The 70702-nt window shown below is 42.3% G+C and overlaps 10 protein-coding genes across 10 annotated transcripts in view; all 10 read right to left on the minus strand.

Moving 5' to 3' along the window:
* Window positions 1-3626: 3626 nt before the first annotated feature.
* On the minus strand, window positions 3627-5530 carry LOC137133608 (trace amine-associated receptor 8a-like). The gene is made up of 2 exons (XM_067517392.1): window positions 4620-5530; window positions 3627-4443 (listed from the first exon to the last, which is right to left on the minus strand). The coding sequence occupies exons 1-2, from the start codon at window positions 4994-4996 to the stop codon at window positions 3627-3629; spliced, it is 1194 nt and encodes a 397-aa protein (XP_067373493.1). The 5' UTR covers window positions 4997-5530.
* A 2156-nt stretch (window positions 5531-7686) lies between these two features.
* On the minus strand, window positions 7687-9139 carry LOC137132607 (trace amine-associated receptor 8a-like). The gene is made up of 2 exons (XM_067515374.1): window positions 8973-9139; window positions 7687-8831 (listed from the first exon to the last, which is right to left on the minus strand). The coding sequence occupies exons 1-2, from the start codon at window positions 9137-9139 to the stop codon at window positions 8015-8017; spliced, it is 984 nt and encodes a 327-aa protein (XP_067371475.1). The 3' UTR covers window positions 7687-8014.
* Window positions 9140-11695: 2556 nt separating this feature from the next.
* Window positions 11696-12832, minus strand: LOC137133586 (trace amine-associated receptor 8a-like). Its single transcript, XM_067517357.1, has 2 exons — window positions 12666-12832; window positions 11696-12512 (listed from the first exon to the last, which is right to left on the minus strand). Exons 1-2 carry the CDS (start codon window positions 12830-12832, stop codon window positions 11696-11698), a joined length of 984 nt encoding a protein of 327 aa, XP_067373458.1.
* Window positions 12833-17284: 4452 nt separating this feature from the next.
* LOC137132937 (trace amine-associated receptor 13c-like) lies at window positions 17285-18157 on the minus strand (the record flags this gene model as incomplete). Its single annotated transcript, XM_067515967.1, has 1 exon — window positions 17285-18157. A coding segment is annotated over one exon (873 nt), but the record flags the coding sequence as incomplete, so codon positions are not given.
* Window positions 18158-20636: 2479 nt separating this feature from the next.
* LOC137133530 (uncharacterized) lies at window positions 20637-25399 on the minus strand. The gene is made up of 2 exons (XM_067517232.1): window positions 21085-25399; window positions 20637-20795 (listed from the first exon to the last, which is right to left on the minus strand). Exon 1 carries the CDS (start codon window positions 23443-23445, stop codon window positions 21268-21270), a length of 2178 nt encoding a protein of 725 aa, XP_067373333.1. The 5' UTR covers window positions 23446-25399; the 3' UTR covers window positions 20637-20795; window positions 21085-21267.
* Window positions 25400-25528: 129 nt separating this feature from the next.
* On the minus strand, window positions 25529-29529 carry LOC137133529 (uncharacterized). The gene is made up of 2 exons (XM_067517231.1): window positions 29449-29529; window positions 25529-29159 (listed from the first exon to the last, which is right to left on the minus strand). The coding sequence occupies exon 2, from the start codon at window positions 28936-28938 to the stop codon at window positions 25615-25617; it is 3324 nt and encodes a 1107-aa protein (XP_067373332.1). The 5' UTR covers window positions 28939-29159; window positions 29449-29529; the 3' UTR covers window positions 25529-25614.
* An 11422-nt stretch (window positions 29530-40951) lies between these two features.
* LOC137132721 (trace amine-associated receptor 13c-like) lies at window positions 40952-42067 on the minus strand. The gene is made up of 2 exons (XM_067515607.1): window positions 41901-42067; window positions 40952-41768 (listed from the first exon to the last, which is right to left on the minus strand). Exons 1-2 carry the CDS (start codon window positions 42065-42067, stop codon window positions 40952-40954), a joined length of 984 nt encoding a protein of 327 aa, XP_067371708.1.
* Window positions 42068-45328: 3261 nt separating this feature from the next.
* LOC137132938 (trace amine-associated receptor 8a-like) lies at window positions 45329-46440 on the minus strand. Its single transcript, XM_067515968.1, has 2 exons — window positions 46277-46440; window positions 45329-46169 (listed from the first exon to the last, which is right to left on the minus strand). The coding sequence occupies exons 1-2, from the start codon at window positions 46438-46440 to the stop codon at window positions 45329-45331; spliced, it is 1005 nt and encodes a 334-aa protein (XP_067372069.1).
* Window positions 46441-58115: 11675 nt separating this feature from the next.
* On the minus strand, window positions 58116-59088 carry LOC137132606 (trace amine-associated receptor 13c-like; the record flags this gene model as incomplete). The annotated part of the gene is made up of 1 exon (XM_067515373.1): window positions 58116-59088. A coding segment is annotated over one exon (846 nt), but the record flags the coding sequence as incomplete, so codon positions are not given.
* Window positions 59089-63050: 3962 nt separating this feature from the next.
* Window positions 63051-70702, minus strand: part of LOC137133356 (uncharacterized) — an 8623-nt gene continuing 971 nt past the window's right edge. The window contains exon 1 of the mRNA XM_067516883.1: window positions 63051-70702. This exon is cut by the window's right edge and continues 971 nt beyond it. Coding sequence (XP_067372984.1) covers window positions 64440-70358 — 5919 coding nt within the window. The 5' untranslated portion in view covers window positions 70359-70702 and the 3' untranslated portion in view covers window positions 63051-64439.

The following is a 70702-nucleotide window of genomic DNA, read 5'->3' on the forward strand; positions in this document are numbered from 1 at the left end:
TTCCTCTGTTACTGTACAACCTGAGACAGGTGTGTTTCTAATTACCAGAGATCCTAATTAGCAGTGAGAATGCTGTTGGAAAAGTCTGCTTAAATGAGAATATGCAACATAGAAGAATGAGTTTGATCATTTTAAACTCTTTATCCAAACATACACAGGCATTTTTAAAACAAAGCTTTTTCTTCATGTGCTTTTTATTTCGTCTACATCCTAAGGCCATTTTAAGTCACTGAGAATTTACCTTTTGGAAAACATTTTCCAGGATGGTTTTGGGCTGCGGACACACTACAAGATAATCAGCCTTATTTTGGGCCAGATCTGCCCCATCCAGCAGTCAATGTGTAGTTTTCAATTCGAGGCTGGTTGTAACCGATTTTTAACTTAAATGATCTAGTATTGTGAGTCCGTTTTTTGAAAAGATTGCTCCTGTCAGGCTCCTATTTACCCTAATCTCAATTTGTAAATATCAAACATTTTATATTTCAGACTTTCAATAGTCTAAGCCTATAGCATCATAACTAAGAGGTAGGTCAGGCTGATTGAACAGTTCTACATATAAACTTTATCAAAAAGGAAGTTTTTAAGTAAAGAGGGTGTCTGCCCCCAAATCTAGATTGGGAGCCCGGTCCACAGGAGAGGGGCTTGAGCTAAAGCCCGTGCCTCCCATTTCACTTTTCACAGTTCACAACTCCACAAGCCACCATCAAGTGCGTCATACACCAAGGAGATGCTCTGCTGTTCTGCATAGGCCTGAACCCTCTCAGCGAGATCATCACCAAGACTGGTTAAGTATACTGACTATGGAATGGAGCGGCCATCAGCCACCTCCTCTTAACGGATGACATCAAGTTGTTCCAGGAGTAAAAGAGACGTCGATTTACTACTGATCCATACCACCAGGATAGATAGCCAGGGCATCAGAATGTCATTTGGACTAGATAAGGTTGGTCGGATGGTACCAAGGAGAGGAAATGAGGTCAGAACTGAGGGGACTGTACTACCAGAAGGCAAGATAGCAAATTTTAAGGATAGCTACAAGTACCTTGGGATCCCACAGGCCAATGGTAACCATGAAGAGACCAAAATGAAAACAGCTACTACCAAGTACCTACAAAGCGTAAGGCAAGTTCTGGGAAGTCAATTAACACCTACGCCCTCATGGTCATCAGGTACCCCGTTGGCATAATAAGCTGGACAAAAGAAGATATAAAGGCCACTGACATTAAGACAAAGAAGCTCCTAACAATGCAAGGAGGGTTTCACCCCAAATCAAGCATCCTGAGACTGTACACTAACTGGAAGGATGGAGGCCGAGGATAAGTAAGTGTCAGAGCCACAATCCAGGATGAAACAACCAAGATCAATGAATACATCAGGAAGATGACCACAAATGATGACATTCTTAGTGAATACCTCAGCCAGCAGAAACCAGAGGAGCAAGGGAAGGAAGAGCAGGAACACTCACCGAAGAAAAAGCCCCTGCACTTTATGTATCATTGGCAGATAAAAGAAGTGGCTGATCCTACCAATGGCTGGACAAAGCTGGAATGACAGAGAGCACAGAGGCACTATCATGGGAGCACAGGAAGAGGCTCTAGGTTTAAGATCAACAGAGACCCGGGTGTACCATACGAGTCAGGACTCGAGGGACACACTGTGCAAAGATGCTGTTGAGACAATTCATCAATTTAGCAGGCAGGGCAAACATGGAACGCCATAAGCAAGTGCCAGGTACAGTGTACTGAAACATCTGTGCCGAGTACGGGCTGGAAGTCCCAAAGTCAAAATGGGACACACCTCAAAAGGTGGTGGAGAATCACAGAGCTAAGATCCTGTGGGACTTCCCGATACAGAGGGACGAACTGGTAATGGCCAACAAACCCGACACAGTAGTTGTGGACAAACAGAAGAACAAGGCTGAAGTGGTAGATGTAGTGATCCCAACGATAGCAACATCAGGGAGAAGGAACAGGAGAGGCTCAAGAAATACCAAGGGCTGAAAACAGAGTTAGAAAAGATGTGGAAGGTGAAAACACAAGTGGTGCCCGTGGTAATAGGAAACCTGGGGGCCGTGAACCCCAAACTGGGAGAGTTGCACTAGCAGATTCCAGGAACAACATCTGAGATCTCTGTCCAGAAGTGTGCAGTTCTAGGAACAGCTAAATTACTGTGCAGGACCCTCAAGCTCCCAGGCCTCTGGTGGAGGACCTTAGGTTGAAGGAAGGAATAGGACCGCCCCAAAAAGAAGGGGCAAGTGGGGAATTTTTTATTTTTTACACTCACTGGCCACTTCATTAGGTACTATACACCATTACAATCTAATGTGATCCAATAAAGCATCTCTGCCATGAATTCCAATTTTACAGTGTTACAATTTCTGAGTTTATAAGTTGAAACTATCCAAAAAGTGATAATTCTACTCTCTGTTTATTATTGAGGTCATAGTGAGTGGTGGAGTTCTGCATAATAAGAAGAAGTGGTTCTAATATTTTGGCCACCCTATTTAAAGTGAATGACAGAAAAGGAATATGCATATTTGTTTTATTGTGTTTTATAAGTTTTACAGATTTTCGTTTTTAGTTTAATTTTCTCTTTAATGTCTTATTTGTGTTCAATGGTCTCACTGTCTTACTATCTTTTTATTTTTAAATATTTATGTTTTGTGGGCATTATCAGTTGTTTGAATGTTCGTTTATTGTCCATTTGGTACAACTTTCTTCAACTTTCAATGATTCTTACAGCAGCTCTGAGAAATGGTTTTACATGCAAGACAGTGGTAATCAATTTATTTTAACTTCCCCTTTGGATCAAATATAGTCACTTGCAGTGCCATAGAAATCCTTTCGACCAACTTCGCATCTCTACCAGAGGTTCTGTGAGTGTCCCTCATATTAATGGTGTCTCCCTGGCATCCGATAATTGTATGCAATCGTGTTGTAGCATATGCATCTATCATTTTCAGTCATGTTTGACAATACAACAGTAACGCAGCACAACATAATAGGTACAGAGAGGAGCCTCTTGTAAAGCCGCCCACTTACTTTTAGTAAGTGGGACATCCAACCACAGAGACACACAGAAGAAAAAAAACATGTTTTATTTGGATTTTTTCTGACTTGTTTCAGTCACTCCACAGCACATCACTTGGGAGAATATTACTTTTAAAATATCAACACAATTAATTCAATTTTGCCTTATTTTATTTTAAAAGCTTGACTCAACATTAGCATGTTCAAACATATTTCCTTTAACAGAGTAAAGTTTTTAGAGTAAAACAAACAAATTTTCTGAATCGGTAAAAGATAAGGCATAAATCATAGGGTTTATGCAAGAGTTTAAAGTCTACATCATTACATTATTATGAATATGAGCATATGCACAACACAATTAACACCCTGTATCCAGGCTGCCTTCATCTCAGACCTTTCAGCATTCAGATTCATTGAACACTGGAACCTCATGTAAAACCTCCTTGTACAACCCTGAGACACAGACACCACAGATACTCACATACTCTATAGAGAATTGACAGTAATGGGGAAAATGGTTGAATTAGGGCCTTCACACACTCTCCTCACACAACGTTAACATATGCAGACAGATTTCTTTTAGTCCTCAGTGACTCTTTACACCATGTTTGTCTCACAGGAACCAGGCTTCAGAATCTGAAGTGTAAAAATAAGCCCAATAGATTTTCTAAACCAGGGGTAAAATAAGGCATAGATCAAGGGGTTTAGACAGGAGTTAGAATCATAGAGACATAGTATAAAGGATGCAGTTGATGCACTTATGAAACTGTCCTGAACTTTCATTGTGACACAAAAGTATGGAAATATGCATATTAGAAACACAACTATAACAACACCAAGAGTCCCAGCTGCTTTCATCTCAGACTTTTTCACACTTACTTTCACTGAACGCTGGAGTGAGACAGCTGCAATATGAGACCTCATGGCTCGAGCCTGAGACACAGCAACCACAAACACTCTCATATACAGAATTACAATAACAATAATAGGAATAAGAAATAAGACAATAAAATCTGAAAACTGGTGAATAATTGTAACAGTCCCCACACACTCTCCAACACAGGAATTATACCTGCCTGGTTGTATTAATATGTCTTTCAACACTATGACAGAATAGGAGAAAGAAAAGATCCAACACAGTGAAACACAGACTGTAACTCTTCTTGGAGTGACTTTGGTGGAATAATGCAGAGGGTCACAAATAGCCACATATCGGTCAATAGATATGAGAACCATGATTCCTATTGAAGTACTGGTAACAACATAATCAAAAACAATATACAAAGTGCACATGAGGTCACCAAGTAACCAGCAGCCGTTTACAACCAGAATTTGAAACAACATGTCGAAGCCCACGAAGAAATCAGAAACAGCCAGAGAGAGGAGGAGGAGGTTGGTGGGAGTGTGGAGCTGTCTGGAGAAGAAAGAGAACAACATACTTGTGTAATGTGTAATAATTAATGTGTAATATCAGTTATCATCTTAGCAGATAAAGGAATTGTATCAAATTTAAAAACATATTTAGAAAAGCTACTTTCTCACAGTTATTTATGTTCTGTTATAGGATATGAATTTTAAAAAATTAACTACTTGAAGTGTGAGATGGAGATGATGACCAGCAGGTTGAGAGTCACAGTGAGCAGAGAGATGAAGGACAGCACAATGTAAATAAGAACAGTGTAAGAGAGAGGACGCTTTGTCTTCGAGCAGGACATGTTTAGCTGTGGGAAGCAGAGTTGAACTTCCTCCATCGTCATCAGACAGAGGAGAAGCTGCTGAACTCTGGCAGCTCTCTGACCAAAGCTCTCTGTTTTATAACTTATGTAGCTCTTCAGTCCCTCCTCTAACTTACTCTTTCTAAGAAATGAATGTGTCTCTCCATTCATGTGTGATGACATGGTTTGTGTGTATGTGTGTATGTATGTGTGTCTGATATCAGATGCAGTGGGGACATCTAAAAGTGTCATTTCCAGAGCCTGGAACACGTTCAGAAGGTCTGGTAGTTGGGTCAAAGGTATGGTGGAGGCAAACAAAACGTCACAATACAGAAGCAGGACCAATACTTGACCTTCATGACCACAGAAATCCTTTCATGCCTCAGGTCAGCCTGCAAAATGTCCTTCAGGAGGCAACAGGGGTGCGAGAGTCCACTCAGACTGTAAGGCCACGACTTCATGAAGTTTGCTTGAGAGCCAGAAGACTAGCTGTGAGGGTGTCTCTTTCTAGAGCACACAATCTGGCATGTCTGCAGTGGGCCACAGAGCACCACAGGTGGACACTGTATGCGTGGTCTACATGGTTCTTCACAGATGACTCCCGGCTCAGCGTGAACTTCCTGAACTGGCGTAGAAGGGTCTGGCGATGGCTTGTTGAGTGAAATTTGCCACACAATGTTCCTGGTGCAATGTGGCCAGATTTTGTGCTTATGGATGACAACACCCGACCACATCAAGCAGGGCTGGCGATGGAATTCTTAGAGGAGGAGGGCGTCTCATAGATGGAGTGGCCAGCCAGACACCTGACCTGAAAGCCCATTGAACACAATTGTGAGCAGGTACAGTCAAGTTTGCAAGCTATCCCCAAACAGAATATTCAAAATCTCATCTCGAGCATGCACAGGCTATGTGACAGCTGTCCCTGCCTGGGGCATGTGGTCCATAGGAAGTTGCGGAGGGGTCGGGCAGGAGGCCGGCGACAGCGGTTGAAGACCTCCGGTGACCAATGTGGAGGCCGGGGTCGGAGGTGACGACGAGAAGAGCCATCCGGATGGCTGGGAGGACAGCTGATACTAACCAGCGGAGGACCAGGTGCTGGACCCAAATGGGACGTTGGCTGACCCAGGAGCAGGATCAGGACGAGAAGCAGGCTGGACCTCAGCCAACCCAGAGACATGAGCAGGAATCCAGCCGGTGGCGGCGCCCCGCCCGGAGAAATCGGCTAACCCAGAGACAGGACGAACAGGAACCGGAGCCGGAGAAGCAACAGCTGACCCTTGTGCCAGGACAGGACCTGAAGAATGGAGACAGGACAAACAGCGACAGGACCAGAACCGGAGGCGGCGTCTACCTACTCGGAGACAGGAACTGGAACTGACCGAGCGGCCGCAGAACTTGGCGCTGCGACAGGAACAGGAAGCTGACAAACAGGAAGTGGACGAACAGGAAGTGGACGAGCGGCTGCCGTCCTTGTTGCCGGAACAGGAACTAGAACCGGACGAGCGGCTGCCGTCCTCGACGCCGGAACAGGAACTGGGACTGGACAAGCGGCTGCCGTCCTCGGCGTCGGGACAGGAACAGGAACTGGGTGAGCCCTCTCCCAGAAAGTTGGACTGAGGTGGTGGCGTCGTCCCGTAGCGGAACAGGAGCTGAGGTGGCGGCGTCAACCCGACTGGAGACAGCAGCAGAAGTGGCTGAGGCTGAGGCGGGAACAGGCTGGGCAGGTGGGGGGACATGGGCTGATGGGTAACTGTGAACTGAGGATCTACTATGATGAGGGGGATGGGCTGAGGTTGGGGTTTTCTTTTACAAACTTAAACACTCTGGGAAAAAGAAACTAAACTACAGAGCAGGGAAATTAAATAGACACTTAGGGAATGTTAACAGGGACAAACTAAAGATTAGGCACTGACCAACTAAAGAGACACACAAACACTGTAACATCAAACAAGGGTCAAACACACAAAGAAAAACTAAAAACAAAACTACACTGAAATAAACGGAAAACTAAACCTCAGACCAAACCTCTGAAGGTGGCAGAACTCTGGCTGGTAGTTGAAGTTTGTGGTATAAAGGATGAAGAGGAAGGGGGAGAGGACTGTCCCTTATGGGGCCTCAATGTTACTCACCCCTCTGTCTGAAAAGCCATGCTGCAGATATACATACTGTGATCTGCAAATCAGATAGTCAGCAATCCAGGACACAATCGGAGGATCTACCCACACAGACCTGCAGGGTGATAATTCTACTCTCTGTTTATTATAGAGATCAAAGTGGTTTGTGATGTTGTACTGCAGTTATAAGAAGAGGTCGATCTAAAGTGTCGGCTTCCTCATTCTTTATTATTGTTATTGGCCTGAGGTGATAATTTTGTGGGCAATATCATCGCAGCATTGACTTGATCTGTTGTTGTATTTGTGTTGTGTTGTAACAAGTGGACCGACCATTTTCAGGGATGGTTTTCAATAAAACAGTAACACAGCAGGCATGAGAACAGTCTCAGCCTCTCAGAAGCAGTGATGGTGCTGCGTTCAGGGACAGTACAGAGAGTAGATCAGTCTTGGTTTAGGAGTGATCACAATGTGCTGCTGAGGATAACCCCCCCCCCCCCCCCAACTCCACCTTGCCTACAAACTTGACATAACCCCAGAAATGACTTTTTGTAGGTAGGACATCTGATACCAGAAACACAAAAAACAGAAATTTTTTTATAATTTTAATTTTTACTGAAGTCTTGTTTCAGTCACTTCACATTATGTCTCCTCGGTTTAAAAATATCAATACAATTATTTAACATTGGCCTGATTTTGAGATTCATTTTATAGTTGACTCAACGTTAACATATTCAAGCATATTTCCTTAAACTGAGTAAAGGTCTCTTATCAGTCTCCTGGTGTCACTCTACATCATACTTGTCTCTTTGTGAAATCTCTAAAATGGGGTAAAGAAAAGGCTGAAATCACAGGGTTTAGGTAGTTTAGAGTCTACAGAGATCTTCCAGCAACAGATGAGGAAATGAACATGGATACGAGCTCATTCATAATAGTAAAACAACTAACACCCTGAATCCAGGCTGCCTTCATCTCAGACCTTTCAGCATTCAGATTCATTGAACACTGGAACCACATGTAAAACCTCCTTGTACAAGGCTGAGACACAGACACCACAGATACATACTTCATACAGAATTGACAGGGAAAGTGGTTGAAGTAGGGCCTTCACACAACATTAACATATGCAGACAGATTTCTTTTAGTCCTCAGTGTCTATTTACAGCAAGTTTGTCTCATGGGAACCAGGCTTCAGAATCTGAAGTGTAAAAATAAGCTTAATAGATTTTCTAAACCAGGGGTAAAATAAGGCATAGATCAAGGGGTTTAGACAGGAGTTAGAATCATAGAGACATATTACAAAGGTTACAGATGAGGCACTGAAGAACATGTCCTGACCTGTCACAGTGACACAGAAATATGGACATATGCATATTAGAAACACAACTATAACAACACCCAGAGTCCCAGCTGCTTTTAACTCCGACTTTTTCACAGTTACTTTCACTAAACGCTGGAGTGAGACAGCTGCAATATGAGACCTCATGGCTCGAGCCTGAGACACAGCCACCACAAACACTCTTATATACAGAACTACAATGACAATAATAGGAATAAAAAATAGGACAATAAAATCTGTAAATTGATGAATAATGTCACAGGGCATCACACACTCTCCAACACATGAATTATATCTGCCTGGTTGTTTCAAGGCATCTTTTAGCACTATGATGCCATAGGAGAGAGATAAGACCCAACACAGTGAAACACAGACTGTCACTCTTCTTGGAGTGAATCTGGTGGAATAATGCAAAGGGTCACAAATAGCCACATATCGGTCAATAGATATGAGAACCATGATTCCTATTGAAGTACTCGTAACAGTATAGTTAAAAACAGCATATAAAGTGCACATGAGGTCACCGAGTAACCAGCAGCCGTTTATCAGCAGAATTTGAAACAACATGTCGAGGCCCACAAAGAAATCAGAGACAGCCAGAGAGAGGAGGAGGAGGTTGGTGGGAGTGTGGAGCTGTCTGGAAGAATAAGAGCAAAATACTTGTGTAATATCAGTTATCATCTGAACAGATAAAGAAACTTTATCAAATTCCAAAACATTAAATAAAAAACTACTTTCTCACAATACAGTTAAGTTACAGATCAAAACATGTCTCTACTTGAAGTGTGAGATGGAAATGATGACCAGCAGGTTGAGAGTCACAGTGAGCAGAGAGATGAAGGACAGCACAATGTAAATAAGAACAGAGACAGAGAGAGGACGCTTTGGCTTCCAGCAGGACGTGTTGAGCTGTGGGAAGCAGAGTTCAACTTCCTCCATCATCATCAGATAGAGGAGAAGCTGCTGAACTCTGGCAGCTCTCTGACCAAAGCTCTCTGTTTTATAACTTATGTATCTCTTCAGTCCCTCCTCTAACTTACTGTTACTTAGAAATGAATGTGTTTGTTCATGTGTCATCTCATGGTTTGTGTGTGTGTTATGTCTCAGTCCAGTTTCCATAGTCATGGCAGTACAGACACAGCCTTAGTCAAAATAGTTAATGATATTAGGTTTAATCTCAACGTTAGGACTAATGAACTTATGTGCTGCTTTTAATACAGATGACCATCAGATTCTTTTAAATAGACTGAAGGGACACGTTAGGAAATCTGGAACTTAAACTGGTTTTCATTGTATCTATGTGGCAGACAGTTTGTTGAAACTTGTGAAAATATACTCAAACCCCCCAGGGATCAATTTTAGGACCACTACTTTTTTAACTTTTATATATTCTCTCTATAGTAGTTGGTGTCTTCAGGAGAAATGGCATCTCATTTCACAGCTACGCTGATGACACGCCCCTTTATGTGGCTCTGTCTCCTGATGACACTGGGCCCATTGATGCGCTTTTAGACATTAGTAGATAGATGTCACAGAACTAGCGGCTTAACCAGAACAAAACTGCACACACATAGTATCTACACACACAGTACATAAGGAAGGGGGCAAATACTTTTTGTCAGCACTGTATATTCAGCAGATTGAACTATTGTAACGATTTCCATTCTGGTCGACCCAAATACCTCATATAACAGTTACAGTTGATTCAGAACTTTGTTTCCAGAGTCCTGTCAATCGAATGAGGCACCTTTTCTATGCTCCCTTCCCACCTGTTGCTACCAGTTTTTTGATTTTCAAAAAACATCCCTTTCCACGTTTATCGCTCGGCTTCGTTTCTCTCATATGGAAGAAACGGTTAGTGACCTCCCCTCCAGAGACTCCTTGCCGTCAACAACCCTCTCTGCCAGTTTGAATACCTGGTTATGTCTTTCGGTGTGACAAATGCCCCAGGGAGCTTCGAGTTTCTGAAAAACAACATACTGTAGGACTTCATCAAAAGGTTTGTCTTTGTTTATCTGGATGATATATTAATATTCTCTAAAACTCTCCATGAACATCAACAGCATGTCCGGCTCGTGCTACAGAGACTGTTAGAAAGTTACATTTTTGTCAAAGCATAAAAATGCGAGTTCCATGTAAAGACAGTGTTCATCCTGTTTCTCATTGGAGAAGGGGAGGTGAGAGCTGACCCCGAGACAACACGGGCTGTTACTTAGTGGCCCAGACTTGAGACCAGGAAACAACTACAACGTTTTCTGAGCTTTGCCAATTTTCTCCCGTCGCTTCATTAAAAACTATAGTACAGTGGCCATTCGTCTAAGCAAACTAACGTCCCCTGTCAACTTATTCCACTGGTCCCAGCACGCTGAGAGCACTTTCACCTGCTTGAGGGAGCTGTTGACCTCTCCACCCATCGTGATTCAGCCTGACACTTCTCATCAGTTTGTTGTAATGGTGGATGGTTCAGAGGTTGGCGTAGGTGCGGACCGAGTGCAGCAAGTGCAACCAAAAACTGGGGCCCTGCGCCGGCTTCTCATGTTAACTGTCCCCTGCAGAGAGGAACTAATCAGTGGGTGATTGCGAGCTTCTGGCTGTAAAACTAGCATTAGAAGAGTGGCACCATTGGTTAGAGGGGGCACTACAAGCATTCGTCATCTGATCACAAGAACCTCGCTCACCTTAACTCACGGCAAGCATGATGGTTGCTGGCAAAGGTTGCAACTTTTCCCTCATCTACCGCCCTGGGTCAAGAAACATCAGGCCTGATGCTTTGTTCCGCCTCTACTCTCTGGAGACTTCTTCCTATAACCCCATTCTCTCCCCTTTGAGTGTGGTGGGGGCCCTCACGTGGGAGATTGATAGTAGAACGCGCACAGCCCAGCAGCTGGAACCTGACTACAAAAACGGACTCTCTGGGCTTCTACCTGGTCCATCCCAGGTCCACTCCCAAGTTCTCCAGTAGGCCCACTGCTCTAAACTCTCCTGTCACCACAGGGCAGACCTCTCCACAGACCTCCTTTGGTAACACTTCCGGTGGCTCTCCCTCATCAGAGACACCAGAGAATTTGTAGCAAAAAACAATAATAAACTACCAGAGGGTGTGTATATGTATATATACACACGTATATACACACACATATATGTATATATATATATTCACTTTTGTCATTTCTCTTGTATTCATCACTGTTTTATCTATATTTTTATGTAAATTAAATGTGTTTTATTGTATTCTTATATTTCTTTGACAGTACAGAGAGAAGTTCATCCTTGCTGTTGTAATGGTCACAGGAAAAGAGCCTGTGCTCTTGACAATAACCAACCCCCCTCACCTAGAGACCAGACCCTGAAATGACTTTTTGGAGTCAGCCACCACAGACACTCACATACTCTATACAGAACTGACAGTAATGGGAAAGTGGTTGAATTAGGGCCTTCACACACTGTCCTGACACAACGTTAACATATGCAGACAGATTTCTTTTAGTCCTCAGTGTCTCTTTACAGCATGTTTGTCTCACAGGAGCCAGGCTTCAGAATCTGAAGTGTAAAAATAAGCTTAATAGATTTTCTAAACCAGGGGTAAAATAAGGCATAGATCAAGGGGTTTAGACAGGAGTTAGAATCATAGAGACATATTACAAAGGTTACAGATGAAGCACTAACAGAGGTGTCCTGACCTGTAACAGTGACACAGAAATATGGACATATGCATATTAGAAACACAACTATAACAACACCCAGAGTCCCAGCTGCTTTTAACTCAGACTTTTTCACAGTTACTTTCACTGAACGCTCGAGTGAGACAGCTGCAATATGAGACCTCATGGCTCGAGCCTGAGACACAGCCACCACAAACACTCTCATATACAGGACTATGACAACAGTAATAGGAATAAGGAAAACAACAATAATATCTGTAAATTGATGAATAATATCACAGCTCATCACACACTCTCCCACACATGAATTATATCTGCCTGGTTGTTTCAAGGCATCTTTTAGCACTATGACGGAATAGGAGAAAGATAAGATCCAACAAAGTGAAACACAGACTGTAACTCTTCTTGGAGTGACTTTGGTGGAATAATGCAGAGGGTCACAAATAGCCACATATCGGTCAATAGATATGAGAACCATCATTGCTATTGAGGAACTAGCAACAGTATGGTCAAAAACAGCATAGAAAGTGCACATGAGGTCACCGAGTAACCAGCAGCCGTTTATGAGCATAATTTGAAACAACATGTCGAGGCCCACAAAGAAATCAGAGACAGCCAGAGAGAGGAGGAGGAGGTTGGTGGGAGTGTGGAGCTGTCTGGAAGCATAAGAGCAAAATACTTCTGTAATATCAGTTATCATTTGAACAGATAAAGAAACTTTATCAAATTCAAAAACATATTTAGAACAACAACTATCTCACAATTATTTACGTTCCTATATAAATTACGAATTAAAAACTTGTCTCTACTTGAAGTGGGAGATGGAGATGATGACCAGCAGGTTGAGAGTCACAGTGAGCAGAGAGATGAAGGACAGCACAAGGTAAATAGGAACAGTGTAAGAGAGAGGACGCTTTGTCTTCCAGCAGGACGTGTTTAGCTGTGGGAAGCAGAGTTCAACTTCCTCCATCGTCATCAGACAGAGGAGAAGCTGCTGAACTCTGGCAGCTCTCTGACCAAAGCTCTCTGTTTTATAACTTATGTATCTCTTCAGTCCCTCCTCTAACTTACTGTTACTTAGAAATGAATGTGTTTGTTCATGTGTCCTCTCATGGTTTTAGTGTGTGTGTGTGTGTGTGTGTGTGTCTCTGTGTGTGTGTTACCTGGACATGTGTGTTTGGCAGGAAGAGGCAGATCCTAATTAGTAGAGTGCTGCAGTTGGGAAAGTCTGATTAAATGAGAACATGAATATTGGTGTATGATTTTGTAGTTGTACATCACATAGTGTGAAGTTCTTGAAGTATCAGTAAAAGATACCCTTAAACCTTTTGTCTACATGCTAAGACCTTTCAGGTCACAGTAAACTAACCTTTTGGAGACACTATCCACGGTGAAGTTATTTAGAAACTTGACCTTACGTGTTGACAGGACACATTTGGGCTTGTGTTGTCACTGGTGTCTCGTTAAAGCTGTGGATTTGTCCCTTTTAATAATCAGTGGGACGTTCTTGACTGTAGGCTGGTTGGGACCAATTGTTGGCCCAAATTATTCTGTATTGTGAGGGAGCATTGACATGGTTTTAATGCTGCTGACAGGCTCCGACTTTACTCTCAAATTGTGATCCATCCACCAGTCCATCATCTTTAACCACATATCCTGTCCAGGGTCACAGGGGGACTGGAGCCTATCTCAGCTGTCATTGGGCGAGAGTTAGGTTACAACCTGGACAAGTCTCCATCTATCACAGTGCCAACTCAGACACGTACAAAGAGACAACCATTCAGACACACAGTCACACCTATGGGCAATTTAGAGTCACCAGATCACCTAACATGCGTCTTTGGACTGTGGAGGAAACCAGAGTACAGGGAGGAAACCCACGTGTTACATCGGTTGCACACCATTAAGGACTATTTTTTTCTTTTTTGGTTGAAAGGCCAAATTTTATTTTCTTGTGAATATAATGTACTTGCATTGTTCCATACGCATATGAAGCAAACTAAAGTTGCAGTTGGCAAATTCCCTGATGGCTCATGTTGTTTTTAGTGAATGTTGCCCTGACGCTTGTCTCCCCTCGAACCTAGAGCTTTGCAGCTAGTGTGTCAATCCTAAACAGGCCTTATTGCTAGGATAATAAAAGATTCCGGGTCTAGTTCTGAATCTCAAAACCATGTGGAATTTGAATCTGACTCAGCTGTCAAAGCTCTTGAAAGTGTTCTGCCTATGGATAGGCCTTGTGATGTAAATCCAGAGTTTGTCGACCATGTTTAACTTCTTGTCAGTGTGTATTCTTGTGGAAAGGGTGCGGCCATTACACAGAAATTTTTGTCGCACCGAAAAATATGGCTAAAAAGAGCGGCAGACCGCTTTGAACAAGGTTGTAAAAAAAATTCCATCTCAGCTAGAGATGCAGGCACACAGCTCTTAAAACAATTCTGTGGAGGGTGCTGGAATAGTAGTTTGATTAGTGCACTCCAGCCACCTACCTTCTCGGAGTGGCTGTTGCTTCTGCGCATAGAAGAAGAAAAGCTGGAAGCCAAAACTAACGGGATTCTAGGACCCTAGATTCATCTAGGGTTTACGAAAACAAAAGCTCATTCAGTGGTGATGAAGACGACTTTCCTGCTCCAGTCAGTGCTCCACCTTCAGCCCTAGAGGAAAGTCAAAAACAAATAGCTGATTTCTAAGCTCAGATTGCAGCTCTTGCTCAAATGCATGGAAGAAATTCAAAAAAGAAGAAACTGGAAAGAAGAAAGAGAGACCAACGGTAAAATCAGGGGTGCGAAAAGTGGCCAACAGCTAAGCCAGGCCCTACTGTTATAAGACCCAAACCTTGATATTGCTTTCGATGTGGAGAGGATGGACATGTTGCATGTGGCTGCAGCAATCCTCCCAACTCCACATTAGCGGAGGCCAAAAGAAAAGTGCTCAAAGAGAAGCAACACATCTGGGAGAAGGACAACATAACAGATTAGACTCCTACGTTAATCCACCAGCCATTGCTACTGAGGGACGAATAGGAAGTAATGCAAATACAAGTCCCACCAATAAATGCAAAGCAAAAATAAGAGTATCACTAAAAGAGCACATTACTACACAAACAAGGAAACTGCCAAAGGGGCTTGTTGGAAGCAAGACCACTGCTAGCATCAAAGTTAATTGATTGACTGCAATTCTTTGCTAGATACGGGGTCAAAAGTTACAACTGTGTCTCAGTCCTGTATCTGTCAGGTCACACCATTCAACCGGTGAGTGACATACATTGAGTTTGAGCAGGCAAATGGTCTGTGCGTCTTGTACACAGGCTATGTACAGATAAGTGTTAGATTCCTGAGTTTATTCCCTCCGAACCTGAAATTCAGGTGTCAGATGTTCGCTCTAACAGCAGCATCCCCATTCTAATCGGGACAAACACTCTATGAACAGGTCTGTGACAATATATCATTGCGTCCTAATTTTTACTGTGGGTACCCTCGAGTCCTAAAAACATTACAACTCAGGCATAGACAAAGCTCAGGTCGACTTGGTTTGGTCAAGCTCAAAGACTGTAATCCAGATGTTATTTCTGCAGGTCAGAGAGTTGTCCTTGAAGGTTTTGTTAATGTCAGTGCCATGAACGGCGAGAAGTGGGCATTATTAAAACAGCTTTCTGTTGTCATTGTCATTGTCATTGCCAAGTGGAGTCTTCATTGACTGCTGTCTTATAACTATTCTAACATGTCTCCCTTACAAGGTCCCAGTTGTTTTAAAAAAATGAAACCAGCCATGATGTTGTTCTGCCAACACACTGTGTCATTGCTGAGCTCAGTGTTCCTTATGAAATCATTCAAACTCAGAAAACCCCTCTCAATCAGTGCCAAGAAACTAGTCACTCTTGGCAACTCCAAACTGCTAGCTGTTCTACCCCACAACCACCAGCTAGCCCTCAATGCCAGCAGTATGACAAAAAATTAGAGCTAAAGTTTCAGTTTGGTGATTCCCGACTCTCAGAAGAGTGGAAAATCAGAATAACAGAAATTGAATGCCTACTCCGATGCCTTCTCCTATCATGACCTTGATTTTGGTCATGCAACAAACATAAAAAAAAAACCCCTTTTAAGCATCGGCCACGTCATAAACACCCACAGGACTATGATGCTGTAAGGTGTCTTACAGCATCTTCTTGATGCTGGCATCATCCGTGAGTCAGAATCCCCATTGTCATCACCTATCGTGATAGTCATTAATAAGAAGGCTGATGTTCCATTGTGCGTAGACTACAGGAGGCTAAACATGCAGATGATTAAAGATGCTTATGCATTGCCTAACCTCAAAGATTCATTCTCGGCACTTTGTGAATCCTATTGGTTTTCGGTTATGGATCTTAAATCTGGATACTATCAGATTGATGTGGAAGAGAGTCACAAGCCAAAAACAGCCTTTGTTTGTCCTTTGGGATTATGGGACTGGAACCGTATGCCACAGGGGATAAGAAATGCACCAAGCACATTCCAGCGCTTGATGGAGAAGTGCATGGGCGATAAGCCCTTGCGCAAAGTGCTTGCCTATGCAAGTAGAGGTCTGTCACACAGCGAGGCTCGATATCCAGCGGATACACTGAAGTTCTTGGCCTTAAAATGGGGCGTTACTGAAAAATTTCACGATTACCTGTATGGAAACACCTTCACTGTGGTCACTGGCAACAATCCGCTCAGGTATATACTCACCAACGCCAAACTGGATGCCGCCAGTTACCGCTGGTTAGAAGCCCTGTCCACCTTGACATTTGAAATCAAGTACAGAGCAGGCAAGCAGGATCCAGATGGTTGGGCTACGACTGATGCTCAAAGAGATGACCTTAAGAATAGTCTGTTAAATAGAAATTGGCAGTGTTATGATCGGCTAATGTATCAGCTTGTTTTCCCACACGTGTTAAGCCCATCAGTATTCACCAGCCTATATGACGAAATGGGTCACGTGGGAATGGAACGCACTCTTGAGTTAGCCAGACTCAATTTATTGGCCAATCCAAATTTGATCAACAATAAACCATGTACTTTCCGAATATTAAAACTGTCAACCCCTCTACTTGAGGCAATATGACAACTCCTGATGATCTGGTTCTTCACTATAATTCTGAAATAAATGACCTTTTGGAGACTTTCCCTCAAAACCCGCACTGTTACCTTTACCCAACCTACCATGCAGATTCCCTCTCCCTGCTATTTTCTGGCTTCAGGCAAGTCACATATGCTGCCTTAAAAAAAGGTTTTGGAAAATCCATGACGCCAACCATGGATCAGAAATAGACGTTCAGCAGTGTAATTTTTAGAATGTAGCTGTTTAATTATAAATTCAAGGCTGTTGTTTGTGTCACACCTGATTTTAATCCACAGAGATTTTATTTTACGAAGTAAGGAGATTAATTCAGTCAATCCTCAAAGTCTCTTTAAAGCATGTTGGTCTCACATGAGCCAGGCTTCAGAATCTGAAGTGTAAAAATAAGCTTAATAGATTTTCTAAACCAGGGGTAAAATAAGGCATAGATCAAAGGGTTTAGACATGAATTAGAATCATAAAGAAATAATACAAAGGATGCAGATGAAACATTGACATAAGTGTCCTCACCTTTTACTGTGACACAGAAATATGGACATATGCACATTAGAAACACAACTATAACAACACCCAGAGTCCCAGCTGCTTTCATCTCAGACTTTTTTGCTGTTACTTTCAGTGAACGCTGCAGTGAGACAGCTGCAATATGAGACCTCATGGCTCGAGCCTGAGACACAGCCACCACAAATACTCTCATATACAAAACTGCAATAACAGTAATAGGAATAAGGAAAATGACAATAAAATCTGTAAATTGATGAATAATGTCGCAGGTGACAACACACTCTCCGGCACAGGATTTATACCTGCCTGGTTCTTTTAAATCATCTTTCATCACTATGAAGGCATAAGACAGAGATAATATCCAACACAGTAAAACACAGACTGTAACTCTTCTTGGAGTGACTTTGGTGGAATAATGCAGAGGGTCACAAATAGCCACATATCGGTCAATAGATATGAGAACCATGATTCCTATTGAAGTACTGGTAACAACATAATCAAAAACAATATACAAAGTGCACATGAGGTCACCAAGTAACCAGCAGCCGTTTACAACCAGAATTTGAAACAACATGTCGAAGCCCACAAAGAAATCAGAAACAGCCAGAGAGAGGAGGAGGAGGTTGGTGGGAGTGTGGAGCTGTCTGGAGAAGAAAGAGAACAACATACTTGTGTAATGTGTAATAATTAATGTGTAATATCAGTTATCATCTTAGCAGATAAAGGAATTGTATCAAATTTAAAAACATGTTTAGAAAAACTACTTTCTCACAGTTATTTATGTTCTGTTATAGGATATGAATTTTAAAAAATTAACTACTTGAAGTGTGAGATGGAGATGATGACCAGCAGGTTGAGAGTCACAGTGAGCAGAGAGATGAAGGACAGCACTATGTAAATAAGAACAGCGTAAGAGAGAGGACGCTTTGTCTTCCAGCAGGACATGTTTAGCTGTGGGAAGCAGAGTTCATCTTCCTCCATCGTCATCAGACAGAGGAGAAGCTGCTGAACTCTGGCAGCTGTCTGACCAAAGCTCTCTGTTTTATAACTTATGTAGCACTTCAGTCCCTCCTCTAACTTACTGTTTCTAAGAAATTAATGTGTCTCTCCATTCATGTGTGATGACATGGTTTGTGTGTATGTGTGTATGTGTGTGTGTCTGATATCAGATGCAGTGGGGACATCTCAGAGTGTCATTTCCAGAGCCTGGAACACGTTCAGAAGGTCTGGTTGTTGGGTCAAAGGTATGGTGGAAGCAAACAAAACGTCACAACACAGAAGCAGGACCAATACTTGACCTTCATGACCACAGAAATCCTTTCATGCCTCAGGTCAGCCTGCAAAATGTCCTTCAGGAGGCAACAGGGGTGCGAGAGTCCACTCAGACTGTAAGGCCACGACTTCATGAAGTTTGCTTGAGAGCCAGAAGACTAGCTGTGAGGGTGTCTCTTTCTAGAGCACACAATCTGGCATGTCTGCAGTGGGCCACAGAGCGCCACAGGTGGACACTGTATGCGTGGTCTACATGGTTCTCCACAGATGACTCCCGGCTCAGCGTGAACTTCCTGAACTGGCGTAGAAGGGTCTGGCGATGGCTTGGTGAGTGAAATTTGCCACACAATGTTCCTGGTGCAATGTGGCCAGATTTTGTGCTTATGGATGACAACACCCGACCACATCAAGCAGGGCTGGCGATGGAATTCTTGGAGGAGGAGGGCGTCTCATAGATGGAGTGGCCAGCCAGACACCTGACCTGAAAGCCCATTGAACACAATTGTGAGCAGCTACAAGTTTGCAAGCTATCCCCAAACAGAATATTCAAAATCTCATCTCGAGCATGCACAGGCAATGTGACAGCTGTCCCTGCCTGGGGCATGTGGTCCATAGGAAGTTGCGGAGGGGGTCGGGCAGGAGGCCAGCGACGGCGGTTGAAACCCTCCGGTGACCAATGTGGAGGCTGGGGTCAGAGGTGACAACGAGAAGAGCCATCCGGATGGCTGGGAGGACCAGGTGCTGGACCCAAATGGGACGTTGGCTGACCCAGGAGCAGGATCAGGACCAGAAGCAGGCTGGACCTCAGCCAACCCAGAGACATGAGCAGGAATCAAGCCGGTGGTGGCGCCCCGCCCGGAGAAATCGGCTAACCCAGAGACAGGACGAACAGGAACCGGAGCCGGAGAAGCAAAAGCTGACCCTTGTGCCAGGACAGGACCTGAAGAATGGAGACAGGACAAACAGCGACAGGACCAGAACCGGAGGCGCCGTCTACCTTCTCGGAGACAGGAACAGGAACTGGAACTGACCGAGCGGCCGCAGAACAGCAGACAGGAACAGGAAGCTGACAAACAGGAAGTGGACAAACAGGAAGTGGACGAGCGGCTGCCGTCCTTGTTGCCGGAACAGGAACTAGAACCGGACGAGCGGCTGCCGTCCTCGACGCCGGAACAGGAACTGGGACTGGACAAGCGGCTGCCGTCCTCGGCGTCGGGACAGGAACAGGAACTGGGTGAGCCCTCTCCCAGAAAGTTGGACTGAGGTGGTGGCGTCGTCCCGTAGCGGAACAGGAGCTGAGGTGGCGGCGTCAACCCGACTGGAGACAGCAGCAGAAGTGGCTGAGGCTGAGGCGGGAACAGGCTGGGCAGGTGGGGGGACATGGGCTGATGGGTAACTGTGAACTGAGGATCTACTATGATGAGGGGGATGGGCTGAGGTTGGGGTTTTCTTTTACAAACTTAAACACTCTGGGAAAAAGAAACTAAACTACAGAGCAGGGAAATTAAATAGACACTTAGGGAATGTTAACAGGGACAAACTAAAGATTAGGCACTGACCAACTAAAGAGACACACAAACACTGTAACATCAAACAAGGGTCAAACACACAAAGAAAAACTAAAAACAAAACTACACTGAAATAAACGGAAAACTAAACCTCAGACCAAACCTCAACACCTTGACCCTGATAGAAACTGCAGCCACCAGTGCGTTGGCCGCCCTCAGATACACACCCGGTTCTTTTGTCTTTGCCACATTGAGCCGCAGATGTAACAAAGTTATCCATCACAGCCCTGTATTCAGACTGGTCACCCTTACTGATACATCCAGCTATGGTAGAATCAGAAAACCTCTGAAGGTGGCAGAACTCTGGCTGGTAGTTGAAGTCTGTGGTATAAAGAGGAAGGGGGAGAGGACTGTCCCTTATGGGGCCTCAATGTTTATTCTGTCCTCACTAGTGTGGAGAGTTGGGTCTAGCTTGACAGATAGCTAACAGGTCCCTTCAGTAAACACTCAGCAGGTAGTTTTTGAGTTTTGAACTTTACTGAAGAAAGCACTGTGAAACTGCAATACAAAATAAATACGTGTTACAAAAAGTTTCATTTATACATACATGCAAAGTCATTAAAAGATATGAATTAAGCTGATTACAAATCAGAACGTATAACAGAAGTGCACTAAGCGGGTAACGTTAACGAAATTAGCCCGATGCTAACATACATGGAAAAGCCTATAGACATGCTACGCAATTAGCATCGTGACGTTTTATCGAACTAACAAATAAATTACAAACTAAACCATCTTAAGACATACATATGATACGAGTGTTAACTTTAACATACTCGGTACTTACAGACATATGTTCTTTAGGGACTGATGGAAAAGTTAGAAAGAAAAATCGTTTGCTCACTGCTGAACTAATCTTTTGAACTTCCGGGTTCACAGTCAACTACGGTAAGCCCGATAAGACAAAACACGCAACCCATTCTCTACATGGAGTGGCAGCACACTCCCCGTCTGGTATAATTTTATACCACTATGTACCTTTAATCAATAACACACATTCTGAGATGGGTCTTATGTACACCCTTGGTGTACCTCCCTTGACCACCCTTACTTCCACCTTCCGGACTCTATTGTCTTGTCCAGGAAAAGTATTCACAATTAATCCAACGGGCCATTCATTTCTTTTAGCCTGGCTGTCTTTCAGAAGTACAACATCCCCTATCTCCAGGTTAGGTCCGACTGCCTGCCATTTCCTCCTTGGCTGAAGTGTGGCAAGGTATTCCTGACGCCATCGTTTCCAAAATGAATTAGCAAGGCATTGTACTTGCTTCCATTGTTTTCTATGGAGCTCGTTGGGATCAAATACTCCAGGAGGTGCAGATACCAGCTCAGTTTTCTGCGTGAAAATTGAACCAGGAGTTAGCAAATCTGGTTGCTCTGGATCTGTTGAAATTGGAACTAATGGGCGACCATTCATTATAGCAGAGACTTCTGCCATAAGCGTAGTAAGAACTTCATGTGATAGGCTGGGTGTGTGCACCTTAAGTAGCATAGCATCTAAGATGCGTCGAGCAACTCCTATCATTCTTTCCCATACTCCCCCCATATGAGACGAGTGGGGAGGATTAAACTTCCAAGTACATCCTTCGTCCTTGAAGTAAGACTGAAGTTCTGGATCTTCTGCAGCAAACTGTAACTCCTTGCAGGCACCAACAAAGTTTGTTCCACGATCTGACTGGAAAAGCTTTACTGGTCCTCTAATTGCCACAAACCTTCTCAGAGCATTAATGAAGCTTGACGTTGAGAGGGACTCTATCACTTCAATATGCACTGCTCTTGTGACCAAACAAGTGAACATAACAGCCCAGCGTTTGTTCTCCGACGCACCACTCCTTGTACGACGAACACAGATATTCCATGGTCCAAACACATCTAATCCTGTGCTCAGGATCAGACTGTGCTCAGGTACAAGCTCTCCTTTGGATAGACTTTTAAGTTCTTCCTTAAACTCCTCCTCCTGCACACTCCGAATGATTATGTTTTTTGCCTGTTTTAACTTGTCTAATTTTTTCATATCTTTTTCGGGAGCTTTCAATGAGGATCTGATTTTCTGGATGAGTTTGGCTACTCCGTGGATAAGAAGCCTCCATCTGGAGAAGCGTTTAAACCTGTGTGATCCAAGCTGTGTTGTCCCAACTTTTGTAGTGAATGTTGTAATCAGTGGACGTATCTCAACATCTGAGGCTGGTTCAACAAGCTCAAATGAGTCCGGCTGAGGTGGTGCATCTTCACTGACTTTCTTTAAAAAGTCTGGCCCAGTCAACCAGCTGGTACTGCAAAGTAGAGAGACTGGCACCGGTCGTGTACCATGATCTGCAGGGTTGTGTTGTGTGTTAACAAAGTACCACTGTGTTGGATTAGTTGACTTCCTGATGCGTGCTACTCTGTTGGCAACATACATATAGAACCTTCGACTAGTGTTGTTTATGTAACCTAAAACAACTTTGCTGTCAGTGTAGTATTTTACTTCATGGATTTCAATATCAAGTTCTTCCAGCAGTGTGTCAGCCAACTCAACTGCAAGCACGGCAGCGCATAGCTCTAGACATGGGACAGTATGAGGCTGACGTGGAGCTAATTTGGACTTCCCCATGCAGAATCCTACATGAACTTGTCCCTCCTCATCAAAAGCCCTGAGGTAGGCCACAGCAGATACTGCTAGTGTAGAAGCATCTGCAAAGACACACAGCTCTCTCCGTAGTGTAGTATGCAGAGACGTGTGAATGTACTGCCTTGGAATCTGGAGCTTCTCGAGGTCTACTAATGAGGTTTGCCATGCTCTCCACTGTGTTTCTTTGTCAGCTGGTAATGGTGCATCCCAATCACAGTTTTCAGAACACAGTTCTCTGATTAGAGCCTTGCCTTGCATAGTGATAGGTGCTGCAAATCCCAAAGGATCATATAAGCTGTTGACAGTTGAAAGAACGCCCCTTCTTGGGAATGGCTTTTCTTCTCGGGAGACAAGGAAGGTGAAGCTGTCCTTTTGCAAATTCCAGTTGAGCCCTAAACTCCGCTGCAGAGGTAAAGGGTCTGCACCAAGGTCAAGGTCTTTTAGCTCCTTAGCCCATTCCTGTGAGGGGAATGCCTTCATTACCTCGGGACTGTTGGAAGCTAATTTGTGGAGACAAATGTTTGAGTCTGCTAACATCTGTCTTGTTTCGTTCAGAACACGAATGGCTTCAGCATCACTGGAGAATGAGGTTAATCCATCATCAACGTAAAAGTTTCTTAGGACAAACTGTTTTGCCTCCTTACTATATTCATCTTGACTTTATGACTTTCTTTACTGATAAAATTGCAGCCATTAGGGAAAAGATTCACCAGATCCTCCCTACAAATATTACAGATAGATCTTCATGTACAACAGCTCTAGAATCCTCAATAAGGCCCCAATCCATCTTAGACTGTTTTTCACCCATAGATCTCACTGAGCTAAGTTCAACTATCGCCTCCTCAAAACTAACAACATGTCTTTTAGACCCTGTTCCAACCAAATTGCTTAAAGATGTTCTACCTTTAATAGACACATTCATATTAGATTTGATTAACCTATCTTTAGAAACTGGCTATGTACCAAAGGCTTATAAAGTTGCTGTAATCAAACCATTACTTAAAAAACCCTGTCTTGATCCAGGTGATTTAGCCAACTATAGACCAATATCAAATCTCCCGTTTATTTCTAAAATCCTTGAAAAAGTAGTTGCAAAACAATTATGTGATCACCTTTACAGGAATAATTTGTATGAAGACTTTCAGTCAGGATTTAGACTTCATCACAGTACAGAAACAGCACTGGTAAAAGTCTCCAATGATCTTCTCCTCGCTTCAGATAATGGACTTGTGTCCATACTCGTCTTACTAGACCTTAGTGCCGCATTTGACACCATTGACCACAACATTTTATTACAGAGACTAGAACATGGATTTGGGATTAAAGGAACCACATTACATTGGTTTAAATCTTATCTGTCAGACAGATTCCAACTTGTTCATGTTAATGGTGACTCTTCTTTATGCACCAAAGTTAGCTATGGCGTTCCACAGGGCTCTGTGTTAGGACCAATACTTTTTAATCTGTACATGTCACCTTTAGGCAAAATTATTAGGAAACATTCCATAAACTTCCACTGCTATACAGATGATACCCAGCTCTATTTATCTGTGAAACCAGAAGATACTAACCAATTAGTCAAACTTGAAGCATGTCTAAAAGACATAAAGACCTGGATGTCCTACAATTTCCTACTTCTAAATTCAGACAAAACTGAAATCATCCTCTTTGGGCCTAAAAACATGAGAAATATGCTGTCTAACAATATAGTTACTTTAGATGACATAACTTTGGCCTCCAGTACTACGGTGAGGAACCTTGGAGTTATTTTTGACCAGGATTTGGCATTTACATCACATATAAGACAAATCTCTAGAACAGCCTTCTTCCACCTACGGAACATTGCTAAAATTAGAAGCATCCTGTCTCAAAGTGATGCCGAAAAACTGGTCCATGCATTTGTTACTTCTAGGTTGGACTACTGTAATTCCCTACTTCTGGGGTGTCCTAATAACTCCCTAAAAAGCCTTCAATTAATCCAAAATGCTGCAGCAAGAGTGCTGACTGGATTAGGAAAGAGAAATCATATTTCACCTTCACTAGCTTCTCTTCATTGGCTTCCCATAAAATCTAGGATGGAGTTCAAAACCCTCCTCCTTACATACAAAGCTCTTAATGGTCAAGCTCCATCATATTTAAAAGATCTCATAGTTCTGTATCGCCCGATTAGACCACTTCGATCCCAAAATACAGGCCTACTTGTGGTTCCCAGAGTTTGCAAAAGTAGAATGGGAGGCAGAGCCTTTAGCTATCAAGCTCCTCTCCTGTGGAACCAGCTTCCAATCCAAATTCGGGGAGCAGACACCCTCTCTACTTTTAAGACTAGGCTTAAAACCTTCCTTTTTGATAAAGCTTATAGTTAAACTGCTCACTCAACCTGAACTAGCTTTTCTCTATACATTTACTTGTCACCACTGTATACCATTAATTCTATGTCCTACAACCTGTACAAAGCTTTGTTGTTGCTTTTCTTGTTGTTTTGTTGTTGCTTTTTGTTGTTGTTTTGTTGTTGCTTTCGTTGCTCTTTTCTTTTCTTTCTCCACTTTCCACTCACCCCAACCGGTCAAGGCAGATGGCCGCCCACCCTGAGCCTGGTTCTGCTGGAGGTTTCTCCCATTAAAGGGAGTTTTTCCTCTCCACTGTTGCCTATGGCTTGCTCAAGGGGGATTTGTTGGGTTGCTTCTACATACTTGTGTAGTCTGGACTTTATTCTGTAAAGTGCCTTGAGATGACTTTGTTGTAAATTGGCGCTATATAAATAAAGTTGAATTGAATTGAATTGAATTGAATTGAATCTTGTCTTTCCAGAGCAGCTCTTTTCAGGCCGTATATAGCAATGGCAGGAGAAGGGCTGTTGCCGAACACATGAACTGTCAAGCGGTACTCTCTGATGGGGTTTTCAGGATCATTATCTTCAAACCATAAGAAACGCAAAAAGTCCCGGTGATCCTCACGAACAGTGAAACAATAGAACATCTGTTGTATGTCTGCTGTTACAGCGACTGGTTCCTTGCGAAAACGAATGAGGACCCCAAGAAGCGTATTGTTCAAATCTGGGCCACTCAGTAGAACACTGTTCAGGGAGATGCCCTCATGGGTAGCACTTGAGTCATATACTACACGTATCTGACCTGGTTTGCGAGGATGATAAACACCAAAGATTGGTAAATACCAACACTCTTTTTCCTTGTTGAGTGGTGGAGCTGGTTCTGCATGACCTAAATCAAAGATTTTCTTCATGAATGCGAAGAAATGTTGGTTCATTTCTGGTCTTTTGTTGAGCATACAACACAGTGTTGTGAAACGCTTCACTGCTTGGTCTCGATTGTTTGGGAGTCGGTGTCTTGGTGACCTGAAGGGTAAAGGGGCTGTCCAGCTGTTTGCCTCATTCACAAACATCTCCTTGTCCAGAATATCCAGAAAGACTTTCTCGTCCACAGAGATGGTAGGTATATCATCATGCGGTGTTCTCCTGAACAATTCCTCGCCAAGGCTATCAGTTTCATCAGATTTAATAATGTCGGTAATGTTAAGAGTACGAGTGTACGATGCTGGTGTATTTACCTCTTCTTTAACGTGTAGACCGTTATTACAGGGTTCAAAGAGAGATGTACGGCCATTGTACAAAACACAGGTCTTGTACACGTTGACGTTAGCTGGCACATGAGCTCCTCCTAGACAGACTTCTCCTATTATTACCCAGCCAAGATCAAGGCGCTGGGCATATGGGGCGTTGTGCGGCCCGTTACAGTGTTCTCTGACTTTGTGGACTCTTAATATGTCTCTGCCGAGCAAGATAAGGATAGCTGCATTTTCATCAATAGCTGGTATCTTGTCTGCTACCTGTTTGAGATGAGCATAGTGTCCAGCAACTTCGGGTGTTGGGATTTCTGACCTATCATCTGGTAGCATATCGCACTCAATCAATGTGGGTAGAGGAATAATGACTTTGCCATCTAATGACTCCACAATAAAATTGTTAGCTCGCCTCCCTGCGGTCTTCACAACTCCTGAACAGGTTTTCAGCGTATACACAGCTACATCTGTCTTGATGCCGAAAAGCTCAAAGAATTCAGTCTTTGCCAGGGACTTATTACTCTGCTCATCAAAAACCACATAGGTTTTGACAGCCTTTTCTTTCTGCCCAGATGGGTATATTTTGACCAGAGAGATCTTGGCACAGGATCTTGAACTTTTTACTCTTCCGCAAACATCAGTGCATTTTGATATCACTGCTGGAGAGAGGTTTTCTGCATGCTCCCCGCCCTGAATCTCTAGGGCTGCGGAGATCTCTGATTTCCATGGTGCTGGCCCTGGATGTAAAGCTGTTAGATGCTGACGGCTGTTGCACTCTCTGCACTGTACATTCTCATTGCAATTTTTGGCCATGTGGTTAGTAGAGGAACAGCATTTATAGCAGATGTTCTTTTCTTTGAGAAAGGTTTTCCTCTCATCTAACGATTTGCTTCTGAAGCCACGACATTTACTTAAGGGATGTGGTTTGTTGTGCAGTGGACATTGTTTGTCAGGATCCATCACACTTTTGTCTGAGTTGTTGTAGTTTGCATCAGAACTCGTTGAGACTTCTGTTTTTCTGACAGACACTGAAGCTCTAAAATTAGACTTGTAGGGTTTTTCCATTCTGGGTGGATTCATACCACCAGTGAGTAATGGTGTGAAGCTTGGATCATTGAGAGTCTTAGCTTGGTTACACACAAATTTCACAAAAACAGAGAATGGTGGGTAAGCAGAATGGTGTCCATCTTTGTAGCGTGCTGCAAAAGAGATCCATCTCTCATGTAGGTGATGTGGGAGTTTCTGAACTATAGGATTGATGCCCCGAGATGTGTCCAGGTAATTAAGACCAGGTAAGAATCCATCTGTACGAGCTGCATCGAGTTCCATTAAGATGTCTCCTAGGTCCCTAAGTCTGTGATTTTCTCTGGTTGTGATCTTTGGAAATTCATCTACCTTATTTAGAAGGGCATTTTCTATTGCTTCTGGTGACCCATAGCATTCTTGTAGTCTTTGCCACACCATGCTGACCCCTGATGATGCGTTGTGAATACACACCGCCCTTATCCTCTTTGCTTGCTCAGAAGATTTGGGTCCCAGCCATTTACAAAGAAGATCAAGCTCTTCCCTTGGTGTCAAATTCAAATCTTCAGTGGAACTGAGAAAAGATGTCTTCCAGGCCCAGTAATTCTCTGGCTTATCATCAAATGTTAGTAGTCCAGAACTTACCAACTCTCGACGTATTAAATACTTGGCTAAGTCGATTGTAGCAGATGAATTGGTCTCATTAGTTCTGGGTGTTGGTTGTGGAGGTGACTGTCTGGGGTGAAAGTCTGCATTGTATGGTAGTGGTTTGTACTCACAAGTAGATGGACTTCTGTGATATTGATGCAGGTTGGTGTTCCTGGATAAGCTTTGTGCTTGTGGAATATTAGGAGAGTTAGGAACGTTGTGGTTGGATGCATGCAACACTGGTAACTCACCAGAGTTGTATTCTCTGATCTCCTTTGACTGTGTGTTATCCTTCCTCACGTCGTACATTGTGCTTTCACCATTGTCCATCTGAACCTGATGCGAAGGGTATATTAAGGGATGTGCTAACTTAGTAGCTTGGTGAACGTCAGCCATTGAGCCAGTGGTTGCGTCCCTAGCATCGTCCTTTTTTATGTTTTGATAATCCACGTCTTCGAAGTCGTATTTAGCAGCTGCTTCCAGTACTTCAGCTTCTGCGATAGCTGCTGCTGCTGCTCTTTCTAGCCGCAGTGCGTGTAAGTTGGCATTAAGTTCTGCTGTCTTCCTGGCAGCTTCTGCTGTAGCCTTTTGTTTTTCTTCTTCTATATAAGCTTGGGTTTTAATTAAGTCAGCTTCTTTTTGAGCAAATGATGCTTGTGTTCGTGCAGATTCTGCTTTAGCACGTGCCTGTGCTGCTATTAAACTAGCTGAGGAACGTTGACTGGAACGTGAGGTGCTTGAGCACTGTGATCGTGTTTCCAGCATTTCTTCCGTGTCATCCATATTGGCAAATAGTTACTGGATGCTGCTATACTTGTCTAAGAATGTTGTTTTTCTGTGTTAACTCTTCTTAGGCTGCCCGTAGACGGATGTCTTTTCACTATTCTGTCCTCACTAGTGTGGAGAGTTGCGTCTAGCTTGACAGATAGCTAACAGGTCCCTTCAGTAAACACTCAGCAGGTAGTTTTTGAGTTTTGAACTTTACTGAAGAAAGCACTGTGAAACTGCAATACAAAATAAATACGTGTTACAAAAAGTTTCATTTATACATACATGCAAAGTCATTAAAAGATATGAATTAAGCTGATTACAAATCAGAACGTATAACAGAAGTGCACTAAGCGGGTAACGTTAACGAAATTAGCCCGATGCTAACATACATGGAAAAGCCCATTGACATGCTACGCAATTAGCATCGTGACGTTTTATCGAACTAACAAATAAATTACAAACTAAACCATCTTAAGACATACATATGATACGAGTGTTAACTTTAACATACTCGGTACTTACAGACATATGTTCTTTATGGACTGATGGAAAAGTTAGAAAGAAAAATTGTCTGCTCACTGAACTAATCTTTTGAACTTCCGGGTTCACAGTCAACTACGGTAAGCCAGATAAGACAAAACACGCAACCCATTCTCTACAATGAGTGGCAGCAAAATGTTACTCACCCCTCTGTCTGAAAAGCCGTGCTGCAGATGTACATACTGTGATCTGCCAGTCAGATAGTCAACAATCCAGGACACAATCGGAGGATCTACCCACACAGACCTGCAGGGTGATAATTCTACTCTCTGTTTATTATAGAGATCAAAGTGGTTTGTGATGTTGTACTGCAGTTATAAGAAGAGGTCGATCTAAAGTGTCTGCTTCCTCATTCTTTATTATTGTTATTGGCCTGAGGTGATAATTTTGTGGGCAATATCATCGCAGCATTGACTTGATCTGTTGTTGTATTTGTGTTGTGTTGTAACAAGTGGACCGACCATTTTCAGGGATGGTTTTCAAAAAAACAGTAACACAGCAGGCATGAGAACAGTCTCAGCCTCTCAGAAGCAGTGATGGTGCTGCGTTCAGGGACAGTACAGAGAGTAGATCAGTGTTGGTTTAGGAGTGATCACAATAACAAAGCCTGTGCTGCTGAGGATAACCACCCCCACCCCCCAACTCCACCTTGCCTACAAACTTGACATAACCCCAGAAATGACTTTTTGTAGGTAGGACATCTGATACCAGAAACACAAAAAACAGAATTTTTTTTATAATTTTAATTTTTACTGAAGTCTTGTTTCAGTCACTTCACATTATGTCTCCTCGGTTTAAAAATATCAATACAATTATTTAACATTGGCCTGATTTTGAAATTCATTTTATAGTTGACTCAACGTTAACATATTCAAGCATATTTCCTTAAACTGAGTAAAGGTCTCTTATCAGTCTCCTGGTGTCACTCTACATCATACTTGTCTCTTTGTGAAATCTCTAAAATGGGGTAAAGAAAAGACTGAAATCACAGGGTTTAGGTAGTTTAGAGTCTACAGAGATCTTCCAGCAACAGATGAGGAAATGAACATGGATACGAGCTCATTCACACTAGTAACACAACTAACACCCTGAATCCAGGCTGCCTTAATCTCAGACCTTTCAGCATTCAAATTCATTGAACACTGGAACCACATGTAAAACCTCCTTGTACAAGCCTGAGACACAGACACCACAGATACTCACATACTCTATACAGAATTTACAGGGAAAGTGGTTGAAATAGGGCCTTCACACACTGTCCTGACACAACATTAACATATGCAGACATATTTGTTTTAGTCTTCAGTGTCTCTTTACAGCATGTTTGTCTCACGGGAACCAGGCTTCAGAATCTGAAGTGTAAAAATAAACTTAATAGATTTTCTAAACCAGGGGTAAAATAAGGCATAGATCAAGGGGTTTAGACAGGAGTTAGAATCATATAGACATAATAAAAAGGTTACAGATGAAGCACTGACAAACATGTCCTGACCTGTCACAGTGACACAGAAATATGGAAATATGCATATTAGAAACACAACTATAACAACACCCAGAGTCCCAGCTGCTTTCAACTCAGACTTTTTCACAGTTACTTTCACTGAACGCTGGAGTGAGACAGCTGCAATATGAGACCTCATGGCTCGAGCCTGAGACACAGCCACCACAAATACTCTCATATACAGAACTACAATAACAATAATAGGAATAAAAAATAGGACAATAACATCTGTAAATTGATGAATAATGTCACAGGGCATTCCACACTCTCCAACACATGAATTATATCTGCCTGGTTGTTTCAAGACATCTTTTATAACTATGATGCCATAGGAGAGAGATAAGACCCAACACAGTGAAACACAGACTGTAACTCTTCTTGGAGTGAATCTGGTGGAATAATGCAGAGGGTCACAAATAGCCACATATCGGTCAATAGATATGAGAACCATGATTCCTATTGAAGTACTCGTAACAGTATAGTTAAAAACAGCATATAAAGTGCACATGAGGTCACCGAGTAACCAGCAGCCGTTTATGAACATAATTTGAAACAACATGTCAAAGCCCACAAAGAAATCAGAGACAGCCAGAGAGAGGAGGAGGAGGTTGGTGGGAGTGTGGAGCTGTCTGGAAGCAAAAGAGCAAAATACTTATAATGTGTAATATCAGTTATCATCTGAACAGATAAAGAAACTTTATCAAATTCAAAAACATTAAAGAAAAAACTACTTTCTCACAATACAGTTAAGTTACAGATCAAAACATGTCTCTACTTGAAGTGTGAGATGGAGATGATGACCAGCAGGTTGAGTGTCACAGTGAGCAGAGAGATGAAAGACAGCACAGTGTAAATAAGAACAGAGACAGAGAGAGGACGCTTTGTCTTCCAGCAGGACGTGTTGAGCTGTGGGAAGCAGAGTTCAACTTCCTCCATCATCATCAGACAGAGGAGAAGCTGCTGAACTCTGGCAGCTCTCTGACCAAAGCTCTCTGTTTTATAACTTATGTAGCTCTTCAGTCCCTCCTCTAACTTACTGTTTCTTAGAAAATGAATGTGTTTGTTCATGTGTCATCTCATGGTTTGTGTGAGTGTTATGTCTCAGTCTAGTTTCCACAGTCATGGCAGTGCAGACACAGCCTTAGTCAAAATAGTTAATGATATTAGGATTAATCTCAACGTTACGACTAATGAACTTATGTGCTGCTTTTAATACAGTTGACCATCAGATTCTTTTAAATAGACTGAAGGGACACGTTGGGAAATCTGGAACTGCTTAAACTGGTTTTCATTGTATCTATGTGGCAGACAGTTTGTTGAAACTTGTGAAAATGTATTCAAACCCCCCAGGGATCAATTTTAGGACCACTACTTTTTTTAACTTTTATATATTCTCTCTATAGTAGTTGGTGTCTTCAGGAGAAATGGCATCTCATTTCACAGCTACGCTGATGACACCCCCCTTTATGTGGCTCTGTCTCCTGATGTCACTGGGCCCATTGATGCCCTTTTAGACATTAGTAGTTAGGAGTCCCAGAACTAGAAGCTTAACCAGAACACAACTGCACACACATAGTATCTACACACACAGTACATAAGGAAGGGGGCATACTTTTTGTCAGCACTGTATATTCAGCAGATTGAACTATTGTAACGATCTCCATTCTGGTCGACCCAAATACCTCATATGACAGTTACAGTTGATTCAGAACTTTGTTTCCAGATTCCTGACAAGAACCAGGAGAAAACATATTACAACTGTTTTAAAGTCCTTACATTGGTTGTCTGTCAGCTTCTGTAGTGATTTTAAAATAGTCACTTTTTTAAAGCACTTCATGGTCTTGCATCAGTCTATTTGTCGGACATGTGTCCAGTACATACACTTAGATCGCCTAGCACAAGTCTTTCAGTTGTTCCAAAGTTCAGGACAGAAACCTTTCGACAAGGCAGCTTTTAGTGTTTATGCTTCAAACAGTCTGAGGATCTCACAACAACAGAAAGTCTTGGTGTTTTTAAATACAAACTTAAAATCCAAGTATTTAACCTGGCTTTTGATTAAAACATCTTGTGTGCGATATTGATTCATTGCTTTAGTATATATATATATATATATATATATATATATATATATATATATATATATATATACACACACACACACACACATATATATGTATATATATGTTTATATGAGTTTTGCCATTTCTCTTATATTGAATTCATCACTGTTTTATCTATATTTTTATGTAAATGAAATGTGTTTTATTTTATTCTTATATTTCATTGACTATAATTTTAAAATGTATTTTTATCTTGTGTGCATTGGTCTCACTGTCTTGTTGTCCAATACATAGATGTGTTATCACCTCGTTTTAATGCTTATGCTTTGTGGCCATTATTGTCATTGTTTGACTTGTCTTTTATTGTCTTTGTCTCATCTTGGAACAAGTGGACCCATCATTTTCTGGCACGTTTTACATTCAGACAGTAACACAGAATAGCATTGACAGCACAGAGAGCAGACTCAGCTCTCAGCAGGTCTTGTATTCAGGGACAGTACAGAGAGAAGTTCATCCTTGCTGTTGTAATGGTCACAGGAAAGAGCCTGTGCTCCTGACAATAACCGCCCCCCCCCTCACCAAGAGACCAGACCCTGAAATGACTTTTTATAGTCATTTCACAGCATGTCTCTTGATAGAAAATTGGTTAGAAAATACCAATATTTAGATTTGGCTTGATTTATAGATTCATTCTAAATGGTCTGAACATGGTAACATTAACATGGTCAGACTTATTTTCTTTAAACACAGTAAACGTCTCCTGGTGTCACTTATGACTTAAAAAAAATCATAGGGTTTAGCAAAATGAAAAGATAAATAAGGTCTGACACATTAATATCGGCACATGCATAATAGTAACACAGCTAACACCCTGAATTTCAGACCTTTCAGCATTCAGATTCATTGAACACTGGAACCTCATGTAAAACCTCCTTGTACAAGCCTGAGACACAGACACCACAGATACTCACATACTCTATAGAGAATTGACAGTAATGGGAAAGTGGTTGAATTAGGGCCTTCACACACTCTCCTGACACAACATTAACCTATGCAGACAGATTTCTTTGAGTGTCTCTCAGTGTCTCTTTACAGCATGTTTGTCTCACAGGAGCTAGGCTTCAGAATCTGAAGTGTAAAAATAAGCTTAATAGATTTTCTAAACCAGGGGTAAAATAAGGCATAGATCAAGGGGTTTAGACAGGAGTTAGAATCATAGAGACATAATATAAAGGATGCAGTTGATGCACTTATGAAACTGTCCTGAACTTTCATTGTGACACAAAAGTATGGAAATATGCATATTAGAAACACAACTATAACAACACCCAGAGTCCCAGCTGCTTTCAACTCAGACTTTTTCACAGTTACTTTCACTGAACGCTGGAGTGAGACAGCTGCGATATGAGACCTCATGGCTCGAGCCTGAGACACAGCAACCACAAATACTCTCATATACAGAACTACAATTACAATAATAGGAATAAGAAATAAGACAATAAAATCTGAAAACTGGTGAATAATTGTAACAGTCCCCACACACTCTCCAACACAGGAATTATACCTGCCTGGTTGTATTAATATGTCTTTCAACACTATGACGGAATAGGAGAAAGAAAAGATCCAACACAGTAAAACATAGACTGTAACTCTTCTTGGAGTGACTTTGGTGGAATAATGCAGAGGGTCACAAATAGCCACATATCGGTCAATAGATATGAGAACCATGATTCCTATTGAAGTACTAGTAATAGTATGGTTGAAAACAGCATACAAAGTGCACATGAGGTCACCGATTAACCAGCAGCCGTTTATGAGCATAATTTGAAACAACATGTCGAGGCCCACCAACAAATCAGAGACAGCCAGATAGAGGAGGAGGAGGTTGGTGGGAGTGTGGAGCTGTCTGGAAATGTGAGAGAGCAAAATACTTATAATGTGTAATATTAGTTATCATCTTAGCAGAAAAAGAAACTTTAACAAATTCAAAAACATATTTAGAAAAACAATTTTCTCACAAAAGTGTTAACAATTGCAAATGAATAAATAAGTGTCTACTTGAAGTGTGAGATGGAGATGATGACCAGCAGGTTGAGAGTCACAGTGAGCAGAGAGATGAAGGACAGCACAAGGTAAATAGGAACAGTGTAAGAGAGAGGACGCTTTGTCTTCCAGCAGGATGTATTGAGCTGTGGGAAGCAGAGTTCAACTTCCTCCATCATCATCAGACAGTGGAGAAGCTGCTGAACTCTGGCAGCTCTGTGACCAAAGCTCTCTGTTTTATAATTTATGTAGCTCTTCAGTCCCTCCTCTAACTTACTGTTTCTTAGAAATTAATGTGTCTCTAAATTCATGTGTGATCACATTGTTTGTGTGTGTGCGTGTCTGTGTGTGCGTGTTACTGTACAACCTCAGACAGGTGTTTGGCAGGTAGAGGCAAATGTTAATTATTAATAAATAATAATAAATAATAATTAGCAGAGTGACTGCTGTGGGGAATGTCTGCTTTGTATAACCACCTTTCGCTGCAATTTGATCCTTCACCGCTTTTAATGGTCTCCAGACATGATTGTTTATCATTAGCTTCACTTGAGCTCAGAAAGCATTGAAATTGCCACATCTACATTTACATTTACATTACATTTAGTCATTTAGCAGACGCTTTTATTCAAGGCGAGTGAGGTACAAGGCAGCAAAAATCTAAGTCAAGGAGAAAAACATCAAAGCAATGTCCTATCAGAAAAGTGTTCACAGTTCACGAGATGCAAGTGCGAGAAAGAGCAGAAAGGATTTTTTTTTCTTTTTTTAATAGATTTAAGTGCATAGGAAGATGCGGAAGTGTTCAGTTTTCAGCAGTTTTTTCAATATTGGGAGAGAGTCAGCTGAGCGTGCAGAGTTTGGTAGCTCGTTCCACCATAGTGTGATCATTACGCTAAACAGTTTTGCTTGGTGTCTTCTGTGCGGTGCTGGGACCACCAGACGTCGTTCGAATGCAGACCGCAGCTGGTGGTAAGGATTGTAGATTTGAATGAGTGAGTTGAGGTAACCGGGCGCTGTCGAGTTAACCACCCTGTAAGCAAGAGACAGAGCTTTGAATCTGATGCGAACAGCTACAGGAAGCCAGTGTAGAGATCTAAAAATTGGTGTGACATGGGTCTTTTTTGGCTGATTAAAAATGAGGCGAGCTGCTGCATTTTGGATCATCTGCAAGTGTTTGATTGTGGATACTGGTGAACCTATCGACAAAGCGTTGCAGTAATCGAGACAAGATGTGACCAGCGCCTGTATAATGAGTTGGGTTGTATATTCCGTGATGTAGGGTCTGATCTTCCTGATGTTGTAGAGAGCAAATCTGTTCTAGTGAGATAGCATGATTCTGATATCAGGATGACTAAGCGTGAAATTGCAGATGCAGTGGGGACATCTCAAACTGTAATTTCTAGAACCTGGAACACGTTCAGAAGGTCTGGTAGTTGGGTCAAACGTATGGTGGAGGCACACAAAATGTCACAACACAGAAGCAGGACCAATACTTGACCTTCATGACCACAGAAATCCTTTCATGTCTCAGGTAAGCCTGCGAAATGTCCTTAAGGAGGCAACAGGGGTGCGAGTGTCCACTCAGACTGTAAGGCCATGACTTCATGAAGTTTGCTGGAGAGCCAGAAGACTAGCTGTGAGGGTGTCTCTTTCTAGAGCACACAATCTGGCACGTCTGCAGAGGGCCACAGAGCACCACAGGTGGACACTGAATGCATGGTCTACACGGTTCTTCACAGATGACTCCCGGCTCAGCATGAACTTCCTGAACCAGCGTAGAAGGGTCTGGCGATGGCTTGGTGACTGAAATTTGCCACACAATGTTGTACATCATGACAGTTTCAGCAGATCATTGCTCATCGAATGGGGAGGCAGGTCAGAGCTTGTCATTGTCAAAAATGTCAGTCTGACAGGCCAAAGGTGTAGGAATGAAATCCTTAGAGCAGTTGTTCGTCTATATCCTGGTGAATTATGGCCAGATTTTGTGCTTTTGGATGACAACACCCGACCACATTAAGCAGGGCTGGTGATGGAATTCTTGGAGGAGGAGGGCGACTCATAGATGGAGTGGCCAGCCAGACACCTGACCTGAAAGCCCATTGTGATCAATGTCAGAGGTGGTAACCCTGACTACTGACTGGTTGTCTCAGCCGAACTGAAAATGTCACACTTTCTATTGTGTGTTATTTAATTTTTTTAAGGAAAGGTTGTCCCTGCCTGTGGAAAGAGCTGTCCCTGCCTGGGGCATGTGGTCCATAGGAAGTCGTGTGGGGGGTCGGGCAGGAGGCCGGCAACAGCGGTTGAAGCCCTCCGGGGACCAACGCGGAGGCCGGGGTCTGAGGAGAGGACGAGAAGAGCCCTCCGGGGGCCGGCGTCGGAGGAGACGATGAGAAGAGCCCTCCGGGTGCCAGCGTCGGAGGAGACAATGAGAAGAGCCCTCCGGATGGCGGGGAGGACGGCTGGTACTAACCAGCGGAGGACCAGGTGCTGGACCCAAATGGGATGTTGGCTGACCCAGGAGCAGGAGCAGGACCAGAAGCAGGCTGGACCTCAGCCAACCCAGAGACATGAGCATGAATCCAGCCAGTGGCGGCGCCCCGCCCGGAGAAATTGGCTGACCCAGAGACAGGACTAACAGGAACCAGAGCCGGACAAGCAGCAGCTGACCCTTGTGCCAGGACAGGACCTGAAGGAACAGAGACAGGACAAACAGGGACGGGACCAGAACCGAAGGCGGCGTCTCACAGAAGCTCACGAACAGGAAGTGGATGAACAGGAAGTGGACAAGCGGACGAGCGGCTGCCGTCCTTGGCGCCGGAACAGGAACTGGGACCGGACGATCAGAGACAGGACAAACAGAGACAGGACAAGCAAGGACAGGAAAAGCAGCAGCCGACCTCGGCATCGGGACAGGAACACGAACTGGGTAAGCCCTCTCCCAGAAAGTTGGACTGAGGTGGTGGCTTCATCCCACAGCAGAACAGGAGGTGTGGTGGCGGCGTCGACCTGCAGCAGAACAGGAGCTGAAGTGGCGGCATCGACCCGACTGGAGACACCAGCAGAAGTGGCGCCGTCGACCCGCCCAGAGACAAGAAGGACGGCGTCGACCTTCTCGGAGGCAGCAGCTAGAGAGGCAGGGGAGGTGTGTCCCAGTTTACCCTCAGTCCTGAGATTGGCCAGGAACCCCAACACTCTGGGCACCCCAGGCAATTCGATCAGCCAGGATCGGGAATAGATAATTTTTTCAACTGTATGGCAGTCTCCCTGCATAGGTCTGGGTCCATAGATCGTTGGAAAGTGTCCACAAGGTTGGTGACCAGACGTAGGATAACTTGGGTTTGTTTGTCCCTAAACAGAAGCAGCGCATGACTCCACCGCCTCAGCATCTGCGCAATTACGGGATCAGAGGCTGAGGCGGGAACAGGCTGGGCAGGTGGGGGGACATGGGCTGATGGGTAACTACGAACTGAGGATCTACTATGATGAGGGGGATGGGCTGAGGTTGGGGTTTTCTTTTACAAACTTAAACACTCTGGGGAAAAGAAACTAAACTACAGAGCAGGGAAATTAACTAAGACACTTAGGGAATGTTAACAGGGACGAACTAAAGATTAGGCACTGACCAACTAAAGAGACACACAAACACTCTAACGTCAAACAAGGGTCAAACACAAAAAGAAAAAAAAAAGAAAAAGAAAAAAGAAAACAAAACTACAATGAAATAAACGGAAAACCAAACCTCAGACCAAAACTCAAGGAACAGGTGGGGCACAAGAAGGCAAAGTCCAAAGGGACAATCCTCAGGTGTACATGGGAAGCAGGAGAGGGCAAAGTCCAAAAAGGTAATTCACAGGTGTGTTCTCTGGGGAAACTGGGGAGATGATCTGGCAGCGAGCAGTGGAGAAACCTGGGTATAAATACCAGGGGCCACAAGTGAAAACAATATAGGTTAATGAGTTAACAGGGAAAGGGAGCAGGGTGAACAAAATAAAAGCCAGGAACAGGAAGTACAGTTAAACAAACACTAGTCCAAAAACAAGGACTGTGACAAAAAATGCTTTGTTTCCTGTTTTGAGTCCTGTTTTAAGCACTGATTTCCACACAGAGCTACATACAGTATATTGTACATCAACATTACAGCCATTGTCTAAAGGCAGTACACTGCTGCACTTTAGGCAATAATATTTAGGACGTCACGGCTGTGGCTCTGGACCATGTTGCCCTGTTGATCATCATTAACTCTCCTCTCTGCTTGGAAGTACTGAACAGACAACAATTTTTGGGTGCATTGATTCTGAATGAACAGCTGTTAAAGCAGTTAAAGGACCCGAGCCTCCTCAGAACACAGAGCTAGGTCTGGCCCTTCTTGTAGTGGGCTTCAGTGTTGTTAGCCCAGTCCAATTTACTGTCAATAAACACTCCCAGGTATTTATAATGCTCTACAACCTCCACACTGTGACCCTGATAGAAACTGGAGCCACCAGTGCCTTGGCCCCCCTCAGATACACAACCGGTTCTTTTGTCTTTGCCACATTGAGCCGCAGATGTAACAAAGTTATCCATCACAGCCCTGTATTCAGACTGGTCACCCTTATTGATACATACAACTATGGCAGAATCAGAAAACCTCTGAAGGTGGCAGAACTCTGGCTGGTAGTTGAAGTCTTCGGTATAAAGGATGAAGAGGAAGGGGGAGAGGACTGTCCCTTATGGGGCCTCACTGTTACTCACCCCTCTGTCTGAAAAGCCGTGCTACAGATCTGCCAGTCAGATAGTCAGCAATCCAGGACACAATCGGAGGATCTACCCACACAGACCTGCAGGGTGATAATTCTACTCTCTGTTTATTGTAGAGATCAAAGTGGTTTGTGATGTTGTACTGCAGTTATAAGAAGAGGTCGATCTAAAGTGTCTGCTTCCTCATTCTTTATTATTGTTATTGGCCTGAGGTGATAATTTTGTGGGCAATATCATCGCAGCATTGAATTGATCTGTTGTTGTATTTGTGTTGTGTTGTAACAAGTGGACCGACCATTTTCAGGGATGGTTTTCAATAAAACACTAACACAGCAGGCATGAGAACAGTCTCAGCCTCTCAGAAGCAGTGATGGTGCTGCGTTCAGGGACAGTACAGAGAGTAGATCAGTGTTGGTTTAGGAATGATCACAATAACAAAGCCTGTGCTGCTGAGGATAACCACCCCCACCCCCCAACTCCACCTTGCCTACAAACCTGACATAACCCTAGAAATGACTTTTTGTAGGTAGGACATCTGATACCAGAAACACAAAAAACAGAAGGAACAAAAACATTTTTATTCTTACTGAAGTCTTGTTTCAGTCACTTCACATTATGTCTGCTTGGTTTAAAAACATCAATACACTTATTTAAAATTGGCCTGATTATGAGATTCATTTTATAGTTGAGTCAACGTTAACATATTCAAGCATATTTCCTTAAACTGAGTAAAGGTCTCTTATCAGTCTCCTGGTGTCACTCTACATCATACTTGTCTCTTTGTGAAATCTCTAAAATGGGGTAAAGAAAAGACTGAAATCACAGGGTTTAGGTAGTTTAGAGTCTACAGAGATCTTCCAGCAACAGATGAGGAAATGAACATGGATACGAGCTCATTCATAATAGTAACACAACTAACACCCTGAATCCAGTCTGCCTTCATCTCAGACCTTTCAGCATTCAGATTCATTGAACACTGGAACCACATGTAAAACCTCCTTGTACAAGTCTGAGACACAGACACCACAGATACTCACATACTCTATAGAAAATTGACAGGGAAAGTGGTTGAATTAGGGCCTTCACACACTGTCCTGACACAACGTTAACATATGCAGACATATTTTTTTTAGTCCTCAGTGTCTCTTTAAAGCATGTTTGTCTCACAGGAGCCAGGCTTCAGAATCTGAAGTGTAAAAATAAGCTTAATAGATTTTCTAAACCAGGGGTAAAATAAGGCATAGATCAAGGGGTTTAGACAGGAGTTAGAATCATAGAGACATAATATAAAGGATGCAGATGAAGCACTGACAAATGTGTCCTGACCTGTCACAGTGACACAGAAATATGGAAATATGCATATTAGAAATACAACTATAACAACACCCAGAGTCCCAGCTGCTTTCAACTCAGACTTATTCACAGTTACTTTCACTGAACGCTGGAGTGAGACAGCTGCAATGTGAGACCTCATGGCTCGAGCCTGAGACACAGCAACCACAAACACTCTCATATACAGAATTACAATAACAATAATAGGAATAAGAAATAAGACAATAAAATCTGAAAACTGGTGAATAATTGTAACACTCCCCACACACTCTCCAACACAGGAATTATACCTGCCTGGTTGTTTCAATACTTCCTTCAACACTATGACAGAATAGGAGAAAGAAAAGATCCAACACAGTAAAACACAGACTGTAACTCTTCTTGGAGTGACTTTGGTGGAATAATGCAGAGGGTCACAAATAGCAACATATCGGTCAATAGATATGAGAACCATGATTCCTATTGAAGTACTAGTAATAGTATGGTCCAAAACGAAATACAAAGTGCACATGAGGTCTCCGATGAACCAGCAGCCGTTTACAACCAGAATTTGAAACAACATGTCGAGCCCCACAAACAAATCTGAGATGCCTAGAGAGAGGAGGAGGAGGTTGGTGGGAGTCTGAAGCTGCCTGGAAATGTAAGAGAGCAAAAGACTATCATCTTAGCAGATAAAGAAACTTTATCAAATTCAAAAACTTATTTAGAAAATCTACTTTCTCACAATAGGGTTAAAAGTTACAAATGAATAAATAAGTGTCTACTTGAAGTGGGAGATGGAGATGATGACCAGCAGGTTGAGAGTCACAGTGAGCAGAGAGATGAAGGACAGAACAATGTAAATAACAACAGTGTAAGAGAGAGGACGCTTTGTCTTCCAGCAGGACGTGTTGAGCTGTGGGAAGCAGAGTTCAACTTCCTCCATCGTCATCAGACAGAGGAGAAGTTGCTGAACTCTGGCAGCTCTCTGACCAAAGCTCTCTGTTTTATAACTTATGTAGCTCTTTAGTCCCTCCTCTAACTTACTGTTACTTAGAAATTAATGTGTCTCTCTGATTGTGTGTGTTTGTGTGTGTGTGTGTGTGTGTGTGTGTCATTGCTAGTGTACAACCTAGGACAGGACCGTTTGGCAGAAACAGATCCTAATTAGAAGACCTATTGCTGATAGGAAAATATTAGCAAAAGATACCCACTGTCACAGGATCAAACCCAGAGCCACTTTCAAACTCAGGCCTTTTCCACGTGTACACAGGTATTTTTAAAAACATAGCCTTTTTGTGTCTTTTATGTCTTTCTGTGTGGACATGACAGTTTTGGGCATCCAACAATCTGGAGGCTGGTCAGAACCGATTAGGGGCCTAAATGAAAGTGCATTGTGAGGGTGTTGGGGGGTTTGACATGATTTTCTTGCTCCTGAAAGGCTCAGACACCCTACGTAAACCCAAACTCGTACTTCTCTGCTTTGACATACAACTGGTTCTACAGGAGGTGATGGAGGACCATCCAGATCCATAAATCTAATTATCATATCTCAAGTATGTAATTAACTAGGACCTATAAAGAAATTGGTTGACCCAAATTATGTGATAAAGTACTAGTGATGGCTGGAAGGTTTGGTAATCACTGTCTTCCACTTGCCTCTTTCCTGAATTTGGACTGGGTGTTGGACGCTGCAGAGATATAGCCTGGTGTAAACCGAGCAGCATGAATGCAGAGTAATCACGGGTATGTGTTCTTTACTGTAATGTCATTCAATCCTCAGAAGTCGATGCAAGGTTTAAGGTAACCGTCCTTAGAGCCACCGAAGAAGTGGCCCCAGCACATGAAAATGAAACGAGGTGGATCGTACCAGCTGTCAAACACTGTGAGATGTAGTTCCAGGTACTCAGGTATTAACAGTTTAGCGCATAATGTTTTCAGGGCCGGTTGAACTGTGTCCCGCTGTGCTTCTCTGATGTTTAAGTAGATTAGACCATCTGGGGTTGTGGCAAGGTCAGTTTGTGGCGTCCTAATTATGTCTGTTCAGACCGACCTTAATAAAATATGTCATACAATTTAATTTCTATACAATCAGAAGTATATGTCTCCTTTAGGCAACATAATTAGCAAACATTTCCACTGCTATGCTGATGATACCCAGCTATATTTATCTATGGAACAAGATGAAAATAATCAGTTAATAAAACTTCAAGCCTACAAGACATAAAGGCCTGGATGTCCCACAATTTTTTACTTCTAAACTCAGACAAAACTGAAGTCATAGTATTTGGGCCCAAAAATCTCAGAGATATGATGTCCAACCATATTGTTACTCTAGATGGCATAAGTCTTGCCTCCAGTACTATTGCAAGGAACCTTGGAGTTATTTTTGTTCAGGATTTGTCCTTTAACTCACATATAAAACAAATCTTACACAAAAACTGACTGTGTATCTGGAGTCTGGCAGCTTTATCTATCAACCACCAGAAGCAGGTCACATTTTCATTGTACGGACTTGATCATATCCAATGGATGGTGGGTGGTGAATATGTGCAATTGGTGCTAAAAATGCAGCACATTCTGTACATTTGTTTAATGCATGATCTACTGTTGCTGCTAAATATGGTGACTGCTGTGCTTCTAACAGCTGATAAATGGCTTGATTGATGGGTAAACCATCTTAAACCATGAAACCTCAGCTTGATTTTGTATGCCCTCACTGACCCCACCACCTCTTCCTCCAGTTGTGCTAAACTAACGTTCTTGTCCCTTCAAGGAGTCTATCTCTCCAGTCTCCTCATGTAATGTTTCTCCAGCCCCTTTTGACACCTGCCCACCTGCCAGCCTATCACCCCAGGATACCCTCATCCCTGCCTTTGAACCACCACACTGTGCACTTACAATCCAGCCCCTCTCAAAAATAACGAGAGAGACAGCGACTCCGATTCTGCACTGCAACTCCAAGCTGAGACCCTACACCTGGGACTATTTGTCTAATCTCCTTCCTTTAAATAAACCTTTCAACAGAAATCTCCACTGTGCTGCTCTCTTGTTTTGGGTCCATACAAACCTAATAGCCTCACAGAATCCATCTACAAATAGTGAAAGCTCTGCTGATATTGGTTGATGTAAATAATCTTGTGCCCTCAGAAATGCATTTGTGTCTTAAAGGTTGTCCCATCTTCTGGGAACACCATCCTTGTGGCTGGATAATGATGCTGGCACTGATATACTACATAGCTGAAATGGTTCACCATAATTTGTACCAGTAGCAGTACTATAATTTTGATTGTCACCATAAGGCATTTATATAAAGCATTTTTAACGTGTGATGGTTTCTCTTAAAGACTTTTTTCCTAAGACTGAATGCCCTGTACCCAATGTTTCAAAGGACCAACTTCTAATGTATCTGACTGAACATTCAAATTGTTAATTCTTTTTGAATAAAGTTTTTTTGTGTCTTATCTGTGGAAGGGGAAGTCCTTAAGACTGTCAAGGTTTTTTTTCGAGGAGTACTATGGCCTGTTTGTATGGGTGTTGATTCCACCCACTCACATCCCCCATAACAGGGCATCGCTCGCAGATGCTCTGGCTGCAACTGTCTGTTTCTGTCATTGTTTATTGTAACTTTTTGCTCACATATTCATTATTTATGATGACACAAGCTAATTAAAGATGCTTCGTCTTTTTAAAAAAATAGTTTGTCACAGCCTGGTAGACTGCTGGAATAGGACTTCACACGTTGCTTACACACTTGTAGTTTATTGTTGTTTACTCGTGGGATGATGTGGTTTGATTGTGTAGGCTGCAGCAGTGTGGATGTACTGGGCATCTAACATGTCAAAAAATACATTTGCCTTTTGTCTGTGGTTGCCTGCACTGGTTGTTTAGTTTGCCTTAAACCCTTTATCAAACTGAGGTTTGAGTAAATTCATTCATGATTCATTCATGACATCAACCATGGTTTATTCATACATTCATATGACACTGTCCATCATTTTATTCTACATCTCTGTTTGGATCTTCTATCTCTGTAAGTTGGACCAAGGATCTATTTTGCATCCCTGTACATCCTGTAATAGGTTGTATTAGGGCCCAATACAGATCCTTACTCCCTCTACAATGAACAATGACTGTTATGACTCAACATTAACATACTCGGACAGATTTCTTCAAAGCGAAAGCATAATTTCAGTCACACCTCAGTGTCTCTTTACAGCATGTTTGTCTCACAGGAGCCAGGCTTCAGAATCTGAAGTGTAAAAATAAGCTTAATAGATTTTCTAAACCAGGGGTAAAATAAGGCATAGATCAAGGGGTTTAGACAGGAGTTAGAATCATAGAGACATAATACAAAGGATGCAGATGAAGCACTGACAAACGTTTCCTGACCTGTCACAGTGACACAGAAATATGGAAATAAGCATATTAGAAATACAACTATAACAACACCCAGAGTCCCAGCTGCTTTCAACTCAGACTTTTTCACTGTTACTTTCACTGAACGCTGGAGTGAGACAGCTGCAATATGAGACCTCATGGCTCGAGCCTGAGACACAGCCACCACAAACACTCTCATATACAGGACTACAATTACAATAATAGGAAGAAGAAATAAGACAATAAAATCTAAAAACTGGTGAATAACGGTAAAGGTACCTCCACACTCTCCAGCACAGGATTTATACCTGCCTGGTTCTTTTAAATCATCTTTCATCACTATGATGCCATAGGACAGAGATAATATCCAACACAGTGAAACGCAGACTTGAACTCTTCTTGGAGTGAATCTGGTGGAATAATGCAGAGGGTCACAAATAGCCACATATCGGTCAATAGATATGAGAACCATGATTCCTATTGAGGTGCTGGTAACAACATAATCAAAAACAATGTACAGACTGCAGATGAGGTCACCGAGTAACCAGCAGCCGTTTATGAGCATAATCTGAAACAACATGTCGAAGCCCACGAAGAAATCAGAGACACCCAGAGAGAGGAGGAGGAGGTTGGTGGGAGTGTGGAGCTGCCTGGAAACGTGAGACAGCAAAATATTTAATGATGTGTAATATCAGTTTTCATCTGAACAGAAAAAATATTTTTAAAAAAAACTACTTTCTCTCACAATACAGTTGAAAGTTACATATCAAAACGTGTGTACTTGAAGTGTGAGATGGAGATGATGACCAGCAGGTTGAGAGTCACAGTGAGCAGAGAGATGAAGGACAGCACAATGTAAATAAGAACAGAGACAGAGAGAGGACGCTTTGTCTTCCAGCAGGACGTGTTGAGCTGTGGGAAGCAGAGTTCAACTTCCTCCATCATCATCAGATAGAGGAGAAGTTGCTGAACTCTGGCAGCTCTGTGACCAAAGTTCTCTGTTTTATAACTTATGTGTCTCTTCAGTCCCTCCTCTAACTTACTCTTTCTTAGAAATTAATGTGTCTCTCTGATTGTGTGTGTTTGTGTGTTTGTCATTGCTAGTGTAAAACCTAGGACAGTACCGTTTGGCAGAAACAGATCCTAATTATAAGACCTATTGCTGATAGGAAAATATTAGCAAAAGATACCTACTGTCACACGATCAAACCCAGAGCCACTTTCAAAATCAGGCCTTTTCCACGTGTACACAGGTATTTTTAAAAACATAGCCTTTGTGTCTTTTATGTCTTTCTGTGTGGACATAAAAGTTTTGGGCATCCAACAATCTGGTTTTGATTCGCATTTGATTATCTTATTGCATGTTTTTTGTGCACCGTCAGCTCTCAAACTAACATGACAGATGACACAAAACTAGCGAAACGTCTAATACTATGGAACATGTAACAGTCACAGTATCCACTGTCGCTGTCAAACAAAGTGACTAGAATAACTAGAACAAACTGGCGAAGCACAACCCGAAAGTTTTATAGTTTGCAATGCTGAACCAGGTGGGGCTCGACACACAGTTGATCCAGAAGGTCTTTGAACAGCAGTTGGCCATATGTCTCCTTGGAAAACTGTAAAATGCTTTATCTGGTATCTACTTGCTTTACTTGATTGACTAAGGTTAGAAGAAGCGGCGGGCATATTATTGCTAAAAATGTATTTGAGTGACATGCCCCAAGAGGCATTAATAGGTTGAAAAATGTATAAACAATTATTCAATACTTCTCTGAATATGAGATTGTTTATCCATGATAAGAATGTACATGTATTTGGTACATATCCGCGAAAGTCCCTGTTCTGTCTCTGTGGTCTCCTGTGGGGTGTGACCAGCCCCTTTCTTGAGTCTTGCTTCTTCTCTCACTTGTTTGTGTGTGTGGTAACTTTCAAATATAACCATGTGTATTGAAGTTATTGTTTTTGCATAATCAGATAGTTCTAATTCAAGCTGCTCGAGCAGAGCTCACCATTTCATGTAATGTGAGCTGCAGGTTCCAGTTAGTTTGCATTCCCATACTGACTGATGTTGGTGGCAGTGCATCCACGCAGTTGACTTTGAACGTTGCCTTAAGTGTCTTGTTAGGAGTTTTGACCTTTCCCTGTGATTGTGGATGATACACACATCCAAACCTTCTCTTGATTCCTAACATCTTAGTCACTCCTATCATTCGATTGTTGGTATAGTGCTGTCCATTACCTGAGGATATTTTGTCTGGTACCCCAAATTGCACAATCAGTTCTTTACACAAAAACTTTACAACGGACTGTGTATCTGGAGTCTTTGTAGGTACTGGCTCAACCCAACAGCTTTATCTATCAACCACCAGAAGCAGGTCACATTTTCATTGTACGGACCTTGATCATATCCAATGGATGGTGGGTGGTGAATATGTGCAATTGGTGCTAAAAATGCAACACATTCTGTACATGAGTTTAATGCATGATCTACTGTTCCTGCTAAATATGCTGACCGCTGTGCTTCTAACAGCTGATGAATGGCTTCCCATGACTGATGGTTAAACTATCTTAAACCATTAAACCTCAGCTTGATTTTGTATCCCCTCACTGACCCCACCACCTCTTCCTCCAGTTGTGCTAAACTAACATTCTTGTCCCTTCAAGGACTCTGTCTCTCCGGTCTCCTCATGTAATGATTCTCCACCCCTTTGGACACCTGCCCACCTGCCCACCTATCACCCTTCTCAAAAATAACGAGAGAGCGACTCCGATTCTGCACTGCAACTCCAAGCTGAGACCCTACACCTGGGACTATTTGTCTAATCTCCTTCCTTCAAATAAACCTTTCAACAGAAATCTCCACTGTGCTGCTCTCTTGTTTTGGGTCCATACAAACCTAATAGCCTCACAGAATCCATCTACAAATAGTGAAAGCTCTGCTGATATTGGTTGATGTAAATAATCTTGTGCCCTCAGTAATGCATTTGTGTCTTGAAGGTTGTCATGTGGTGTCCCATCTTCTGGGAACACCATCCTTGTGGCTGGATTGATTGAGGGGCTCCATTGTATAGTATAATGATGCTGGTGCTGATATACTACATAGCTGAAATGGTTCACCATAATTTGTACCAGTAGCAGTACTATACTTTGGATTGTCACCATAAGGCATTTATATAAAGCATTTTTAACGTGTGATGGTTTCTCTTAAAGACTTTTTTCCTAAGACTGAATGCCCTGTACCCATTGTTTCAAAGGACCAACTTCTAATGTATCTGACTGAACATTCAAATTGTTAATTCTTTTTGAATAAAGTTTTTTTGTGTCTTATCTGGGGCAGGGAGAAGTCCTTAAGACTGTCAAGGTTTTTTTTCGAGGAGTACTATGGCCTGTTTGTATGGGTGTTGATTCCACCCACTCACATCCCCCATAACAGGGCATCGCTCGCAGATGCTCTGGCTGCCACTGTCTGTTTCTGTCATTGTTTATTGTAACTTTTTGCTCACATATTCATTATTTATGATGACACAAGCTAATTAAAGATGCTTCGTCTTTTTAAAAGAAAATAGTTTGTCACAGCCTGGTAGACTGCTGGAATAGGACTTCACACGTTGCTTACACACTTGTAGTTTATTGTTGTTTACTCGTGGGATGATGTGGTTTGATTGTGTAGGCTGCAGCAGTGTGGATGTACTGGGCATCTAACATGTCAAAACATACATTTGTCTTTTGTCTGTGGTTGCCTGCACTGGTTGTTTAGTTTGCCTTAAACCCTTTATCAAACTGAGGTTTGAGTAAATTCATTCATGATTCATTCATGACACCAATCATGGTTTATTCATACATTCATATGACACTGTCCATCATTTTATTCTACATCTCTGTTTGGATCTTCTATCTCTGTAAGTTGGACCAAGGATCTATCTTGCATCCCTGCACATCCTGTAATAGGTTGTATTAGGGCCCAACAGAGATCCTTACTCCCTCAACATTGAACCATGAGTGTTATCACTCAACATTAACATACTCGGACAGATTTCTTCAAAGCGAAAGCATCATTTCAGTCACACCTCAGTGTCTCTTTACAGCATGTTTGTCTCACAGGAACCAGGCTTCAGAATCTGAAGTGTAAAAATAAGCTTAATAGATTTTCTAAACCAGGGGTAAAATAAGGCATAGATCAAGGGGTTTAGACAGGAGTTTGAATCATAGAGACATAATAAAAAGGTTACAGATGAAGCACTGACAAACGTGTCCTGACCTGTCACAGTGACACAAAAGTATGGAAATATGCATATTAGAAATACAACTATAACAACACCCAGAGTCCCAGCTGCTTTCAACTCAGACTTTTTCACAGCTACTTTCACTGAACGCTGGAGTGAGACAGCTGCAATATGAGACCTCATGGCTCGAGCCTGAGACACAGCCACCACAAACACTCTCATATACAGGACTACAATTACAATAATAGGAAGAAGAAATAAGACAATAAAATCTAAAAACTGGTGAATAATGGTAATGGTACCCCCACACTCTCCAACACAGGATTTATACCTGCCTGGTTCTTTCAAATCATCTTTTATCACTATGACGGCATAGGACAGAGATAATATCCAACATAGTGAAACACAGACTTGAACTCTTCTTGGAGTGAATCTGGTGGAATAATGCAGAGGGTCACAAATAGCCACATATCTGTCAATAGATATGAAAACCATGATTCCTATTGAAGTACTGGTAACAACATAATCAAAAACAATGTACAGACTGCACATGAGGTCACCAAGTAACCAGCAGCCGTTTATGAGCATAATCTGAAACAACATTTCGAAGCCCACAAAGAAATCAGAGACAGCCAGAGAGAGGAGGAGGAGGTTGGTGGGAGTGTGGAGCTGCCTGGAAGCATAAAAGCAAAATACTTATAATGTGTAATATCAGTTAATCAGTTATCATTTGAACAGAAAAAAACATTTAAAAAAACTACTTTCTCTCACAATACAGTTAAAAGTTACATATCAAAACATGTGTCTACTTGAAGTGTGAGATGGAGATGATGACCAGCAGGTTGAGATTCACAGTGAGCAGAGAGATGAAGGACAGCACAATGTAAATAAGAAAAGAGACAGAGAGAGGACGCTTTGTCTTAAAGCAGGACGTGTTGAGCTGTGGGAAGCAGAGTTCAACTTCCTCCATCATCATCAGACAGAGGAGAAGTTGCTGAACTCTGGCAGCTCTCTGACCAAAGCTCTCTGTTTTATAACTTATGTAGCTCTTTAGTCCCTCCTCTAACTTACTGTTACTTAGAAATTAATGTCTCTCTATTCATGTGTGATCACATGGTTTCTGTGTGTGTGTGTGTGTGTGTGTGTGTGTGTGTGTGTGTGTGTGTGTGTGTGACCTAGTTAGCTGGTCTAAACAAGATTAACGGCTTGTTTGCGCGCAAAGACTTAGATCTGGGTTGAGTTACATACCGATTATTAATTTTATTTCTTACATTTGTTTTACAGTCTCAGACGAATCGATACAGTTCAATAAGCATTTATTATCACAATTAATATTGGAAAAGCAGGGTATAGAGCCACCTTTTCTCCATTGAGCTGATCCCACCTCGCACAGGGGAAAAGATGGAGTCCAATGTGCACATTTCTGCAGTTTATCTCAGGACCAACGCAGACAGACAACTATTCACACTCACATTCAGACTTACGGGCAATTAGGAGTCACCAATTAACCTGACATGCATGTCTTTGGACTGTGGGAGGAAACCAACACAAGCACATGCAAACTCCACACATAAAGGCCACAGCCGGCCGGGAAATTGAACCGGGGACCTTCTGGCTAATGGCAGATGTCAGTGGTAACTGCTCCACCACCACCACATCTACATCCTCTCTACATCCAACTGTGTATTTTCTTGTAGCCAATCAGTTGCACCATCATTTTGAGCCCCACAAAATCATTCGTTTTTGTTTTAGTTAATGATAAAAACCCTAGTTTGGGTCCATGGCCTCACAAACTTAAAGTTCTTGTTTGTTTGTTTGTTTAAATAAAGCTGCAAGAATCCTGCGTGTCAACTCATTTTTGTGGGCTACAAACATAGCAGGGAATTCATAAATTCATAGGGAATATTAGACAGCCTGTATGAACATAATAACCAAAACAGCACTGAAGCTATGAAGTCAAGAATGTTATATAAGACGGGGAGAAATACTGCACGTCAAAGGTACTTTTTAAGTAATGTAAACGTCAATACAATAGTATTCTCACACATTAGGTGATTACTAGAAATAACAAAAGTAAAACAAAATGCAGTTTCTTAACAAAGTCCAGCATCTTACAAATGGTTATTCTGAGTAAAAGAGGGAGCAGATGATAATACAAACTCAGACCTCAGAAGAAATCAGTTGAAAAAAGCCGACTGCATGAAGCAAAGAAATGTGTGATGTGTAAAAGCAAACGATACCAACTGTTATAGGATGGAGGCCAGAAACAGTTACTCAGTTAAACAGCTTTAATGGATACTATCAAAACATTTAAATACAATGGTATTTAAGAAAAAAAAAAACTTAAATAATACCCAATAACCAAAATAAATGTAATGGTCCTTTCCATCCTAACCATCATGGCCTCCATGGTTCACATTTTAACCGTGCACATTGTGTTTTTAAGTTTTGGGATGAGATTCAAATGTAGAAATGTATGTTTTTGTGTACTCAACAGCACTCCAACAATAAAAAAACTCACTCAGCCTGCAGGTATAGGACCTAATAAACATCTAACAGATCGAAACGTGGTGAATTTATAGACACTGCAGTGTAATTCAGCTTAGCAAAAGGCCAAAACCAAACAAATAACACACAAATGATGCACCAATCAGCCACAAAATCAAATCCACCTGATTGTTTAATGTTGCGATGGACAGAGGTCAGTGAAAATGTTCCCATTCTGATCCTTGTCCACTACAACTTAAGCATTTTTGGCTACTTCTGAGGTTGTGGGAAAGAAAACTGCGATTCAGTACAGTCACTAAACACCTACAAGACACATTAAGGGATTTTTAAGGGTTTTTGCATTTGAATATCATCCCTAAACTTTGAAACACATGGTCCACAGTTGAACATTTGAATGTGACTCACGCAAGCAATGATGGTTTGATGAGAGATTGTCTCATGAATAAAATACATCACAAAATAAATTTGTATTTGTTGTCCCAAGGAGTGTTGAGTTACATTTGTACAAAACATTTGCCACAAAATGCGTAGTGTAATAACTAAGTTATAGGCATATTTATATCAGTAACTCCAGCTGGTTACGTCTGCAAAAATCATTTCCATCATCTCATGGGACACAATGAGCTGAAATGTGATGGGAGCAAACAGCCTAAGCCTTAATGATCACTGTGGTCTGATGATTACAATTATGACCCCTCCTGCAGATTCACAGCACAGAAAGCAGAATTCAGAATTTTAATGAGAGCAAGGCAAAATCAGAGTGAACTCAGGGGGGAAAGGAGTTATCTGCTTATTGTAAAAGCCTCATTTAAGTCAGTTTACAGCTCTCAGTAACAAAAAATACTAATTATAGTTTAATTTGGCTGGTGACCTTTAAAAGGTTGACTTAGCATTATCATGTAACAATGTAACAGACTAAAGTCCTCATTTATGTCAGTCCACGGTGTCTCTACGGCATATTTGTATCAGAGGAGCCAGGCTTCAAAAACTGAAGTGTAACAATCAGTCTAATACATTTTCTAAACGAGGGATGAAAAAAGGCGTAAACCATGGGGTTTAGACAAGAGTTAGAATAGTAGAGAAACAACACAAAGGAGGCAGCTGACGCATTGACCAAGTCGTCCTTGCCTGTCACTGTGATGCAGAAATATGGACATATGCACATTAGAAACACAACTATAACAACACCCAGAGTCCTGGCTGCTTTCATCTCTGACTTTTTCACACTCACTGAACGCTGGAGTGAGACAGCAGCAACGTGAGACCTCCTGACACGAGCCTGAGACACAGCCACCACAAATACTCTCATATACAGAACTATGATGACAGTGATTGGAATGAGGAAAAGGAAAATAAAATCTGTAAATTGATGAGTTATGTCGCTGCTCATCACACACTCTCCAACACATGAAATATACCTGCCTGGTTGTTTCAGGTCATCTTTCATCACTATGATGCCATAGGAGAAAGACAAGATCCAACACAGTGACACACAGACTTGAACTCTTCTTGGAGTGAATCTGGTGGAATAATGCAGAGGGTCACAAACAGCCACATATCGATCAATAGATATGAGAACCATGATTCCTATTGAGGTACAGGTAGTAATATAGTCTAAACAAAAGTACAGAGTGCACATGTGGTCACCGAGGAACCAGCAGCCGTTTATGAGCAGAATTTGAAACAACATAACCAGGCCCACGAAGAAGTCTGAGACAGCCAGAGAGAGGAGGAGGAGGTTGGTGGGAGTGCGGAGCTGCCTGGAGACGGAAGAAAGCAAAATACTTATCATTTTATCATATCATTGATCACTTTAAAAGATAAAGAAACCCGGACACATAACACATTCAAAAGCTTTGTTACACTGATATTGAAACAAATTCAATAATTACTACTGTCACAAGTTCGAGAAACAAATAAATAAGTGTGTACTTGAAGTGTGAGATGGAGATGATGACCAGCAGGTTGAGAGTCACAGTGAGCAGAGAGATGAAGGACAGAACAATGTAAATAAGAACAGAGACAGAGAGGGGACGCTTTGTCTTCCAGCAGGACGTGTTGAGCTGTGGGAAGCAGAGTTCAACTTCCTCCATCGTCATCAGACAGAGGAGAAGCTGCTGAATTCTGGCAGCTCTCTGACCAAAGTGCTGTATTATAACTTATGTAGCTCTTCAGTCCCTCCTGGAACTTTCTGTCTGTGTAGGGTTCCTCCCCCCTTTCCCCCGTCACCATTAGTGTCCCTGCTGATCTGTTCTCAGAGTTTTTGTTCATGCGTGACTGTAAAAAACACAAAGCTCATGGAAACTCTTTACAACATTAGTTCAAATACTTCCAGTAGCAATAGACTCGCATCATTAGCACCTTTTTGTTTCATTGTAAAGCAGTAAGGGACAATGCATGTGCCCTACTATAAGTTGCATGTTACAGTGTGCATTGACTAACCAATGCTGATAGTTTACAGAAAAAATAAAATCACATGGCTGAGAACTTTGATCAGAGAGCTGCCAGAACTCAGCAACAGGTCACTTTAGAGTATATGAGAAAGAAAAGATGATTAAAGAGTGTCTACTGGCCATGTAGACATGCTATAATCCCTTATTTGTCTGATTATTTTGCACTTTATGGCTAAATACTTGTCTCTCTAAGCCCTCCGTGCAGAGAAGCCCAGTGTGTTGTGATTGGGCAGCTCTTCAGGTGTCTGCAATCCTTTTACTTGTTGGAGTTCCGTCTAAACACTGCACTTACAGTGGTTAGCATTTAGCCATTAGCAGACAGACAGCTTTCACAAACTATTGTTGGAAAATTAAAATAAGGTACATTTAATTCGTTTGACTCCTGTGTCCTCTGAGAAATGAAGCTTTTAGTACAGTATGTCCTATGGAGAGAGAACGTCAGTCCATCTGCTCTAATCCCACATAAGCACTAGTGTTGTAAAAAAAACTAGTGAAAAAGAATGTACAGAACTTTGAACTTTTAAATATTTGGTCCTGTTATAACTACAAATACAAAATCAATTTTATTGGGATTTTATGTGATTGACCAAAACACAGTGGTACATAATTGTGAAGTGGACGGAGTCTGTTTTTTGGTGTTTTTCAACATTTTGTACAATTAAATATCTGAAAACTGCACTGTGCATTTGTATTCATCCCCTCTCAGTCAACACATTGTAGAATCACATATGCTACTATTACAGCCCCAAGTCTTTTTGGAGTTTGTCTCTACCAGCTTTGCACATCTAGAGAACAAAACTTTTGCCCATTCTTCTTTGCAAAATAGCTCAAGCTCGGTCAGATTGGATGGACAGTGTCTGTGAACAGTAATTTTCAGGTTTTGCCTTAGATTCTCAGTTGGATTTAGGTCTGGACTTTGACTGGGTCATACTAACACATTCAAGATTCAAAGTGTTTATTGTCATATGCACAGATAGAACGCATGTTTCCCTGTACAATGAAATTCTTACTTTGCCCTCCACTCTGAATGTCACACAGTAAAGAAGATGAGAATATACAAAAAATAGAAATAAAATAAAATACAAATGAAATAAAAAAAGTAAAAAAAATAAGAGCAAACAAATAAGAGCAATAAGGTAGTGCAGTTCTTAAAAAAAAAAGGCGATAAAGTGAGGTTGTGCAGTTCTGAGTAGGCAATAAAGTGAGGTAGTGCCATTCTCAGTGCGGTAGTGCAATTCAAAACAATTTGTGTGTAAATACAAAATGTGATTCGTGAGCAGTTGTGTCCATGTATCAGTTGTGTACGTGTAACAGTTATGTTATGTTATGTTATGTTATGTTATGTTCATGGTTGCAAACTCCTGTCAGCTGTTTAGGAGTCTGATGGCAGAGGGGAAGAAAGAGTTCTTCAGTCTCGAGGTCCTGCATTTCACACTTCTGTACCTCCGTCCTGAGGGTAGAAGTGTGAACAGTCCGTGCTGGGGGTGAGAGGGGTCTTTGAGGATGGACGCAGCTCTCCCGTGGACTCTGCGGTGGTAGATGCTCTGCAGAGAGGGCAGTGGAGTCCTGGTGATCTTCTGTGCAGACTTCACCACTCTCGTTTACTCTCAATGACGCAGCTGTAGAAGTTGCTGAGGATCTTAGGCGACATGCCAAACTTCCTCAGCCTCCTCAAAAAATACAGCCGCTGTTGGGCCTTCTTGACCAGCTGCGTGACGTGAGGTGTCCAAGTGAGGTCCTCACTGATGTGGACACCCTGGTATTTAAGCTGCTCACCCTCTCAACTTTAAGCTCCCGGATGAACAGTGGCTGATGCGTTCTCCTCTCCTTTCGCATGTCCACTATCATTTCCTTCGTCTTGTCCGTGTTGAGGGTGAGGTTGTTGTCTCCACACCATGACACCAGACTGGCCTCGTCACCGCCAGCAACGCGTTCTATCACTGCGGTGTCGTCCGCGAAGTTCAGGACATGAACATGCTTTGATCTAAACCATCACATTGTAGCTCTGGCTGCATGTTTAAGGTAGTTGTCCTGCTGGAAGGTGAATCTCCTCCCTAATCTCAAGTCTTTTGCAGACTAACTTGTTTCCTTCTCAGATTGTCCTGTATTTGCCTCCATCCATCTTCCCATCAACTCTGACCAGCTTCCCTGTTCTTACTGAAGAAAAACATCCCCACAACATGATGCTGCCACCACCATGTCTCACAGTGGGGATGGTGTCTTCAAGGGGATGTGCAGTGTTAGGTTTCAGCCACACATGGCATTTTGCATGTAGGCCGAAATGGTAAGTTTTGGTATCATCTGACCAGAGCACCGTCTTCCACATGTGTGCTGTGTCCCCCACTTGGCTTGTGGGGACTTCGTATCTCTTTCTTTCAACAATGGCTTTCTTCTTTCCACTCTTCCATAAAGGCCAGTTTTGTTGAATGCACAACTAAAAGCTGTGGATCTCTGCAGCTCCTCCAGAGTTATCATGGGCGTCTTGGCTGCTTCTCTGATTAATGCTCTCCTTGTCTGGCCTCTCAGTTAAGGTGGACGTCCACGTCTTGGCAGTTTTGCAATTCAGTCAGCCTCCATTCCATTTTCAGATGATAGATTGTACAGTGTTCCATGAGATGTTCAAAGCTTAGGATATTTTTGTAGAATCTAACCTTGTTTAAAACTTGTCCACAACTTTATCCCTGACCTGTCTGCTGTGTTCCTTGGATTTCATGATGCTATTTGTTCTCTAACAATCCTCTTAGGGCTTCACAGAACATCTGAATTTATACTGAGATTAAATGACACACAGGTGGACTCTATTCACTAATTAGGGGATTCTGAGGACAATTGGTTTCAGTGGATTTTATTTAGGATTCTTGTTTTTCAATGACCTTTCTGACTTGTTGCTTTGGCTTCATGATGGAGAATTTGATCCGATTAATTCAACATTAACTGGACCTTCCAGATACAGGTGTATTTATAGTACAATCACATTCAGGCCACTCCATTAAACTAATAGTGTCACTTCTAAAAATACCTTTACCAGGAGTAATTTGGGGGATTTATGTCAAAGAGTGTGCATACTTATGCAATTAAATTGTGTTTTTACTTAAACGTGTAAAAATCTTTTTTGGTGAACTCGGTGTAAAAAAAACAAAACAAAAAAACAACAACCATGCATTTATGTTGTGCAAAATTCCAAGGGGGTGAATACTTTTTGTACACCAAACATGTCCATCAAAGTCTCCAGTGGATCAAATAATTTCACCCACTCAGAAAACACAACCCCAGAAATGTAAACTGGGAACACTACACAACAATCTAAGGCTTGAGAAAGGTCAGTGTTACTATGTGCACTGGCACAGTTTTCACAGACCAAAGCAAAAACAGAGGAAACTAAGTGGTGAATAATTCCATAACAAGACCTCATTTTAGTCACTTCACAGCATCTCTAAGTAACATTTAAATACCAATATCGTTGTTCAGTTTGTTCTGAATTCAAATGGTTGGCTCAACATTAATACGTTACCATGTGAAAGTGTTTAAGGCGTAATTTATCTCACTTTGACGTTTTTTTGCTACAACATATTTGTCTCACAGGAGCCAGGTTTCAGAATCTGAAGTGTAACAATAAGTCTAATGGATTTTCGAAACCATGGGTAAAAGAAGGCATAGATCATTGGATTTAGACAGGAGTTAAAATAGTAAAGCCATATTATAAAGGCAGCAGATGAAGAATTGAGCAAGGTGTCCTGACCTGTCATTGTGTCACCAAAATATGGGCACATGCAGATTAGAAACACAACTATAACAACACCCAGAGTCCCAGCTGCTTTCATCTCAGACTTTTTAACAGTTACTTTCACTGAACGCTGGAGTGAGACAGCTGCTATATGAGACCTCATGGCTCGAGCCTGAGACACAGCCACCACAAACACTCTCATATACAGAACTACAATGACAATAATAGGAATGAGGAAGGTAAAAATCATATCTATCACTTGATCAACAATTTTACAAATCATCACACATTCTCCAGCACAGGTATTAAACCTGCCTGGTTGATCAAAATCCTCTTTGATCTGCAAACTGACATAGAAGATAAAGAAGATCCAACACAGTAAAACCCAGACGGAAACTCTTTTAGGTGTGACTTTGGTGGAGTAATGCAGCGGGTCACAAATAGCCACATATCGGTCAATAGATATAAGCATCATAATTCCTACTGAGGTATTAGAGACAACACTGTCAAAGAATATATACAGAGTGCACATAAGGTCTCCTAGAAACCAGCAGCCATCTATAAGCATAATTTGAAACAACATGATGAAGCCTATGAACAAATCTGAGACAGCCAGAGAGAGGAGGAGGAGGTTGGTGGGAGTCTGGAGCTGCCTGAAGGCATAAAAGAGCAACACAAGTATGATTATTTGTAATATCAATCATGAATGCAGCAGTTCATGTAAATGCACAAATTATTAATAAGCAATGAAAACAAAATGAATGTGTTTAATAAAACATGTGTCTACTTGAAGTGGGAGATGGAGATGATGACCAGCAGGTTGAGAGTCACAGTGAGCAGGGAGATGAAGGACAGAACAATGTAAATAAGAACCGAGACAGAGAGAGGACGCTTTGTCTTCCAGCAGGACGTGTTCAGCTGTGGGAAGCAGAGTTCAACTTCCTCCATCGTCATCAGACAGAGGAGAAGCTGCTGAACTCTGGCAGCTCTCTGACCAAAGCTCTCTGTTATATAACTTATGTAGCTCTTCAGTCCCTCCTCTAACTTGTGTGTTGTGTTTTTATGCCTCTACAAGCCTGATACATTTATGTTTTTTTTTTTTAATCTGGAAGTTGAGTCATGTCATGATACCTGGATGACTGAGAATGTTTGCGTTTTCGTTTTATAATATCATAATACATGCAGAGAAAGCAGTTCACATGTTTTTTTTACCTAATTTTAAGAAAATAAAGAAATTCAGTTTCAGAAAACTCGTATTAAATCTGCTTCTGTGAAGCCACTCACATCAGGATTCCACCACTCCTGGGTTAGCGTTAAAGTGGGCGGAGGGGCCCTTGGAGGCCGGTGGCGGTGGCTGAACCCTTCTGGGGTACGAATTGGAGTCCGGCAGGTGAACCCTAATGTCGGTGACATCAAAGTCAGATGCTATGTGGAGGCGGAACTCGTGCAGTAAGCGTATTGTGTCACTTCCTGTTTCAGAATTGGAAGCATGGCTCCGCACCATGGATATTAATCCTGCTAGTCAGGGCCCAGTAGCTGGTGCAGGCCAATCTATACTCTAGCCCCTGTTAGCTGTCCCCCAGCAGTTTCCCAGCAGCAGGGAAGCCAGTCCAGCTGGGTGAGGGTTCGTAAAAGATCTAATGCTAAACAGACGCCGAGGTTCACCACCAGTCAGTTCATGTTTCCAATCGATTTTCCCCACTCAGCGACACACCCCCTGAGAAACCAACTCTGGTAATTGGCAGCTCTATAGTCAGAAACGTGAAGTTAGAGAATCCAGCGGCCGTAGTCAAATGTCTTCCTGGGGCCAGAGCGGGAGACGTTGAATCATATTTGAAAATCTAGACTAAAGATAAACGTAAATACAGTAAGATTATTATTCACACGGGAGTTAATGACGCCCGATTACGCAAATCGGAGGTCACTAAAATGAACGTTGAATCGGTGTGTAACTTTGCAAAAACAATGTCGGACTCCGTAATTTTCCCTGGACCCCTGCCAAATCTGACCAATGACGACATGTGCACCCGCATGTCGTCATTCAACCGCTGGCTGTCTAGGTGGTGTCCAGCAAACGATGTGGGCTACATAGACAATTGGAAACATTTTTGGGGAAAACCTAGGCTGATTAGGAGAGATGGCATCCATCCTACTTTAGATGGTGCAGCTTTCTTATCCAGAAATATGGCTGGTTTTATTAAACAACCAAAATGACAATCCAGAGTCGAGCCTAGGATGCAGAGATCCAGTCCCAAACGCCTCTCTGCAGTGTCCTTACAACCGTCACCCCCCCCACAACTCCCACATACCTATAGAGACTGTGTCTGTTCCCCGACCAACTAAATTACATAAACTAAAAACGACAACAAAAGGAGTTAATCATGATAACCTAATAAAAGTTAAGACTACTCCTCTTACAGAACAAAACCCCAAAACTATTAAATGTGGATTGTTAAATATCAGATCTCTCTCTTCTAAATCTCTGTTCATAAATGACTTAAGAAGCGATGATCAATTCAATTTATTTTGTCTCACTGAAGCAGCAGGAAGAATATGTCAGTTTAAATGAGTCAACCCCCCCAAGTCATATTAATTATCATGTTCCTAGAAGCAAAGGCCGAGGTGGAGGAGTAGCAGCAATCTTCCATTCTAGCTTATCAATAAACCTTAGACCTAAACATAGTTATAACTCATTTGAGAGCCTTACTCTTCCCACCCTTTCACACCCAAACTGGAAAACTCAAAAACCACTATTTTTGATAGAATCTGATTTAGTGCTGACTTAGTTTCTAACTGATTTATCTTTTTTTTTGGTCCTTTCAGCTTATACTGTGAGTTCAGAGTCACCACGGTGGATCATTTGTCCAAATGTTGATTTGGCAAGGCATTGGGAGTGAGGTTGCTGAGGATGCAGAGTTTAGTAGGTCATTCGGTTTGTTCACATACAATGTCATTTTCAATTCGAAAATGTATCAATTCTTCAAAGAATAGCATGTTCTCCAAATCTTTTAATCACCACGTTTCCACAAGATCTGCACACATTTCTCCAGCAGTTGTCACCAAAGTAGTGATTCGAACGTTTCAAAGCACTGAACCACTTTCTGAATTAGATGCTGGTTCAAAGCTTCACTAGGATAAACAAGCAGGGACAAATGAAGAAGCAAACCTCGGACAAAAAAAACGGGGGGGAACCAGATTCCAACAAACAGGTAGACAGGGTGTGTGGCTTAAGGAGGGTGAGCAGTGTGAACAAACTGGTAACTGTGGGAAGAACTGGGTTTAAATAAACAAGGAAACAGGTGAAACTAATCAATACTAACAAGGTGAGTTTAGAAAAATATAAAACTAATGGGAAATGGGTCTGAGATGCTACAAAAATAAAAGCCATGGACAGCCATTGATTTGTGGCAACTTTTCCATAGTTATTTCAGCAGTGGCTCAGTTGGTTGAGTGGCTGCCTACCAACCATAGGGTCGGAGGTTTAAGCCCCACTCTTCACAACCACATGTCGATGTGTCTCTGGGCAAGACACTGAACTCCCAACAGTCCTACCCCCATCCTCATCCCCAGTCGTGCAGCCCTGGCCTGGTATAAATGTGGAGGGTTGCATCAGGAAGGGCATGAAATCTGTGCTAAATCAACATGCGGACAATGATCCGCTGTGTCAACCCTCTCGCTCTGTCTTCCTGCTGCTCTGCGTAATCAGTCATAACCTACTTCACCTGTTGCCTCCCCTTTATATGCACCGCTCACCTACTCCTGCCACCTGGCTTCTGGACCTGACTTCTCCCAGGTAACCTTCTGCCTTGTTCCCCCAGGATCTCCAGTAGTAAGTGGCTTTACATTGAGTCCAGCCCAGCTGTGGATTGATGCTATTATACTTTGTTTGGCCTTGGATTTTTAGCATGACTCTTGTCTTCCTGTTTTTTTCTCTTCGGACACTTTGAGTTACTTTCTGTTTTGCTGTTACTTTGTTCCCGACCCTCTGCAGACACTTTCCACTTCTCGCACCATAAGCACCCTATCACCCAACATTCTCTCTCCATGCGCAGACATATTACTCACCTTTTGCTTCTCTCCTAGATCTCAATGCCATCACCTCTTCTCCCTGCCACGCCGCCTGCTTCACTACCTCATTTTAATATTAATAAATGACTGTCCTCCACTGTCTTATCTGTCCTGCCTTATTTTCTGGGTGCCATTAATTCGGAATTCAAGAGCAAAAATTCAAAATGAGCTAATATTTTTCATGAAATGGTAAAATGTCTGTTTCAACATCTGATATGTTTATGCTGTGAATAAAATATGGTTTGGGATTTGCAAGTCGTATTCTGTTTTACTCTGCGTTTTACTCATCCTCAACTTTTGGAATTAGGGCCCAGATAATTCTACCTTGTTAGGAGAAATGAATCAGAATATTTCTATATGGGGACACTCGATTTCAGAGTCGAATCCATAATCCGAATAAAGCTTCAATGCTCTCCAATACTACAATCGCACAAACTTTTTGATCCCACTGCCTTTTGGATCTCAATCATCCCAGCGTGTTCTACCACATCAAACAAGTGCTGCTTTGTACAGTCCTTTTACATTACGTGCCGACTCTATCTTAGGCCTCCCACTACACCTCCACTGTATGTCAGCTATGTCCCGTCTCCTTTCCTGCTTGGGTTACGACCCCCTGTTAGCTCTTTTACTTGTGTAGCCCGTCTACTCTCTTTTAGGTGTATGAGGGGCCCTGAGTTCTTTTACTTAGCTCTAAACACAATTTTAATTACTTGAATATTTTTTTATAGCCTTGAGTTTCACCTGTAAAAGCAGATTATTACTAACTTCAAATACACTAGTTTACTCCCCTTTAAGAAACCTTTTTAGAACTATCTGAAATTATTGAAGCAATAACATCACAAACAGTTATAGTTTAAACTTAAATCCCTATTTAATTGAAAAGTAAAAATAAAAAGATATATAAATATATATAATAACTTAAAATGTTTGCATTCCTTATTCACAAATAAAATATATTCTCAAATATATGCCACAGTATCAAAGCAAAAAAAAATACATTTACCCTTCAAGGCTGTTTAACCTGAGTCACAGATGTTTAACTGTCCTTTTATCAAAAACTCAATTAATTAATAAAACCAAAAAATAGTTGCAGGCCTGAGTCGGTGCTCGGGGGCGTTGTGACCAAAAACTCAGTGGCCGCTTCACTCCAGCTAGAGCAACAAACAAAATAAAATGTGATACCTTTTTCACAGGTGAGCAATATATCCAACCAATCCTGCGACTCCTTCTGTCCTTGTCTCCGAGTCAGACGTCTGTAGAGCTGTAGAGCCTGTCCAAAGGTGTCTCTGTCCTCCAAATCAGCAACAGTTCAACACGACACGTGTAGCTGGGTTAGCTTGGTTAGCTAGCTGCCTCCCTCGGTCGACGCTGTTACTACTCCTCATCGAATTGACGAGCAGGTCCTCTCCTGACAAACACTTCGTATGTCTCGTTGAAATACTTAGTCCATCAGAAAAAACTATACACTTACAGATTATCGAGCTGACAATCTAAAACTGTTACGACAGGTTACTAGCGTACAGCTTCAAACTTTTTCCTTTCAATTAACTCGTTAGCTCGTTAACATCCTCTCGCTCTCTCTACTGATCACGTTCTCAGCGCATGTTCACATTCACTTCCGTTAACAAAATAAAATCCTACGTTATCACCTCAAATAGATACCACATACAACAAAACATTTGAAACATTTTAACCCATGAATTCAACATTTTATATCAGAAACATTTTACAACCAATATAACAAAATATACAATTTGACCCAGTTTTACTTATTCATCTGTGCATTTGTAAATAATTATTTATCTAACAAACTTTATTTATTTATCTATTTAAATCACTTAATATATTTTAAATATTTAAATTTATCACTGGGCTACACCCTCCCCCCTCTAAATGTCTGGTGTCCCCAACAGACTTAACTTTCACCTCAACAACAGAAAGTATAGACTATCATTACCCATTTCTCTAACCCTTTCCAATCTTAATTACAACACCTCTATGTATAATGGTAATTGGCTGATCTCGGCCCTTTCCTGGCTCATCATAGGTCAACCTAACAACCGGTTTCACTGCTCTCTTGGGTCGTGAGTCCAGCCTTCTGGATCTTTGGCCACCTGAAATTACAGGGCTTTCTGCCAGATTTGTAGACTGTTTACACATAGGGTCTTCGTCTTTCTCACAATTTCCTTGGTCTGGATCACTTTCACTTTCTAAAGAATCTTGGCTATGCTCATTCTCTTCATCCAGAGGTTCCACCTCAGAACCAGTCTCTTGGTGACTCTCATCTGATTGTGCCTGAACAATTACCTCTTCTTCTAGACGAACTGAGGGATTAACAGGGCTCCTAGTATTTTGCTCCCTGTTTCCTGAGTATGTACAATAGTGTCTGAGAGGTCTGCAGTACTCAGAGTCAGAGGACGAGTCTGAATCTAGAACATCTTGCGAAATTATCTGCATGTCCGGTGAGGTTTGCTTTCGTTTCCTGTGAGTTTCTGCTCTGGTCTTTGGCCTGACAGGTGAATCCTCATCCTTCTTGGTCTCAGGAAACCGCACAAATTGCCCTATTGGGAGGATGTGGTCTCTATGGATTGTTTTGATATCTCCTCTTCCATTCTCAAGCTTGACCTTATAAACAGGAAGGTTGGGCATCTTTCCCACCACAATGTAAGGAATAGAACTCCATCGACTCTGCAGCTTGTGTTTGCCTTTCAGCCCCAAGTTTTTGAGTAAGACTCGATCACCAACTTCCAGGGACTGAAAACTAACTCTTTTGTCATATGATCTTTTATTTCTTTGGTGAGTCTTGTCTGCTGCTTGAGAAGCTAATTGGTATGCTCTCTGCAAATCCTCCTTCAACCTTGCTACATATCTGGAATGACCATCTCCCCTCCCATCTGGAGATGTTCCAAAACACACATCTACAGGAAGCCTAGCTTCTCGGCCAAACATCAAGTAATAGGGTGAATACCCTGTAGCATCACACTTAGTACTGTTGTATGCATGGACCAAATAAGCCACGTGCTGGCTCCAATGGCGTTTCTCTTCTTGGGTCAAGGTTCCTAACATAGAGAGTAAAGTTCTGTTGAACCTCTCCGGCTGAGGATCCCCTTGTGGGTGATATGGAGTAGTCCGTGACTTACGCACTCCCATCACCTTTAAAAGATCTCTGATCAGGTGACTCTCAAAGTCTCTACCCTGGTCTGAATGAATCCTTGCAGGCAGACCATAATGTACAAAGTACTTGTCCACTAAGATCTTTGCCACAGTCTGAGCCTTCTGATTTTTAGTGGGGAAAGCTTGGGCATAACGAGTAAAATGGTCTGTGACAACTAACACATTGCTCATTCCTTTGGAATCAGGTTCCATCGAAAGAAAGTCAATACATACAAGGTCCATTGGCCCATTGCTTGTGATTTGATGTATAGAGGCTGCTCTTTGACAAGGTGACTTTCGTATAACGCACTGTCCACAGTTCTTCACATACTGCTCAGCATCCCTTGACATTTTAGGCCAGAAAAATCTACTCCTCAGCAGGTCAGTTGTCCTTTCAATGCCAAGGTGTCCTAAATCATCATGCAAGGACTTTAACACAGTCCCATGAAATTCTTTTGGTAAGACAAGCTGAGTGAACTCTTCACCTGATGGCCGTTTACCCATCCGATAAAGTATCCCTTCTTTCAGGATCAATTTGTCCGCTTCCCGTTTCAACTGTGACAGTTCTGGATCATTTAGGGTATTCTCAGGCCATTTCTGTTGCTCAACTGCTTGAATAGCAGGCCCAATCACTGAGTCAGCTTTCTGTGCATGTAAGAGTTCTGGCTTTGAGAGTTGCTCTAATGACCTCAACTTCATGTGCATTGGGAAAGTGTAGATGTCAGGAACACAATCGGGGGATGCTCCCAACTGATCCACATATCTGGTTGGACTGTCTATAGCTCTAGGCGTGCAGACTTTTTGACAGATAGTCTTTACCCCATCCTGTGGGATGGTCTCCCATTCCAAGCAGTCATCTTCATCAGGAAAGTTTCTGGAGAGGAGGTCAGCATCTATGTTGTGCTTACCTGGTCGGTATCGTACATCAAAATCATAGGTTGATAAGGCAGCGAGCCATCTGTGTCCTACTGCATTAAGTTTGGCTGATGTGAGTACGTATGTCAAAGGGTTGTTGTCAGTACGTACTGTGAACTGAGCCCCATACAGGTAATCATGGAACTTATCCACAACGGCCCACTTAAGAGACAGGAATTCAAGCTGATGTATTGGATAGCGCTTTTCAGACTCGCTCAGCTTCCTGCTAGCAAATGCAACTGGTCTTAGTCCCTCAGGATACTCCTGGTAGAGAACAGCTCCAATCCCCTTTAAGCTAGCATCCACATGAAGGATGTAGGGTCGATGAGGATCAGCAAACGTTAGGACAGGCGCATGGGTCAGACAGTAGATGATCTGATGAAATGCATCAGTACAAGACTGATCCCATCTGTCACCAAATGGCTCTGACACTCTCAGATAGCTCTTAGTAGGGTCATTGTTATGCTTCCTGTTCTTTTGGGTTGGGGCATAACCTTTGGTTAACTCAGTCAGTGGCTTGACAATAGAGGCATAGTTGGCTATAAACCTCCGATAATACCCACAAAATCCCAAAAATGATTTTAGGGTCCTCAGGTCAATAGGCTGTGGCCAGTTAGTAACAGCCTCAATCTTCGCTGGATCGGGTGATACACCATCTGCAGACACAACATGTCCAAGATATTTCACCTTTGACTGACAAAACTGACATTTATCGAGAGATATTTTCATTCCAGCCTCCTCAAGTCGGTCAAGAACTTTGAGAAGTCTCTCCTCATGTTCCTCTAAAGTCTTTCCAAAGACAATCAGGTCATCAAGGTAAACAAGAACTTGGAGCAAGTTCATGTCACCAACTGTTTTTTCCATTAATCGTTGGAAAGTAGCAGGGGCTCCAGTAATGCCCTGTGGCATTCGTTCAAACTGAAAGAACCCTAGGGGGCAGATGAATGCCGTCTTCTCCTTGTCTTCCTCAGCCATGGCTATTTGATAATAGCCACTTCTCAAGTCAAGAACAGAGAACCACTTGCTTCCAGACAAAGAGTCCAGTACATCATCAATGCAAGGTGTAGTGTACTGATCAGGCACTGTACGGCCGTTCAGTAGTCGGTAATCAATACACATCCTTATGGTCCCATTTTTCTTTCTGACGATGACTATCGGTGAAGCATAGGGGCTGCGAGACTCTTTAATAATACCAGCACATAGGAGCTCTTGGAGGTGCTTTCTCACATCCTCGATGTCTGCTGGAGTCAGGCGGCGAGAACGCTGTCGGAAGGGTCTGGGGTCAGACAGTCGAATAGTGTGTTCCACCCCTTTAGCTAATCCTACATCCCATTCAGTCAGAGAAAAGACATTTGTTCTTTGGGACAGCTTCTGCTTCAGCCTCTCCTTCCACTCCTCTGAAACTGGTGAGTCTCCAAAATTAATCATGCTGACATCAAAACCTACTGGTGGTGTCTTCTCAAGTGGAACAGCTGTGACACTCTCAGTGAGATACATATGTGCCATAATTGTTCCTTCTGGTATGGTTGTCTCTTTTAAGGATTGGTTTTGGACCAGGATTCTGAAGTTGTTAACATTAATGGCATGACCTGGCACAACCATGGGCTGCAATAGCATACTGGCTGGGAGTTGGGCTGAGGGGGATGAATCAACCATAAGGATTTCTTTACCAACTGGCTGATTAAAGTCAACTTTACAGACAATTTGCTGATCTTCACCTGGGTGTAGAGTCAAAGGACCAGGGCCTTGCCAGGTCACAACCCCAACATTGTCATCTGCATCAGTATCAGCAATTTCACCTACACTGTCTGCTTGTATTCCTAGTGTCTGTGTGATGTCCAAGCCATTGTCTCTGCATTGTTTCACTAAACTTCTGACATGACTGGTATTGGTTCCAACAATAACAGGGGTCTGTTCTGTAGTCCGTGGACTAGGGCAGATAAGTGCCAGAACAGTTATAGTTTTACAACTGCCAGTGACTTTGGCTGGATACTCAAGGTCCACTACAACATATCCACGGTACGGGTAGCTGTCTTCAGATTCACTCAAACCCCAGAGAGCCAATCCAGCCACAGGATGTACTGGAACATCACACAGGTGCTCTTGATACCATGACTCAAAGATGATAGTAACCTGAGAGCCACTGTCAAACAGAGCGTCACAGAGATGCCCATTAACTTTTAACTGTACTATGCTGGGTGGGCCAATCAGTCCTTCAGGTAGGCTTGCATGTTCTGGTGTTATCACCAGGCCCTTCTTGACACTGCAGTTTCTATCATCGCTTGGCAGGTTTGTAGATGGCTGAATTCCTTTAGACACTTTAAGGGCTTGAATCAGTCTTTTAATAACTTTGCTTTGATTCTCTTGATTGTGACACCTTGCTGCAAAATGTCCATTTTCTCCACACCGGTAGCAAAACTGCTCCTCAGATGGTCTTGAGGTTCTGGTGGGAAGATTGACTACTTTGGGGGCAACTTCTACTGTTGAAGCAATAGCTGGGCTGACTGGACTATCTGCTGTTGTGACCTTCTTACTGAGCTTAAGCTGTAATCTTTTTACTTGTTTTTGTAAAGCTCTGAGCTCACTGTCTTGATCGTTTTCCCCTGCTGAGGGTGGGACTGAAAGCCTACTATCACTGTTGTTTTGGGTTTCTGCTGGTGGAACAACAACAGATGCAACAATAGACTTGAGCTCTTTGATTTCAGCTTTAAGGCTTTGGATCTCTGTTTGTTTTACATCAGCAGTCTGTCTTGTGTTTATATGATGTACAGAAGTGCTAATTTTCCTTCGTGAAGCCTCATATTCCTCTTCAGCACGTATTTCACTCAAGAGTTGTAAGAAAGTGGGTGGATCCGTCTTTCTTTCCCTTAAACGCAGCTGGATCAACATTAGGTCAGCAGCAACTGCCCCTCTCAGTAGTTGTTCCAATCGAGCTCTATTCATGTTACTGTGAGGAAGACCTCCTCTCTTAACAACCTTGGAGAGAGCGAGCTCCAACCGTCTGAGAAAATCTGACAGCTTCTCTTTAGGCTGTTGCTGCATCAGCCGAAAAGCAAAGTACAGATCATCACCTGATTCTGCTGTCCCAAAGGCACTTTCGATTGCCTCTAAGTACTTTGCAGGGCTAGCATCAGGATTACTGACTCGTACGGCCTTAGCTATTTCTAGTGCTGGACCCTTTAAGCTTTCCATCAGCCTGCGTTTTTTCTCTCTATCTGTACATTCACTCTCCTCTACCATGAGCCAGGCTTGCTCCAGCCAATGATCAAGCTGCTCTTCACCTGATGGAACAGGATGTGTTCCTGAGAAGATGCGCAGTCTGCGATATCCACCTTCAGACAGAGGTTTATTAGCTTTTTCCAAAATATCACCAAAAGCTTGTAGCACTAAATCAGCTGTACTTGCAGACGGCTGTCCACCTGGGAGTAGAGCTCTAATGTCCTTCATTGTTTTCCCTTCAGCCTGCAAAAGCAATTTTAATTTGCTCTGAAAGTTTTCTTCCACAGCTGGGGCGTTATCTATAGTCACTAATGTCCATGCTTCTCCACCTTCAGGAACGTGCACCTCAGGTGGAATACTTGCTACAGTTAGGGCTTCTTTACATTCACACAGAACCATAAGGCTGTTAAGTTCTTCATTAAAGATTCTTCCCCTTACTCTCACTCTACCCAGGCACTTGATGGTCTCAAGGGTCTCTTCAATACATGCTATTTCCACCTCTTTTGGGACAATTACTAATAGCCCATGAGCCTCATCTAAACCTTCACCTTTGCACCATCTTTTCAGCTCAGAAACTAGGTCAGGGTTATCTGCCATGGTTTTGGATTAATATTCAAATCTGTATTTATTCCTACTAAATACCCAAGACTAATCCCAGCGGTGCCTCCATTTATGTAGCCCGTCTACTCTCTTTTAGGTGTATGAGGGGCCCTGAGTTCTTTTACTTAGCTCTAAACACAATTTTAATTACTTGAATATTTTTTTATAGCCTTGAGTTTCACCTGTAAAAGCAGATTATTACTAACTTCAAATACACTAGTTTACTCCCCTTTAAGAAACCTTTTTAGAACTATCTGAAATTATTGAAGCAATAACATCACAAACAGTTATAGTTTAAACTTAAATCCCTATTTAATTGAAAAGTAAAAATAAAAAGATAT

Source organism: Channa argus, chromosome 9, assembly GCF_033026475.1.
Source record: "Channa argus isolate prfri chromosome 9, Channa argus male v1.0, whole genome shotgun sequence".
In the NCBI taxonomy this organism is placed as follows: domain Eukaryota; kingdom Metazoa; phylum Chordata; class Actinopteri; order Anabantiformes; family Channidae; genus Channa; species Channa argus.

Excerpts from the sequence above, each read along its gene's own strand:
- LOC137133608 (XM_067517392.1), bottom strand. The coding sequence starts at position 4,996 with ATGACACTTTTAGATGTCCCCACTGCATCTGATATCAGACACACATAC. Across the intron at positions 4,444-4,619 it reads ATCTCCATCTCACACTTCAA|ACAGCTCCACACTCCCACCA; the intron begins GTAGTTAATTTT and ends TTTCTTCTCCAG.
- LOC137132607 (XM_067515374.1), bottom strand. The coding sequence starts at position 9,139 with ATGATGATGGAGGAAGTTGAACTCTGCTTCCCACAGCTCAACACGTCC. Across the intron at positions 8,832-8,972 it reads ATTTCCATCTCACACTTCAA|ACAGCTCCACACTCCCACCA; the intron begins GTAGAGACATGT and ends TTATTCTTCCAG.
- LOC137133586 (XM_067517357.1), bottom strand. The coding sequence starts at position 12,832 with ATGACGATGGAGGAAGTTGAACTCTGCTTCCCACAGCTAAACACGTCC. Across the intron at positions 12,513-12,665 it reads ATCTCCATCTCCCACTTCAA|ACAGCTCCACACTCCCACCA; the intron begins GTAGAGACAAGT and ends TTATGCTTCCAG.
- LOC137133530 (XM_067517232.1), bottom strand. The coding sequence starts at position 23,445 with ATGTTAGCAGACTCAAACATTTGTCTCCACAAATTAGCTTCCAACAGT.
- LOC137133529 (XM_067517231.1), bottom strand. The coding sequence starts at position 28,938 with ATGGATGACACGGAAGAAATGCTGGAAACACGATCACAGTGCTCAAGC.
- LOC137132721 (XM_067515607.1), bottom strand. The coding sequence starts at position 42,067 with ATGACGATGGAGGAAGTTGAACTCTGCTTCCCACAGCTCAACACGTCC. Across the intron at positions 41,769-41,900 it reads ATCTCCATCTCCCACTTCAA|GCAGCTTCAGACTCCCACCA; the intron begins GTAGACACTTAT and ends TTACATTTCCAG.
- LOC137132938 (XM_067515968.1), bottom strand. The coding sequence starts at position 46,440 with ATGATGGAGGAAGTTGAACTCTGCTTCCCACAGCTCAACACGTCCTGC. Across the intron at positions 46,170-46,276 it reads ATCTCCATCTCACACTTCAA|TATTTTGCTGTCTCACGTTT; the intron begins GTACACACGTTT and ends CACATCATTAAA.